General features: G+C 41.8%; 1 protein-coding gene across 1 annotated transcript; it reads right to left on the minus strand.

Moving 5' to 3' along the window:
* Window positions 1-5,676: 5,676 nt before the first annotated feature.
* LOC311232019 (uncharacterized protein) lies at window positions 5,677-46,871 on the minus strand. Its single transcript, XM_084318682.1, has 5 exons — window positions 46,788-46,871; window positions 41,633-42,286; window positions 12,494-12,580; window positions 7,783-7,974; window positions 5,677-6,542 (listed from the first exon to the last, which is right to left on the minus strand). Exons 1-5 carry the CDS (start codon window positions 46,858-46,860, stop codon window positions 6,355-6,357), a joined length of 1,194 nt encoding a protein of 397 aa, XP_084174808.1. The 5' UTR covers window positions 46,861-46,871; the 3' UTR covers window positions 5,677-6,354.
* Window positions 46,872-72,089: the final 25,218 nt, after the last annotated feature.

The raw sequence follows: 72,089 nt of genomic DNA on the forward strand, positions 1-72,089 counted from the left end.
TGTGGTAGTGAAAGAGTTAACCGTCTGTAGTGTGGTAGTGAAAGGGTTAACCGTCTGTAGTGTGGTAGTGAAAGGTTAACCGTCTGTAGTGTGGTGGTGAAAGGGTTAACCTTCTGTAGTGTGGTAGTGAAAGGGTTAACCTTCTGTAGTGTGGCAGTAAAAGGTTAACCGTCTGTAGTGTTGTAGTGAAAGGTTAACCGTCTGTAGTGTGGTAGTGAAAGGGTTAACCTTCTGTAGTGTGGCAGTGAAAGGGGAACACCACCCAATTCAACAATTCATACCTGTATACTGTTTCTATGGTTAGGACAGTCCAAACAATATTAGTGAACATGGATAACTCTCCCAGATCCACAAACGACAGTGCTGCTAAAACTCTTGTGATGTCATCAGGTATAAAGTCTGAAGCTGCTCCATTGAAAACCAATTGGGAGGTGTAGTGGTTACGTCATTGCTGTTTCTGGCCGGTCCACCATCTTGAAAACGCAATGTATTTCCCCATTCTCTAAGTCAACTTCCTGTCTGTTGTTGCTACGCAACTACGGCGTGGGGGAAACATGCACCCCCGGGTACATTGTGAAAGCTTAATTTAGTGCAGAAACGGATCGGAAAAGCGGCAAATTAAACACAATCAAGGGTAATTTTCTTCAGTGCATCACAATGCCAAAGAGCTGCTGTGTTACGTTTTGTACTAATAACAAAAACAGAAATCCAAATCGCAAGTTTTATATAATACCAGGCCAGCCGAGGCATCATGGAGGAAAAAGTGGCTGGCGGCTAACGTTAGCTACGTTAAACCAGACAAATAGTAGCTACATGCTAAGCTAACGTTAATTATATCATATCGAACCGATAGGAGCTTATCTTATCTAATCTTACATCGATGTTTGATCAGGTAGTGGCACACATGGTACAAACATCAAACATCCACGTAAGATTAGATAAAATAAGCTCCTATCGGTTCGATATGATGTAATTAACGTTAGCTTAGCATGTAGCTACTATTTGTCTGGTTTAACGTAGCTAATGTTAGCCGCCAGCCACTTTTTCCTCCGTGATGCCTCGGCTGGTGCCTGGTATTATATAAAACTTGCGATTTGGATTTCTGTTTTTGTTATTAGTACAAAACGTATGAATGAATGAAAACTTTATTTAACAGATTGCAGAATGGGTACAATATAGTACGGCTCAATACACACAATTGTTAAGGGGATGCAGACCAGAGAAAGACGTTTGTCTTGTTTACATCAGGGTCCCCCATTTTCAATTCATAGAGACATTTATGACATAGACAACATATATGACATCAGGACATTTATAGGGACATACATGACAAACAGGTATATAGTACTATTACATTTGTGACATATACAATATGCAAATATACAGTACTGTTACCCATAGATCCTGACAGAGAGTATATACATATGATGGGGAGGAGACTGTACATTAGGAGGGGGTGGGTGGGTGGGAGAGTAATATACATACGGTGGGGAGAGAATATATACGGTGGGGAGGAGACTGTCTATTAGGAGGTGGTGGGGGGTTTGGACATTTACGGTGGCCAGTTTCGAATTGCAGCCTCCCGTAGGTGCTCTTTAAGAGCGGTTTTGAATGTGGGTAGGGATTTACATTCCTTTACAGCTGTGGGTAGGGCGTTCCACATTGATGTGGCATAATTGCGAAACGTGTTTAGTCCCTTGTTTGAGCCGAATCTGGGTTTAACATGATTTGTTGAGCTTCCTCTGGTGTTGTGGTCGTGGTATTCACTGACCTTTGGGAAGTATTTTGACATGTACATGGGTACCTTGGTCGTGTAGTGTATCTTGTAGACCAGGCCCATTGCAAGTAGCTGTACTCTGTCGTCTACTCTAAGCCATCCTAGGTTGTCAAAGTGGGCAGGGGTGAGGTGGGTTCTAGGAGTAAGGTCAAGCAGTAGTCTGACCAGTTTGTTTTGTGATGTTTGTAATCTTGTTTTTAGCGCCTTTGAGGTGCTTTGGTACCATGAGGTGCACGCATAGTCGTAGTACCCTTGAATGAGTGCTCCTAACACAGCAGCTTCAATTTGGGTATTCGAGAGATGGCCATGTCTTTGGGGTGTTCTCCCAATGGTCTGCAGGTGTTTTGTATGGACATGATGTCAAGTCAATCAGGGTGAGCTTTGACTCATATCTCACCTTAGAATCACCAGAAAGGCTTTTGAAATAGTGAAATGCCATGTTGGCCTCAATATTTTCAAAACAAATTATATGAAAAGGTTATGAAATGAACAAGAATGTGATAAAACATGTAATAAAAACGGAGCTCAATGCATACATTTGATCGTCGAAATCCGTTTGTTTCCCCAATACCAAGATGGCGGCGGTCTCGTGACGTCAGCATGTTGCCCATTTCTAAATCGTCTCGTTTAAAACAAATAAAGCATGAACATTTGCATGGTGTACCTCTCGTATTCATCCACAATCTATAGTTCAACATGAACATATTCACAATTAATCGTAAAAAGAAAAAACGCCAAATTTTATTTCAACCAAAAATGCTTAAACAATAATGTTAGTGATAGAAGGGAACTCATTTTGTGCAAAAATGGAAAGCTTGCCAATGTTCATGAGACAGAATTGTTACAATAGCCGATAATCCATTTCCCCAATGATAAATCCCTATACGGGTGGACCTCGCGGACAACGTGTATTAGATTACTCAGAACAGCCAGCGTGTATACGGAGAACTGGGAACACTACTTATAAGAATTAGGCTTATTTGGGTAGAAGAACTCAAACAAGAATTCAGTGGATCTACTTTATACTTGATCACAAGTTGGATTCTATCTTCTCTGGTTTCTGGCTTTGGGAGATAGTAGCCCATGTTCACAGATATTGATTGAACTTTCCTCGAAAGTGTGACTGCAACAGGTAAAATCACGTAAAATATTTTTGTCTTTCATATTTTAGCCTACAAACGTTTATTCTTTTCAGTCTTTATAGGCAAAATGGCTGATGACCAAATGTAATTTAAATGATCTTATTTTGATAAGGAATTTTGCTCGGGATATCCCTGATATTGGTATCAGAGACTGGGAATGGCTGCACTACTACAGTGACGGCTCCAATGCCATAACAAGGTTCACTTTCCTTTAAATCAATTAAAAATAGAAACTGAATTAATTTGGTAAATGGCTGCATTTATATAGCGCGTTTATCCAAAGCGCTTTACAATTTGTTCCTCACATTTGACCCATTCACTCACACATTCACACACCGACGGTGGAGGCGACCATGCAAGGTGCCAACCTACCTGTTCATCAGGAGAAATTAGAGGTTAAGTGTCTTGCCCAAGGACAATTCGACACGCTGCCCGGGAATCGAACCGGGAACCTCCGGATTTGCCAGACGACTGCTTTACCTCCCGAGCCACTGTCGCTCCTGGCTTGTATACATCTGCATCTCTCCCATCAGGCGCCGGTGGCAGAGAGCAGTATTGGTGTAGCTTGGGACCGGTGCTCAGCCCTGCGTGATGGAACATCTCAAGTTCCCACATCATTCCTTCCCAAGCCGAGGCCAGAGGGACCTCACGGCTGTCAAGCCCCAATTAGGGACCCTAATCAATCAATGTATTGAATAAGAGGAGTCTGTGTTTTAGATATGCTCCCTAACAGGTAATTGTAGGGGATATTCTATCAAAGGGTTATAATCTGTGTAATATTATCATTATTTGCGTTAACACAAGTGGAGGATTATTATAAATGGCTGTGCACAAACAGGAGACAACGATATTTGAACTTCCAACAAGCACATACTGCAGATAGACACACGTCTGAAAAAGGTACAGAATAGGGCAATACAGAACAAAAATGGCCACTTTTGGGGGCGCAGGTTAAGAGTCCATAAATTCACCCCTGTATTAGCAATGACGGGAGATATGGGATGGGAACCGTGTTGGAATAAGATGGAAAGGCAGCATGTTAGCTTTATGGAACAGATTTATAAAAATGCCAGAGAGTCGAGTTGCGAGGAAAATGTTCAACTGGGATGTAACTGTAAAAGGTGCACGATGGGCACGTGGGCACCTGACCTTCTCCAGAATGTAAATACTGTTAATATCTCATTGGTTAAGGAAGCCTTGTCTAACATACATCAGATTAAATGGTCACAGGAAATACTACATAAACCAAAACGAAGAACATTTAGTACGATAAAAAGTTATATAGAAATAAAAAAATATGTGTGTGCTCCATTATCAAAAAGACAAAGGTCATTATGCGCCCAGCTCCGCTCTGGGATTTTGCCCCTGCACCTCGAGACCGGACGTTACCTTAATATCTAGAGAAAGCTTGGGATAAACGCATGAAATAACATACATGTGATGTATTTTGGCTTCTGATGGTGTGTGCGGTGTAGCTTAGAAATCTTGGGAAGTGATTGTTATGTTCAATTGTTGTTTTTGGTGTTTTATAATCCTGTAAGGGACGGGTCGTCGGACACGACACGGAAATAACATTTCATTCATTCACAGATTAGCCACAAAGAAGCCACTGGATTAAAAAATAATAATAACATAATTCTTTATTGGGTTCATATATAATAATAATAATAATAAAGCAACATAACAGCTTATCAGTGCAAATCTTTTGCTTTCTCCCTTTGAGCAGAAGCATAATTAACCATGTGAGGCCAGAGGCTCTGATTAACATGTGAGGCCAAGCCATGTCCTTTCTATGTCCTCTCTCTCTCTATGTCCTCTCTCTCTCTCTATGTCCTCTCTCTCTCTCTATGTCCTCTCTCTCTATGTCCTCTCTATGTCCTCTCTATGTCCTCTCTCTCTCTCTATGTCCTCTCTCTCTATGTCCTCTCTCTCTATGTCCTCTCTCTCTATGTCCTCTCTCTCTATGTCCTCTCTCTCTATGTCCTCTCTCTCTCTCTATGTCCTCTCTCTCTCTCTATGTCCTCTCTCTCTATGTCCTCTCTCTCTCTCTATGTCCTCTCTCTCTATGTCCTCTCTCTCTATGTCCTCTCTCTCTCTCTATGTCCTCTCTCTCTCTCTATGTCCTCTCTCTCTATGTCCTCTCTATGTCCTCTCTCTCTCTCTATGTCCTCTCTATGTCCTCTCTATGTCCTCTCTCTCTCTCTCTCTCTCTATGTCCTCTCTCTCTCTCTATGTCCTCTCTCTCTATGTCCTCTCTATGTCCTCTCTCTCTCTCTATGTCCTCTCTATGTCCTCTCTCTCTCTCTCTCTATGTCCTCTCTCTCTATGTCCTCTCTATGTCCTCTCTCTCTCTCTATGTCCTCTCTATGTCCTCTCTATGTCCTCTCTCTCTCTCTCTCTATGTCCTCTCTCTCTATGTCCTCTCTATGTCCTCTCTCTCTCTCTATGTCCTCTCTATGTCCTCTCTATGTCCTCTCTCTCTCTCTCTCTATGTCCTCTCTCTCTATGTCCTCTCTCTCTATGTCCTCTCTCTCTATGTCCTCTCTCTCTCTATGTCCTCTCTCTCTCTCTATGTCCTCTCTCTCTCTCTATGTCCTCTCTCTCTATGTCCTCTCTATGTCCTCTCTATGTCCTCTCTCTCTCTCTATGTCCTCTCTCTCTATGTCCTCTCTCTCTATGTCCCTCTCTCTCTATGTCCTCCTGAGAGAGAGAGAGAGAGAGAGAGAGAGAGAGAGAGAGAGAGAGAGAGAGAGAGAGAGAGAGAGAGAGAGAGAGAGTCATGGTGTGACTAAAGAGGCTGAAACTGGCAGCCTCTTGTTCGGGACAAATATGGGCTTGAATTCACACTCTTAGACATATCTTTGGAACATGGCTCCTCAACAACTCAAACACACTGGTAAAAAGTCACAGAGGGGCTAATACAAGCGGGCTTTCACTTCTATTGAACTATGAACAATTGAATGCAGGTCACTCTGAATATGAGAAGGGGGTTTGCACCTTTAATATTGACTGACTTCATGTACCAGACATGAATGCAGCGCCCAGGAAGATGCTGATTCTGCCGCAGCTTACTAAATGAGTTTTGATTGATGTTGTCAATTCAACCATGCAGGGGAAGAGCAGAGGGTTAAGTGGACATCCTAGTCTGATGCCTCGAGCAGAATCTTCTCAGCAAGAACATGAGACCAATGCTACTTGTGTCATCTATCAAAGAGGACACAAAACAATACTTCAGCGACTGTACAAAACAAGCAGAAACATCATTGCTCAACCTCAATTATGATACATCATCTCATCAGTCCGTACCGGGAAAGAAATTCTCCGTAATTTTCCGTTTTCTCCTGCGATGCTGAATGTTTGGTTATAGGGTCAGTTTGTGCGAGTAGGTGCAATGTCTCTTTCCCTGCGGCAGGAAGTGAACGTTTAGTCTTTGTTTCACCTGCACCTGGAGCGGGTGCCCTCCAGCGCTTTCTGGTGCCTCCTCTTGTTGAACCTTTTGACATAGTTGCTGCTCCGCAGGAGGCCATCCCCAGGCTTCAGTTGACCCCCCAGCAGTGCCAGGAGGTCATTGGGAAGGTGGCGTCTCCGATGGTAGATCTGACCCATGATGATGTATCTGCTGCCTATATGGGGAAGAAGACACAGGGCGAGGGTCTGGTTATTCATCTGAAGTGATCTGGAACCAAACCCATGACCAGTGACTACAACCTACTCAGGTCCTACTGTAATGCTATTGGTCTTGCGTTTGAAAGGTCAGTGGCAGAGATGGTTCAACAGTTTGTTGCATACTGGACCGGTCCACACACAGCTCTGACAGGCTGGAAACACCCTCTTCATATAATCAGGGGTGTAAAAAGTACCCAGAAATTATAATTAAGTGAAAGTTCGCAAAATCGTACTCAAGTAAAAGTCAGAGTATCTGGCTAAAAACACACTTGAGTAAAAGTCAAAAAGTTTCTACTTTTAAATGTACTTAAGTACTAAAGAAAAGAATATTCTGACTGTCTATTCTTCTGATAGCAGGTGTTTAATCAAAGATCCCAGCTTTCTAGTCTTGCACAAGGACCAATCAGCATGGGTATGGGCGGGTTCATTTTCCATTGATGGGGATTTGATTGGCTGTTTTTAAATAAAGCGCGGCCGCAGGATTAATAACGTTAACGTTAGTTCGGCCAGAGAAACAAATATATTAATTAAAATGGTTGGACTTGCGAGATTTGTACTTTGTACTTTGTAGGTCTGCATTTTAAATGTAACGAGTAAAAAGTATGTTTTTTTTCTCTGAAATGTAATTGAGTAAAAGTACAAGTATACAAACCTAATAATACTCGAGTAAAGTACAAATCCCCCAAAACAGTACTTAAGTATTGTTACACCCCTGCATATAATACAATGGCAGAGGCAAACCTGTCTGTAAGGAAATGTGAATGTTGCATAACACTGACAGGGTTTTTGGGACACCCATTTAAAAATCTATTTTTTTTATCTACTTTTTCTCCCATTTTCTATTTTTCTCCCATCCCAATTTCGTATCGTCCAATTCTACCCTCCCCTGTCTCGAACGTTGCTAGACTATGCCTCCCACAAGCCGGCTGCAATGTGGACGAAGCCTTACATCACGTGTCCCCTCCGGTACTCGAGGAAGCAGCCGTCGCATCTTTTCACCTGCACAGCGCGATCTCTCAGCGACCAGCCAAGCTGATAGCAATGCGGAGAGCTGGGCTCGAACCCAGCGTCTCCTGCATTGGTGGTGAGCGCCTTGCCCACTGCACCACCTAGCCGCCCCATTTAAAAATCTATTGAGTTAACGGTACTGTAAAGCAAGATTAAAAAAGATTATAATAATGTGTCTGCTCCACATACCAAGTTTGAGATCAGGGCACGGCTTGCTGCACTTGTAGGTGTCGAGGACCAGCAGGCGAACCTTGAAGAAGAAGCTGTCGGGCGAGACGTACAGACGACTCATCTTGTAGAAGCCGTCGCTGCTGACCATCAGCGTGACGAGCCGGACGCCTTTACGCACCAGGTCGATGTCGTGGACGACCCCGTTCACCGCTGGTTCAGAGACACAGGGAGAGCAGCGTGATGAGCGGCAGCCCCTCAGTCATGCATCCCCACGCTCAATACATATATGTATTATATTATTATTATTATTAACTCATCCCCTCAGTCATGCATCCCCACGCTCAATACATATATGTATTATATTATTATTATTATTATTATTATTATTATTATTATTATTATTATTATTATTATTATTATTATTATTATTATTATTATTATTATTATTATTATTATTATTATTATTATTAACTCATCCCCTCAGTCATGCATCCCCATGCTCAATACATATATGTATTATATTATTATTATTATTAACTCATCCCCTCAGTCATGCATCCCCACGCTCAATACATATATGTATTATATTATTATTATTATTATTATTATTATTATTATTATTATTATTATTATTATTATTATTATTATTATTATTATTATTATTATTATTATTATTATTATTATTATTATTATTATTATTATTAACTCATTCCCCACCATCGACGAGTATACTTGTTATTATGATCGCTATTTCTTTTATTCGCTATTTCCATTCATAATCCATCCAGGAAGGCTCTGTAACCATAAGGGAATGGGTCTGAGATTGCAAAGGTCCAATACCGCCGCCCGGTGGTATGCGGCCGATGTTGCACTTCTGTGCGTTGATGAAATTCATCGGGCGGACTTTTCTAGTAACCTGGACCGAGAGCTTTACCCGATCGCATTGAATCGTTTTCGGGACGCCCGATTCATTATGCTGTGGGGGGTTATGGCGTGGCCCAAATGGACATACGATCTACCAGATGGCAATCAAATAATTGCAATATTCTTTTTGGAATCTCACCGGCCACAGGTAAGAGCAATATAACGTTAATTTCAGCTTGGTTGTGCATTGTTTTCATAGCCATCGCCCTGATCAGCGTATGTTGTTGTACTAACGAATGCCGTTATTGACAATAAATTTATCAGAGACGACCCCCCCCCCCCTTTCATGCATTCATGATGGAACATAATATACCGATCATATGCATTTGAATTTTTAATTGTAGCGTGTGTAGGGACGAAATGCCAATGGATTAAGTATAATATGCGTCGCAACCTATTACTAGCCTCCCAGGAATTACCCTAAACCGCTCTAAAACCATACTTATATTCACCACGGTATAAAACGGGAATGTATGGATGGAAAAAATATTCCTTTTTCACATCTTGAACGATAGATACTCGATGTCAAATGGGCCATAGTATTGCATCCATAGCTATAATATATATATTTTTTTATCGACTTTTTCTCCTTCTTTTTCTATTTTTCTCCCATCCCAATTTCGCCTCGCCAATTCTCCCTTCAATTCTCCCCTCCTCTGTCTCGAACGTTGCTAGACTATACCTCCCACTGGCCGGCTGCAGTGAGGACCAAGCCTTGCATCACGTGTCCCCTCCGGTACACGAGGAGGCAGCCGTCGCATCTTTTCACCTGTACAGCGCGATCTCTCAGTGGCGAGGAGTAACGCGTGAGAGGCTCACGCTGCCCCCGATGCTTCCTGATTCTGCTGTACAGGCGCACCAACCGACCTGTAGGAGTCGCTGTCCACAACGTCCAATCCCCACCCACCAGCTTTCCCACCCCTAACACTGCCAATTGTGTTAGTATGAACGACCAGCCAAGCTGGTAGCAACGCCGAGAGCTGGGCTCGAACCCAGCATTTCCTGCATTAGTGGCGAGCGCCTTGCCCACTGTGCCACTTAGCCGCCCGATATAATATAATATATATATAGTTATAGCCCTGCAAACAAGGTGAGCGACTCTCATCGTTTACAGCGGTGGCGGTAGCTACTACAGGATAAGGCTAATAGAAATAGAATAGATAGAATAGAAATACTTTTATTATCCAGAGGGAAATTTGACACTGCAAATCGCTCAACATTAAACATTTAGACAGAACAGGTCACGAATAAGAATAACAAAACAAATAAAATTGCCTAAGATAAGAATAGAATAAAATAGAATAAAAATGGAATAAAATATACAGTAAATAAATACAGTAAAAATATACTAAGGTCTACAGTAGGTGTAATATTGAACAGTGCTGTTTCAAAAGTACGAGTCCAGGAAGATGGTAACTGTCACTCTGTGCTCAGGGATGCAGTGAGGCACAGTGATGCATTGTATAGTCTGAAGGCTGTCGGAATGAAGGACTGCCTGTGCCGTTCAGTGCTGCATTTAGGGAGTGTTAGCCTAGCACTGAACATGCTCCTCCTGTCAGCCAAGTCTGTGTATAGTGGGTGTGAGGGGTTTTCCCTGATGGCCTGGAGCTTAGCAAGGCTCCTCCTCTCCGCCACCACCGCTAGGGAGTCCAGCTCCACCCCAACCACGCTACTGGCCTTCCTGACCAGCTGACGCAGTGTGGACACAGTGACCTGTGCTGCACGATGCTAACACAGTGTGGACGCAGTGACCTGTGAGGCTAGGAGACACGATGCTAACGCAGTGACCTGTGCGGCTCGGAGACACGATGCTAACGCAGTGTGGACACAGTGACCTGTGAGGCTAGGAGACATGATGCTAACGCAGTGTGGACACAGTGACCTGTGAGGCTAGGAGACACGATGCTAACGCAGTGTGGACACAGTGACCTGTGAGGCTAGGAGACACGATGCTAACGCAGTGTGGACACAGTGACCTGTGAGGCTCGGAGACACGATGCTAACGCAGTGACCTGTGAGGCTAGGAGACACGATGCTAACGCAGTGTGGACACAGTGACCAGTGAGGCTCGGAGACACGATGCTAACACAGTGTGGACACAGTGACCTGTGAGGCTAGGAGACACGATGCTAACGCAGTGTGGACACAGTGACCTGTGAGGCTAGGAGACACGATGCTAACGCAGTGACCAGTGAGGCTAGGAGACACGATGCTAACACAGTGTGGACACAGTGACCTGGGAGGCTAGGAGACACGATGCTAACGCAGTGTGGACACAGTGACCTGTGAGGCTAGGAGACACGATGCTAACGCAGTGACCTGTGAGGCTAGGAGACACGATGCTAACGCAGTGACCTGTGAGGCTAGGAGACACGATGCTAACACAGTGTGGACACAGTGACCTGGGAGGCTAGGAGACACGATGCTAACGCAGTGTGGACACAGTGACCTGTGAGGCTAGGAGACACGATGCTAACGCAGTGTGAACACAGTGACCTGTGAGGCTAGGAGACACGATGCTAACGCAGTGACCTGTGAGGCTAGGAGACATGATGCTAACACAGTGTGGACACAGTGACCTGTGAGGCTAGGAGACACGATGCTAACACAGTGTGGACACAGTGACCTGTGAGGCTCGGAGACACGATGCTAACGCAGTGTGGACACAGTGACCTGTGAGGCTAGGAGACACGATGCTAACGCAGTGACCTGTGAGGCTAGGAGACACGATGCTAACACAGTGTGAACACAGTGACCTGTGAGGCTAGGAGACACGATGCTAACGCAGTGTGGACACAGTGACCTGTGAGGCTCGGAGACACGATGCTAACGCAGTGACCTGTGAGGCTAGGAGACACGATGCTAACGCAGTGTGGACACAGTGACCTGGGAGGCTAGGAGACACGATGCTAACGCAGTGTGGACACAGTGACCTGTGAGGCTCGGAGACACGATGCTAACGCAGTGACCTGTGAGGCTAGGAGACACAATGCTAACGCAGTGACCTGTGAGGCTAGGAGACACGATGCTAACGCAGTGTGGACACAGTGACCTGTGAGGCTAGGAGACACGATGCTAACGCAGTGACCTGTGAGGCTAGGAGACACGATGCTAACGCAGTGTGGACACATTGACCTGTGAGGCTCGGACACACGATGCTAACGCAGTGTGGACACAGTGACCTGTGAGGCTAGGAGACACGATGCTAACGCAGTGTGGACACAGTGACCTGTGAGGCTAGGAGACACGATGCTAACGCAGTGTGGACACAGTGACCAGTGAGGCTCGGAGACACGATGCTAACACAGTGTGGACACAGTGACCTGTGAGGCTAGGAGACACGATGCTAACGCAGTGACCTGTGAGGCTAGGAGACAAGGGTCTAGTCCTGTGAGTTGATTCTTGACCACTACACTAATTCTGGGTATGCAGTCTTTTTAAAAAAAACATTTTTATAATATTAAAAAATTTAAAATAAATGTACGAGTTACCCGCCAAGTGCTTATCCACCTTGTTAAAGGAATAGGTCAACTAGGACTAGTTCTTTTTACAAGTTGTGACATATCACTGACCTTTCACCTTTTAGGGTGGTGGACAAATGTGCAGATAATGCTTCATTTTGTAATTGAAGCATTCTTACAATGTGATCAAACCACCTGGTTCAAAAATTTAAATGGAATTGTCTGGACTGGATCTAATTCAAAGAGTGATGGCGCTGTGGGACTGACTGCATCATGTACAGTAGAGGATCATATTGTGTGTGCGTGACCATCATGGGAACACACAGACATGATGTGCTACTCACCAAACTCGCTGTAACAATAGTACTGTCTCTCCTCCTTCTCCTTCCTGCACTCGCTCATGCAGAAGGCGTCATGTGTGAAGTCAGACTCTGAGAGGGGAGAGATGACATGAGGAGAGAGGGATGAGAGGGAGGAGAGGAGGAAGAGGAAAGAGAGGAGGAAGAGGAGGAAGAGGAGCCAGCATGGAGCCAGACGCTCATCCCAGTGTCATTAGCAGGACAGGGTTGTCATTACGAAACCCAGGCGTTGCATTCCTCAGCACGCGATGGGGTGGGGTGGTGTGTGTGTCAAGTCAAGTCAAGTCAAGAGTTTTAATTGTCACGGCATACAGGTATACAATGAAATGCGGGTGGTCTCGCCCGCAACGATGTGCAATACAGTGGTACAACATCTAATAGAATAAAAAAATAAAAAAACAACATTGTGCAGTGAACAGGTAACAGGTAACATGGAGTGACATCTCGGTATCTGTACATAGTTATTTACAGAGCATATGGGACATGCTAGTTAGCTTTGGTAGTGCAATACACTGTTCCTGTTATTCTAATTTAAAGTGTCCTTTCCTTTTGGCCATAAGTGTGCGTGTGTGCGACATGAGTGTGTGCCCGCTCATGTTAAAGTGTTAAGTGGCTGCTCGTGTGTGAGCGTGCACAGCGTGCGTGTCGTGTGTGTGTTCATGTGTGCTTGTGTGTGGATAGTTCAATGTTCTGAGCACTCAATGTTCATTGTTCAGGGCTCTGATGGCCTGGGGGAAGAAGCTGAGCCTAAGCCGCTCTGTCCTAGTAGCTGGGGTTCACAGGCGTCTGCCTGACCTCAGCAGCTGGAACAGGCTGTTATTGGGGTGGTGAGGGTCTTTCATTATCCTGCAGGCTCTGGATTTGCACCTCTTGTTGTATAGAACCTGCAGGGGGGGTAGTGCAATACCTGTGGTACGCTCGGCTGAGCGCACCACTCTCTGTAGGGCCTTCTTGTCCTGTGCCGTGCTGTTTCCATACCAGGCAGTGATGTTTCCGGTCAGGATGCTCTCTACAGCTCCTGAGTAGAAGGACTGGAGTATCTTCCCCGATACTCTGAACTTCCTTAACTGTCTCAGGTGGTAGAGGCGCTGTTTCGCCTTCTTTACTACTGTGTCTATGTGTGTTGACCATGTCAGGTCCTCTGAGATGTGGACCCCCAGGTACTTAAAGCTGCTCACCCTGTCCACGGTAGCCCCGTTAATCATCAGTGGTGTGTGCGTCTCCTGCTGTCCTCTCCTATAATCCACGATCAGCTCCTTGGTTTTACCAATGTTCAGGAGCAGGCTGTTGTCCTGGCACCAGCGTTCCAGTACCTCAACCTCCTCCCGGTAGGCCTTCTCGTCGTTGTCCGAGATCAGCCCCACCACCACCGTGTCGTCTGCGAACTTCACTATGGAGTTGGAGCTGAACTTGGCCACACAATCGTGTGTGTAGAGTGAGTACTCAGCTGAGAACTCAGCTGCCAGGGTTCTCACTCACACCAAGCCCTGGCAGCACATCACCCCCACCCTCATCCATCTCCACTGGCTTCCAGTCAGGTTCCGCATCACCTTCAAACTCCTGCTCCTCACCTACAAATCCCTCCATGCCCTCGCCCCCCGGTACCTGTCTGATCTCCTCCACCAGTACACTCCATCCCGGAACCTACGATCCTCTGATCTAAGTCTCCTCTCCATCCCTCGCACCAGGTTACGGACTTTTGGGGACAGAGCCTTCAGCGTGGCGTCCCCTACCCTCTGGAACTCTCTCCCCCCCGAAATCCGCAACGCCCCAACCCTGGACACCTTCAAATCCGCTCTAAAAACACACCTCTTCACCAAGGCTTTCCCCATCAGTTAGTTTTAGATTAAATTAGGTCCATTATCCCCTACTTTCCCTCATCCCCTCTTCCCCCTCCCCCCCTACTTTCCTTGCCCTATTTTTTGTCCTGATTGTAAAGCGACCTTGGGTTCTATGAAAGGCGCTATATAAATTTGATTTATTATTATTATTATTATTATTACAGCAGGGGGCTCAGAACACAGCCCTGGGGGGACCCGATGCTCAGGGTGATGGTGTTGGAGGTCTGACCCCCCACCCTGACCGCCTGGGGTCTTTCGCTCAGAAAGTCCAGTACCCAGGCGCTCAGGGCGGAGCTCAGACCTAGCTCGATCAGCTTGTCCACCAGTCTGGTGGGGACTATGGTGTTGAACGCTGAGCTGTAGTCAATGAACAACAGTCTCACATAGCCCCCCTTCTGACGGTCAAGGTGCGAGAGGGTGCTGTGCAGTACCTGGGAGACCGCGTCGTCGGTGGACCTGTTTGTCCTGTATGCAAATTGCATAGGGTCCATATCACTGGGGAGGGAGGCACAAATGTGGTCCTTGACCAGCCTCTCGAAACATTTCATGACCACAGAGGTGAGTGCCACCGGTCTGTAGTCATTTGGACATGTTGGGGAGGGTTTCTTCGGTACAGGGATGATGGTAGACATCTTGAAGCAGGCAGGCACCACTGACTCCGCCAGGGATTGATTAAATATGGCGGTGAACACTGGGGCCAGCTGGTTGGCACAGGACTTGAGTATGCGTCCTGTTATGCCATCTGGGCCAGCAGCCTTCCTGGTGTTCACCTGCATAAATGCTCTTCTCACACTGTGTTCCGACAACGAGAGAGCGTCCCCGCCCCCCCGCGGTTGCCCCCCCCCCCCTCCACAACAGCCGGCCCGCTAGTGACGTCACTAGCCGGAGAGCCAGCAGCGCCACTGTCTACACCAAACCGTGTGTGTGTGTGTGTGTGTGTGTGTGTGTGTGTGTGTGTGTGTGAGTGTGAGTGTGAGTTTGAGTGTGTGTGTGTGTGTGTGTGTGTGTGTGTGTGTGTGTGTGTGTGTGTGTGTGTGTGTGAGTGTGAGTGTGAGTGTGAGTGTGTGTGTGCGTGCGTGTGTGCATGCTCTCAACACCATATCCAGTCTGTACCAATCCTTCGGTCTCCAGGTCAACATCCAAAAAACCGAAGTCATGTCCCAACTCACTTCCCGAACCTCTACACTTCCCAGTTTTCACATAAATGGTGTTCCACTTAAGACAGTGGATCATTTCACCTACCTCGGCTCCACTCTGTCCTCATGCTGCTCGCTTGACACGGAGATACACACACGTATTAATAAAGCGGCATCATCCTTTGGATGCCTACGCAGCAGGGTTTTTGAAAACCGAAACCTGAAGATCAGCACCAAGGTTGCCGTTTACAACGCAGTATGTCTCTCCACTCTGCTCATACTACCATCATACTACCATCATCATACTACCATCATACTACCATGATACTACCATCATACTACCATCATACTACCATGATACTACCATCATACTACCATGATACTACCATCATACTACCATGATACTACCATCATACTACCATCATACTACCATGATACTACCATCATACTACCATCATACTACCATCATACTACCATGATACTACCATCATACTACCATGATACTACCATCATACTACCATCATACTACCATCATACTACCATGATACTACCATCATACTACCATCATACTACCATCATACTACCATCATACTACCATCATACTACCATCATACTACCATCATACTACCATCATACTACCATGATACTACCATGATACTACCATCATACTACAATGATACTACCATCATACTACCATCATACTACCATCATACTACCATGATACTACCATCATCATACTACCATCATACTACCATGATACTACCATGATACTACCATCATACTACCATCATACTACCATCATACTACCATCATACTACCATCACACTACCATCATACTACCATCACACTACCATCATACTACCAGCATACTACCATCATACTACCATCATACTACCATCATACTACCATCATACTACCATCATACTACCATGATACTACCATCATACTACCATCATACTACCATCATACTACCATCATACTACCATGATACTACCATCATACTACCATGATACTACCATCATACTACCATCATACTACCATCATACTACCATCATACTACCATCATACTACCATCATACTACCATCATACTACCATCATACTACCATCATACTACCATCACACTACCATCATACTACCATCATCATACTACCATCATACTACCATCATCATACTACCATCATACTACCATCATACTACCATCATACTACCATCATACTACCATGATACTACCATCATACTACCATCATACTACCATCATACTACCATCATACTACCATCATACTACCATCATACTACCATCATCATACTACCATGATACTACCATCATCCTACCATCATACTACCATCATCATACTACCATCATACTACCATCATCACACTACCATCATACTACCATCATACTACCATCATACTACCATGATACTACCATCATACTACCATCATACTACCATGATACTACCATCATACTACCATGATACTACCATCATACTACCATGATACTACCATCATACTACCATGATACTACCATCATACTACCATCATACTACCATGATACTACCATCATACTACCATGATACTACCATCATACTACCATCATACTACCATCATACTACCATCATACTACCATCATACTACCATCATACTACCATCATACTACCATCATACTACCATGATACTACCATCATACTACCATCATACTACCATCATACTACCATCATACTACCATGATACTACCATGATACTACCATCATACTACCATCATACTACCATCATACTACCATGATACTACCATCATCATACTACCATCATACTACCATCATACTACCATCATACTACCATCATACTACCATCATACTACCATGATACTACCATCATCATACTACCATCATACTACCATCATCACACTACCATCATACTACCATCATACTACCATGATACTACCATCATACTACCATCATACTACCATGATACTACCATCATACTACCATCATACTACCATCATACTACCATGATACTACCATCATACTACCATCATACTACCATGATACTACCATCATACTACCATCATACTACCATCATACTACCATCATACTACCATCATACTACCATCATACTACCATCATACTACCATGATACTACCATCATACTACCATCATACTACCATCATGCTACCATCATACTACCATGATACTACCATGATACTACCATCATACTACCATCATACTACCATCATACTACCATCATACTACCATGATACTACCATCATACTACCATCATACTACCATCACACTACCATCATACTACCATCATACTACCATGATACTACCATCATACTACCATCATACTACCATCATACTACCATCATACTACCATCATACTACCATGATACTACCATCATACTACCATCATACTACCATGCTACTACCATGATACTACCATCATACTACCATCATACTACCATCACACTACCATCATACTACCATCATCACACTACCATCATACTACCATCATACTACCATCATACTACCATCATACTACCATCACACTACCATCATACTACCATCATACTACCATCATACTACCATCATACTACCATCATACTACATCATACTACCATCATACTACCATCATACTACCATCATACTACCATCATACTACCATGATACTACCATCATACTACCATCACACTACCATCATACTACCATCATACTACCATCACACTACCATCATACTACCATCATACTACCATCATACTACCATGATACTACCATGATACTACAATCATACTACCATCATACTACCATCATACTACCATGATACTACCATCATACTACCATCATACTACCATGATACTACATCATACTACCATCATACTACCATCATACTACCATCATACTACCATCATACTACCATCATACTACCATCACACTACCATCATACTACCATCATACTACCATCATACTACCATCATACTACCATCATACTATCATCATACTACCATGATACTACCATGATACTACCAGCATACTACCATCATACTACCATCATACTACCATCATACTACCATCATACTACCATCATACTACCATGATACTACCATCATACTACCATCATACTACCATGATACTACCATCATACTACCATCATACTACCATCATACTACCATCATACTACCATGATACTACCATCATACTACCATCATACTACCATGATACTACCATCATACTACCATCATACTACCATCATACTACCATGATACTACCATCATACTACCATCATACTACCATCATACTACCATCATACTACCATGATACTACCATCATACTACCATCATACTACCATCATACTATCATCATACTACCATGATACTACCATGATACTACCATCATACTACCATCATACTACCATGATACTACCATGATACTACCATCATACTACCATCATACTACCATCATACTACCATCATACTACCATGATACTACCATCATACTAGCATCATACTACCATCATACTATCATCATACTACCATGATACTACAATCATACTACCATCATACTACCATCACACTACCATCACACTACCATCATACTACCATCATACTACCATCATACTACCATCATACTACCATGATACTACCATCATACTACCATCATACTACCATCATACTACCATCATACTACCATCATCACACTACCATGATACTACCATGATACTACCATCATCACACTACCATCATACTACCATCATACTACCATCATCACACTACCATCATACTACCATCATACTACCATCATACTACCATGATACTACCATCATACTACCATCATACTACCATCATACTACCATCATACTACCATGATACTACCATCATACTACCATCATACTACCATGATACTACCATCATACTACCATCATACTACCATCATACTACCATCATACTACCATGATACTACCATCATACTACCATCATCATACTACCATCATACTACCATCATACTACCATCATCATACTACCATGATACTACCATGATACTACCATCATACTACCATCATACTACCATCATACTACCATCATACTACCATCATACTACCATCATACTACCATGATACTACCATCATACTACCATCATACTACCATCATACTATCATCATACTACCATGATACTACCATCATACTACCATCATACTACCATCACACTACCATCATACTACCATCATACTACCATCATACTACCATGATACTACCATCATACTACCATCATACTACCATCATACTACCATCATACTACCATGATACTACCATCATACTACCATCATACTACCATGATACTACCATCATAGTACCATCATACTACCATGATACTACCATCATACTACCATGATACTACCATCATACTACCATCATACTACCATGATACTACCATCATACTACCATCATACTACCATGATACTACCATCATACTACCATCATACTACCATCATACTACCATCATACTACCATCATACTACCATGATACTACCATCATACTACCATCATACTACCATCATACTACCATCATACTACCATGATACTACCATGATACTACCATCATACTACCATCATACTACCATCATACTACCATCATACTACCATGATACTACCATCATACTACCATCATACTACCATCACACTACCATCATACTACCATCATACTACCATCATACTACCATCATACTACCATGATACTACCATCATACTACCATCATACTACCATGATACTACCATGATACTACCATCATACTACCATCATACTACCATCACACTACCATCATACTACCATCATCACACTACCATCATACTACCATCATACTACCATCATACTACCATCATACTACCATCATACTACCATCATACTACCATCATACTACCATGATACTACCATCATACTACCATCATACTACCATCACACTACCATCATACTACCATCATCACACTACCATCATACTACCATCATACTACCATCATACTACCATGATACTACCATGATACTACCATCATACTACCATCATACTACCATCATACTACCATCATACTACCATGATACTACCATCATACTACATCATACTACCATCATACTACCATCATACTACCATCATACTACCATCATACTACCATCATACTACCATCACACTACCATCATACTACCATCATACTACCATCATACTACCATCATACTACCATCATACTATCATCATACTACCATGATACTACCATGATACTACCATCATACTACCATCATACTACCATCATACTACCATCATACTACCATCATACTACCATCATACTACCATGATACTACCATCATACTACCATGATACTACCATCATACTACCATCATACTACCATCATACTACCATCATACTACCATCATACTACCATGATACTACCATCATACTACCATCATACTACCATGATACTACCATCATACTACCATCATACTACCATCATACTACCATCATACTACCATGATACTACCATCATACTACCATCATACTACCATCATACTACCATCATACTACCATCATACTACCATCATACTACCATCATACTACCATCATACTACCATCATACTATCATCATACTACCATGATACTACCATGATACTACCATCATACTACCATCATACTACCATGATACTACCATGATACTACCATCATACTACCATCATACTACCATCATACTACCATCATACTACCATGATACTACCATCATACTACCATCATACTACCATCATACTATCATCATACTACCATGATACTACAATCATACTACCATCATACTACCATCACACTACCATCACACTACCATCATACTACCATCATACTACCATCATACTACCATCATACTACCATGATACTACCATCATACTACCATCATACTACCATCATACTACCATCATACTACCATCATCACACTACCATGATACTACCATGATACTACCATCATCACACTACCATCATACTACCATCATACTACCATCATCACACTACCATCATACTACCATCATACTACCATCATACTACCATGATACTACCATCATACTACCATCATACTACCATCATACTACCATCATACTACCATGATACTACCATCATACTACCATCATACGACCATGATACTACCATCATACTACCATCATACTACCATCATACTACCATCATACTACCATCATACTACCATGATACTACCATCATACTACCATCATCATACTACCATCATACTACCATCATACTACCATCATCATACTACCATGATACTACCATGATACTACCATGATACTACCATCATACTACCATCATACTACCATCATACTACCATCATACTACCATCATACTACCATCATACTACCATGATACTACCATCATACTACCATCATACTACCATCATACTATCATCATACTACCATGATACTACCATCATACTACCATCATACTACCATCACACTACCATCACACTACCATCATACTACCATCATACTACCATCATACTACCATGATACTATCATCATACTACCATCATACTACCATCATACTACCATCATACTACCATCATACTACCATGATACTACCATCATACTACCATCATACTACCATCATACTACCATCATACTACCATGATACTACCATCATACTACCATCATACTACCATCATACTACCATCATACTACCATCATACTACCATGATACTACCATCATACTACCATCATACTACCATGATACTACCATCGTACTACCATCATACTACCATCATACTACCATCATACTACCATCATACTACCATCATACTACCATGATACTACCATCATACTACCATCATACTACCATCATACTACCATGATACTACCATCATACTACCATCATACTACCATCATACTACCATGATACTACCATCATACTACCATCATACTACCATGATACTACCATCATACTACCATCATACTACCATCATACTATCATCATACTACCATGATACTACCATCATACTACCATCATACTACCATGATACTACCATGATACTACCATCATACTACCATCATACTACCATCATACTACCATCATACTACCATGATACTACCATCATACTACCATCATACTACCATCATACTATCATCATACTACCATGATACTACAATCATACTACCATCATACTACCATCACACTACCATCACACTACCATCATACTACCATCATACTACCATCATACTACCATCATACTACCATGATACTACCATCATACTACCATCATACTACCATCATACTACCATCATACTACCATCATCACACTACCATGATACTACCATGATACTACCATCATCACACTACCATCATACTACCATCATACTACCATCATCACACTACCATCATACTACCATCATACTACCATCGTACTACCATGATACTACCATCATACTACCATCATACTACCATCATACTACCATCATACTACCATGATACTACCATCATACTACCATCATACTACCATGATACTACCATCATACTACCATCATACTACCATCATACTACCATCATACTACCATCATACTACCATGATACTACCATCATACTACCATCATCATACTACCATCATACTACCATCATACTACCATCATCATACTACCATGATACTACCATGATACTACCATCATACTACCATCATACTACCATCATACTACCATCATACTACCATCATACTACCATCATACTACCATCATACTACCATGATACTACCATCATACTACCATCATACTACCATCATACTATCATCATACTACCATGATACTACCATCATACTACCATCATACTACCATCACACTACCATCATACTACCATCATACTACCATCATACTACCATGATACTACCATCATACTACCATCATACTACCATCATACTACCATCATACTACCATCATACTACCATGATACTACCATCATACTACCATCATACTACCATCATACTATCATCATACTACCATGATACTACCATGATACTACCATCATACTACCATCATACTACCATGATACTACCATGATACTACCATCATACTACCATCATACTACCATCATACTACCATCATACTACCATCATACTACCATGATACTACCATCATACTACCATCATACTACCATCATACTATCATCATACTACCATGATACTACAATCATACTACCATCATACTACCATCACACTACCATCACACTACCATCATACTACCATCATACTACCATCATACTACCATGATACTACCATCATACTACCATCATACTACCATCATACTACCATCATACTACCATCATCACACTACCATGATACTACCATGATACTACCATCATCACACTACCATCATACTACCATCATACTACCATCATCACACTACCATCATACTACCATCATACTACCATCATACTACCATGATACTACCATCATACTACCATCATACTACCATCATACTACCATCATACTACCATGATACTACCATCATACTACCATCATACTACCATGATACTACCATCATACTACCATCATACTACCATCATACTACCATCATACTACCATCATACTACCATGATACTACCATCATACTACCATCATCATACTACCATCATACTACCATCATACTACCATCATCATACTACCATGATACTACCATGATACTACCATGATACTACCATCATACTACCATCATACTACCATCATACTACCATCATACTACCATCATACTACCATGATACTACCACCATACTACCATCATACTACCATCATACTATCATCATACTACCATGATACTACCATCATACTACCATCATACTACCATCACACTACCATCACACTACCATCATACTACCATCATACTACCATCATACTACCATGATACTATCATCATACTACCATCATACTACCATCATACTACCATCATACTACCATCATACTACCATGATACTACCATCATACTACCATCATACTACCATCATACTACCATCATACTACCATGATACTACCATCATACTACCATCATACTACCATCATACTACCATCATACTACCATGATACTACCATCATACTACCATCATACTACCATGATACTACCATCGTACTACCATCATACTACCATCATACTACCATCATACTACCATCATACTACCATCATACTACCATGCTACTACCATCATACTACCATCATACTACCATCATACTACCATGATACTACCATCATACTACCATCATACTACCATCATACTACCATGATACTACCATTATACTACCATCATACTACCATGATACTACCATCATACTACCATCATACTACCATCATACTATCATCATACTACCATGATACTACCATGATACTACCATCATACTACCATCATACTACCATGATACTACCATCATACTACCATCATACTACCATGATACTACCATCATACTACCATCATACTACCATGATACTACCATCATACTACCATGATACTACCATCATACTACCATCATACTACCATCATACTACCATCATACTACCATGATACTACCATGATACTACCATCATACTACCATCATACTACCATCATACTACCATGATACTACCATCATACTACCATCATACTACCATGATACTACCATCATACTACCATGATACTACCATCATACTACCATCATACTACCATCATACTACCATGATACTACCATCATACTACCATCATACTACCATCATACTACCATCATACTACCATCATACTACCATCATACTACCATCATACTACCATCATACTACCATGATACTACCATGATACTACCATCATACTACAATGATACTACCATCATACTACCATCATACTACCATCATACTACCATGATACTACCATCATCATACTACCATCATACTACCATGATACTACCATGATACTACCATCATACTACCATCATACTACCATCATACTACCATCATACTACCATCACACTACCATCATACTACCATCACACTACCATCATACTACCAGCATACTACCATCATACTACCATCATACTACCATCATACTACCATCATACTACCATCATACTACCATGATACTACCATGATACTACCATCATACTACCATCATACTACCATCATACTACCATGATACTACCATCATACTACCATCATACTACCATGATACTACCATCATACTACCATCATACTACCATCATACTACCATCATACTACCATCATACTACCATCATACTACCATCATACTACCATCACACTACCATCATACTACCATCATCATACTACCATCATACTACCATCATCATACTACCATCATACTACCATCATACTACCATCATACTACCATCATACTACCATGATACTACCATCATACTACCATCATACTACCATCATACTACCATCATACTACCATCATACTACCATCATACTACCATCATCATACTACCATGATACTACCATCATCCTACCATCATACTACCATCATCATACTACCATCATACTACCATCATCACACTACCATCATACTACCATCATACTACCATCATACTACCATGATACTACCATCATACTACCATCATACTACCATGATACTACCATCATACTACCATGATACTACCATCATACTACCATGATACTACCATCATACTACCATGATACTACCATCATACTACCATCATACTACCATGATACTACCATCATACTACCATGATACTACCATCATACTACCATCATACTACCATCATACTACCATCATACTACCATCATACTACCATCATACTACCATCATACTACCATCATACTACCATGATACTACCATCATACTACCATCATACTACCATCATACTACCATCATACTACCATGATACTACCATGATACTACCATCATACTACCATCATACTACCATCATACTACCATGATACTACCATCATACTACCATCATACTACCATCATACTACCATCATACTACCATGATACTACCATCATCATACTACCATCATACTACCATCATACTACCATCATACTACCATCATACTACCATCATACTACCATGATACTACCATCATCATACTACCATCATACTACCATCATCACACTACCATCATACTACCATCATACTACCATGATACTACCATCATACTACCATCATACTACCATGATACTACCATCATACTACCATCATACTACCATCATACTACCATGATACTACCATCATACTACCATCATACTACCATGATACTACCATCATACTACCATCATACTACCATCATACTACCATCATACTACCATCATACTACCATCATACTACCATCATACTACCATGATACTACCATCATACTACCATCATACTACCATCATACTACCATCATACTACCATGATACTACCATGATACTACCATCATACTACCATCATACTACCATCATACTACCATCATACTACCATGATACTACCATCATACTACCATCATACTACCATCACACTACCATCATACTACCATCATACTACCATGATACTACCATCATACTACCATCATACTACCATCATACTACCATCATACTACCATCATACTACCATGATACTACCATCATACTACCATCATACTACCATGCTACTACCATGATACTACCATCATACTACCATCATACTACCATCACACTACCATCATACTACCATCATCACACTACCATCATACTACCATCATACTACCATCATACTACCATCATACTACCATCATACTACCATCACACTACCATCATACTACCATCATACTACCATCATACTACCATCATACTACCATCATACTACATCATACTACCATCATACTACCATCATACTACCATCATACTACCATGATACTACCATCATACTACCATCACACTACCATCATACTACCATCATACTACCATCACACTACCATCATACTACCATCATACTACCATCATACTACCATGATACTACCATGATACTACAATCATACTACCATCATACTACCATCATACTACCATGATACTACCATCATACTACCATCATACTACCATGATACTACATCATACTACCATCATACTACCATCATACTACCATCATACTACCATCATACTACCATCATACTACCATCACACTACCATCATACTACCATCATACTACCATCATACTACCATCATACTACCATCATACTATCATCATACTACCATGATACTACCATGATACTACCAGCATACTACCATCATACTACCATCATACTACCATCATACTACCATCATACTACCATCATACTACCATGATACTACCATCATACTACCATCATACTACCATGATACTACCATCATACTACCATCATACTACCATCATACTACCATCATACTACCATCATACTACCATGATACTACCATCATACTACCATCATACTACCATGATACTACCATCATACTACCATCATACTACCATCATACTACCATGATACTACCATCATACTACCATCATACTACCATCATACTACCATCATACTACCATGATACTACCATCATACTACCATCATACTACCATCATACTATCATCATACTACCATGATACTACCATGATACTACCATCATACTACCATCATACTACCATGATACTACCATGATACTACCATCATACTACCATCATACTACCATCATACTACCATCATACTACCATGATACTACCATCATACTAGCATCATACTACCATCATACTATCATCATACTACCATGATACTACAATCATACTACCATCATACTACCATCACACTACCATCACACTACCATCATACTACCATCATACTACCATCATACTACCATCATACTACCATGATACTACCATCATACTACCATCATACTACCATCATACTACCATCATACTACCATCATCACACTACCATGATACTACCATGATACTACCATCATCACACTACCATCATACTACCATCATACTACCATCATCACACTACCATCATACTACCATCATACTACCATCATACTACCATGATACTACCATCATACTACCATCATACTACCATCATACTACCATCATACTACCATGATACTACCATCATACTACCATCATACTACCATGATACTACCATCATACTACCATCATACTACCATCATACTACCATCATACTACCATCATACTACCATGATACTACCATCATACTACCATCATCATACTACCATCATACTACCATCATACTACCATCATCATACTACCATGATACTACCATGATACTACCATCATACTACCATCATACTACCATCATACTACCATCATACTACCATCATACTACCATCATACTACCATGATACTACCATCATACTACCATCATACTACCATCATACTATCATCATACTACCATGATACTACCATCATACTACCATCATACTACCATCACACTACCATCATACTACCATCATACTACCATCATACTACCATGATACTACCATCATACTACCATCATACTACCATCATACTACCATCATACTACCATGATACTACCATCATACTACCATCATACTACCATGATACTACCATCATAGTACCATCATACTACCATGATACTACCATCATACTACCATGATACTACCATCATACTACCATCATACTACCATGATACTACCATCATACTACCATCATACTACCATGATACTACCATCATACTACCATCATACTACCATCATACTACCATCATACTACCATCATACTACCATGATACTACCATCATACTACCATCATACTACCATCATACTACCATCATACTACCATGATACTACCATGATACTACCATCATACTACCATCATACTACCATCATACTACCATCATACTACCATGATACTACCATCATACTACCATCATACTACCATCACACTACCATCATACTACCATCATACTACCATCATACTACCATCATACTACCATGATACTACCATCATACTACCATCATACTACCATGATACTACCATGATACTACCATCATACTACCATCATACTACCATCACACTACCATCATACTACCATCATCACACTACCATCATACTACCATCATACTACCATCATACTACCATCATACTACCATCATACTACCATCATACTACCATCATACTACCATGATACTACCATCATACTACCATCATACTACCATCACACTACCATCATACTACCATCATCACACTACCATCATACTACCATCATACTACCATCATACTACCATGATACTACCATGATACTACCATCATACTACCATCATACTACCATCATACTACCATCATACTACCATGATACTACCATCATACTACATCATACTACCATCATACTACCATCATACTACCATCATACTACCATCATACTACCATCATACTACCATCACACTACCATCATACTACCATCATACTACCATCATACTACCATCATACTACCATCATACTATCATCATACTACCATGATACTACCATGATACTACCATCATACTACCATCATACTACCATCATACTACCATCATACTACCATCATACTACCATCATACTACCATGATACTACCATCATACTACCATGATACTACCATCATACTACCATCATACTACCATCATACTACCATCATACTACCATCATACTACCATGATACTACCATCATACTACCATCATACTACCATGATACTACCATCATACTACCATCATACTACCATCATACTACCATCATACTACCATGATACTACCATCATACTACCATCATACTACCATCATACTACCATCATACTACCATCATACTACCATCATACTACCATCATACTACCATCATACTACCATCATACTATCATCATACTACCATGATACTACCATGATACTACCATCATACTACCATCATACTACCATGATACTACCATGATACTACCATCATACTACCATCATACTACCATCATACTACCATCATACTACCATGATACTACCATCATACTACCATCATACTACCATCATACTATCATCATACTACCATGATACTACAATCATACTACCATCATACTACCATCACACTACCATCACACTACCATCATACTACCATCATACTACCATCATACTACCATCATACTACCATGATACTACCATCATACTACCATCATACTACCATCATACTACCATCATCACACTACCATGATACTACCATGATACTACCATCATCACACTACCATCATACTACCATCATACTACCATCATCACACTACCATCATACTACCATCATACTACCATCATACTACCATGATACTACCATCATACTACCATCATACTACCATCATACTACCATCATACTACCATGATACTACCATCATACTACCATCATACGACCATGATACTACCATCATACTACCATCATACTACCATCATACTACCATCATACTACCATCATACTACCATGATACTACCATCATACTACCATCATCATACTACCATCATACTACCATCATACTACCATCATCATACTACCATGATACTACCATGATACTACCATGATACTACCATCATACTACCATCATACTACCATCATACTACCATCATACTACCATCATACTACCATCATACTACCATGATACTACCATCATACTACCATCATACTACCATCATACTATCATCATACTACCATGATACTACCATCATACTACCATCATACTACCATCACACTACCATCACACTACCATCATACTACCATCATACTACCATCATACTACCATGATACTATCATCATACTACCATCATACTACCATCATACTACCATCATACTACCATCATACTACCATGATACTACCATCATACTACCATCATACTACCATCATACTACCATCATACTACCATGATACTACCATCATACTACCATCATACTACCATCATACTACCATCATACTACCATCATACTACCATGATACTACCATCATACTACCATCATACTACCATGATACTACCATCGTACTACCATCATACTACCATCATACTACCATCATACTACCATCATACTACCATCATACTACCATGATACTACCATCATACTACCATCATACTACCATCATACTACCATGATACTACCATCATACTACCATCATACTACCATCATACTACCATGATACTACCATCATACTACCATCATACTACCATGATACTACCATCATACTACCATCATACTACCATCATACTATCATCATACTACCATGATACTACCATGATACTACCATCATACTACCATCATACTACCATGATACTACCATGATACTACCATCATACTACCATCATACTACCATCATACTACCATCATACTACCATGATACTACCATCATACTACCATCATACTACCATCATACTATCATCATACTACCATGATACTACAATCATACTACCATCATACTACCATCACACTACCATCACACTACCATCATACTACCATCATACTACCATCATACTACCATCATACTACCATGATACTACCATCATACTACCATCATACTACCATCATACTACCATCATACTACCATCATCACACTACCATGATACTACCATGATACTACCATCATCACACTACCATCATACTACCATCATACTACCATCATCACACTACCATCATACTACCATCATACTACCATCGTACTACCATGATACTACCATCATACTACCATCATACTACCATCATACTACCATCATACTACCATGATACTACCATCATACTACCATCATACTACCATGATACTACCATCATACTACCATCATACTACCATCATACTACCATCATACTACCATCATACTACCATGATACTACCATCATACTACCATCATCATACTACCATCATACTACCATCATACTACCATCATCATACTACCATGATACTACCATGATACTACCATCATACTACCATCATACTACCATCATACTACCATCATACTACCATCATACTACCATCATACTACCATCATACTACCATGATACTACCATCATACTACCATCATACTACCATCATACTATCATCATACTACCATGATACTACCATCATACTACCATCATACTACCATCACACTACCATCATACTACCATCATACTACCATCATACTACCATGATACTACCATCATACTACCATCATACTACCATCATACTACCATCATACTACCATCATACTACCATGATACTACCATCATACTACCATCATACTACCATCATACTATCATCATACTACCATGATACTACCATGATACTACCATCATACTACCATCATACTACCATGATACTACCATGATACTACCATCATACTACCATCATACTACCATCATACTACCATCATACTACCATCATACTACCATGATACTACCATCATACTACCATCATACTACCATCATACTATCATCATACTACCATGATACTACAATCATACTACCATCATACTACCATCACACTACCATCACACTACCATCATACTACCATCATACTACCATCATACTACCATGATACTACCATCATACTACCATCATACTACCATCATACTACCATCATACTACCATCATCACACTACCATGATACTACCATGATACTACCATCATCACACTACCATCATACTACCATCATACTACCATCATCACACTACCATCATACTACCATCATACTACCATCATACTACCATGATACTACCATCATACTACCATCATACTACCATCATACTACCATCATACTACCATGATACTACCATCATACTACCATCATACTACCATGATACTACCATCATACTACCATCATACTACCATCATACTACCATCATACTACCATCATACTACCATGATACTACCATCATACTACCATCATCATACTACCATCATACTACCATCATACTACCATCATCATACTACCATGATACTACCATGATACTACCATGATACTACCATCATACTACCATCATACTACCATCATACTACCATCATACTACCATCATACTACCATCATACTACCATGATACTACCACCATACTACCATCATACTACCATCATACTATCATCATACTACCATGATACTACCATCATACTACCATCATACTACCATCACACTACCATCACACTACCATCATACTACCATCATACTACCATCATACTACCATGATACTATCATCATACTACCATCATACTACCATCATACTACCATCATACTACCATCATACTACCATGATACTACCATCATACTACCATCATACTACCATCATACTACCATCATACTACCATGATACTACCATCATACTACCATCATACTACCATCATACTACCATCATACTACCATGATACTACCATCATACTACCATCATACTACCATGATACTACCATCGTACTACCATCATACTACCATCATACTACCATCATACTACCATCATACTACCATCATACTACCATGCTACTACCATCATACTACCATCATACTACCATCATACTACCATGATACTACCATCATACTACCATCATACTACCATCATACTACCATGATACTACCATTATACTACCATCATACTACCATGATACTACCATCATACTACCATCATACTACCATCATACTATCATCATACTACCATGATACTACCATGATACTACCATCATACTACCATCATACTACCATGATACTACCATGATACTACCATCATACTACCATCATACTACCATCATACTACCATCATACTACCATGATACTACCATCATACTACCATCATACTACCATCATACTATCATCATACTACCATGATACTACCATCATACTACCATCATACTACCATCACACTACCATCACACTACCATCATACTACCATCATACTACCATCATACTACCATCATACTACCATGATACTACCATCATACTACCATCATACTACCATCATACTACCATCATACTACCATCATCACACTACCATGATACTACCATGATACTACCATCATCACACTACCATCATACTACCATCATACTACCATCATCACACTACCATCATACTACCATCATACTACCATCATACTACCATGATACTACCATCATACTACCATCATACTACCATCATACTACCATCATACTACCATGATACTACCATCATACTACCATCATACTACCATGATACTACCATCATACTACCATCATACTACCATCATACTACCATCATACTACCATCATACTACCATGATACTACCATCATACTACCATCATCATACTACCATCATACTACCATCATACTACCATCATCATACTACCATGATACTACCATGATACTACCATCATACTACCATCATACTACCATCATACTACCATCATACTACCATCATACTACCATCATACTACCATCATACTACCATGATACTACCATCATACTACCATCATACTACCATCATACTATCATCATACTACCATGATACTACCATCATACTACCATCATACTACCATCACACTACCATCATACTACCATCATACTACCATCATACTACCATGATACTACCATCATACTACCATCATACTACCATCATACTACCATCATACTACCATCATACTACCATGATACTACCATCATACTACCATGATACTACCATCATACTACCATCATACTACCATGATACTACCATCATACTACCATCATACTACCATCACACTACCATCATACTACCATCATACTACCATCATACTACCATGATACTACCATGATACTACCATCATACTACCATCATACTACCATGATACTACCATGATACTACCATCATACTACCATCATACTACCATCATACTACCATGATACTACCATCATACTACCATCATACTACATCATACTACCATCATACTACCATCATACTACCATCATACTACCATCATACTACCATCATACTACCATCACACTACCATCATACTACCATCATACTACCATCATACTACCATCATACTACCATCATACTATCATCATACTACCATGATACTACCATGATACTACCATCATACTACCATCATACTACCATCATACTACCATCATACTACCATGATACTACCATCATACTACCATCATACTACCATGATACTACCATCATACTACCATCATACTACCATCATACTACCATCATACTACCATCATACTACCATCATACTACCATGATACTACCATCATACTACCATCATACTACCATGATACTACCATCATACTACCATCATACTACCATCATACTACCATCATACTACCATCATACTACCTTGATACTACCATCATACTACCATCATACTACCATGATACTACCATCATACTACCATCATACTACCATCATACTACCATGATACTACCATCATACTACCATCATACTACCATCATACTACCATCATACTACCATCATACTACCATGATACTACCATCATACTACCATCATACTACCATCATACTATCATCATACTACCATGATACTACCATGATACTACCATCATACTACCATCATACTACCATGATACTACCATGATACTACCATCATACTACCATCATACTACCATCATACTACCATGATACTACCATCATACTACCATCATACTACCATCATACTATCATCATACTACCATGATACTACAATCATACTACCATCATACTACCATCACACTACCATCACACTACCATCATACTACCATCATACTACCATCATACTACCATCATACTACCATGATACTACCATCATACTACCATCATACTACCATCATACTACCATCATACTACCATCATCACACTACCATGATACTACCATGATACTACCATCATCACACTACCATCATACTACCATCATACTACCATCATCACACTACCATCATACTACCATCATACTACCATCATACTACCATGATACTATCATCATACTACCATCATACTACCATGATACTACCATCATACTACCATCATACTACCATCATACTACCATCATACTACCATGATACTACCATCATACTACCATCATACTACCATGATACTACCATCATACTACCATCATACTACCATCATACTACCATCATACTACCATCATACTACCATGATACTACCATCATACTACCATCATCATACTACCATCATACTACCATCATACTACCATCATCATACTACCATGATACTACCATGATACTACCATGATACTACCATCATACTACCATCATACTACCATCATACTACCATCATACTACCATCATACTACCATCATACTACCATGATACTACCATCATACTACCATCATACTACCATCATACTATCATCATACTACCATGATACTACCATCATACTACCATCATACTACCATCACACTACCATCACACTACCATCATACTACCATCATACTACCATCATACTACCATGATACTATCATCATACTACCATCATACTACCATCATACTACCATCATACTACCATCACACTACCATCACACTACCATCATACTACCATCATACTACCATCATACTACCATCATACTACCATGATACTACCATCATACTACCATCATACTACCATCATACTACCATCATACTACCATCATACTACCATGATACTACCATCATACTACCATCATACTACCATGATACTACCATCGTACTACCATCATACTACCATCATACTACCATCATACTACCATCATACTACCATCATACTACCATGATACTACCATCATACTACCATCATACTACCATCATACTACCATGATACTACCATCATACTACCATCATACTACCATCATACTACCATGATACTACCATCATACTACCATCATACTACCATGATACTACCATCATACTACCATCATACTACCATCATACTATCATCATACTACCATGATACTACCATGATACTACCATCATACTACCATCATACTACCATGATACTACCATGATACTACCATCATACTACCATCATACTACCATCATACTACCATCATACTACCATGATACTACCATCATACTACCATCATACTACCATCATACTATCATCATACTACCATGATACTACAATCATACTACCATCATACTACCATCACACTACCATCACACTACCATCATACTACCATCATACTACCATCATACTACCATCATACTACCATGATACTACCATCATACTACCATCATACTACCATCATACTACCATCATACTACCATCATCACACTACCATGATACTACCATGATACTACCATCATCACACTACCATCATACTACCATCATACTACCATCATCACACTACCATCATACTACCATCATACTACCATCATACTACCATGATACTACCATCATACTACCATCATACTACCATCATACTACCATCATACTACCATGATACTACCATCATACTACCATCATACTACCATGATACTACCATCATACTACCATCATACTACCATCATACTACCATCATACTACCATGATACTACCATCATACTACCATCATCATACTACCATCATACTACCATCATACTACCATCATCATACTACCATGATACTACCATGATACTACCATCATACTACCATCATACTACCATCATACTACCATCATACTACCATCATACTACCATCATACTACCATCATACTACCATGATACTACCATCATACTACCATCATACTACCATCATACTATCATCATACTACCATGATACTACCATCATACTACCATCATACTACCATCACACTACCATCATACTACCATCATACTACCATCATACTACCATGATACTACCATCATACTACCATCATACTACCATCATACTACCATCATACTACCATCATACTACCATGATACTACCATCATACTACCATGATACTACCATCATACTACCATCATACTACCATGATACTACCATGATACTACCATCATACTACCATCATACTACCATCATACTACCATCATACTACCATCATACTACCATCATACTACCATCATACTACCATCATACTACCATCATACTACCATGATACTACCATCGTACTACCATCATACTACCATCATACTACCATCATACTACCATCATACTACCATGATACTACCATCATACTACCATCATACTACCATGATACTACCATCATACTACCATCATACTACCATCATACTACCATGATACTACCATCATACTACCATCATACTACCAGGGCCGCCTCAGGGGGTGTGCGAGCAGTGCGGTCGCACAGGGCCTCGCAGGAAGGGGGGCCTTGCACAATTTTTTTTTACAAAAAAAAATATATATATATTTTTTATTTTATTATTTTTTTATAATTTTTTGCGAGGCCCCCCTTCCCGCAAGGCCCTTTTTCATCACAGACATAAAATCTAGTTTTGCTTATATGCTTATATATTTCACATTAGACACGTTTGTAGAATGTGGCTGACTTGTTCCTGGCTCTGCGGTTCTGCAGATACACTATTGGAGCTCTGGGGCTCTGCAGCAGTCATACTATTGGTTTCAACGAAGGGAGGGGTTACATGTGTACAGTCGGCCGGCGTGCGTCAGCTGCGTCTGACTATTTCGCGAGTGCAGCATTGGAGGTTATGCCAGCCAAGATGAAGAGGGCGGTCGTTCGGCAGATGGACTGAAGATGAAAGTTGTTGCATGTTAGAAAGTTCAGTCAGGCTAGCCATGTCGGCTTAGCTAAAGGCAGGGACAGCTAGTTAGCTTTAGCTACGTTATAATATCGAGTGCTAACGTGTGGTTCAGTCGGGATAGCCATGTCGGCTAGTAGCTTAGCTAAAGGCTAACTAGCGTTAGCTAACCTAGAGAGAGCGTGTGCAGCATTGTTATGCCAAGACGTTTGGTGAGTTTTTAATGCACTCTATTCTATTCCCGCCGTGGAGATATCTCTCTCTCTCTCTCTCTCTCTCTCTCGGGCCGGCTAGCTATCGTGGCTAACGTTATGTTGGCTAACGTTATGTGGAGCCAGCGGGCCGCTATCTATCGTAGCTGACGTTCTGTGGGACCAGCGGGCCGGCTAGCTATCGTAGCTAACCTTATGTTGAGCTAGCGGGCTGGCTAGCTATCGTAGCTAATGTTATGTTGAGCTAGCGGGCCGGCTAACTATCGTAGCCAACGTTATGTTGAGCTAGCGGGCCGGCTAGCTGTCGTAGATGTTATGTTGAGCCAAGCGGGCCGGCTAGCTATCGTAGCTAACGTTATATTGAGCCAAGCGGGCCGGCTAACTGTCGTAGCTAACGTTATATTGAGCCAAGCGGGCCGGCTAGCTGTCGTAGCTAACGTTATATTGAGCCAAGCGGGCCGGCTAGCTGTCGTAGCTAACGTTCTGTCGAGCTAGCGTCAGTACCTGGCCACTCTATTTGCAGTTAGCCTATTTAGCTGATGTCGGCCGTTGGCTCCTTGCTACTTTGTTTTCTCTGGTATAGACCCTCTTCTCTTTGGATTTAAGTGTTGATCTTTGTCCTTTTGGATCTATGTATATTCATGTTGCCTTTGTGAAGTTATCTTTTCCTTCTGTTTTGTTCTTCCATTAAAAGTTGAATATCATTTAGGGGCTCATCTTAGCTGTCTTGCTTATCTCTCTCTCTCTGTCTGGACCACAGACCCATCTCTCTCTCTCTCTCTCTCTCTCTCTCTCTCTCTCTCTCTCTCTCTCTCTCTCTCTCTCTCTTGCTATATGTTGACTGTATCATGCCCAGCCTCGGGCAGCGCTATTATTTAAGAATATGTTGACTGTATGATTTTTATTTTAACCTTTAGGGGGGCCTCGCGTTTAAATCTCACACAGGGCCTTGCATTTCTCCCAGGCGGCCCTGCATACTACCATCATACTACCATGATACTACCATCATACTACCATGATACTACCATCATACTACCATCATACTACCATCATACTACCATCATGTAATAAAGTTTCACACACCTCTCTTCAGGATATCACACTGAGATGTAATAAAGTCTCTCACACCTCTCTTCAAGATATCAAACTGAGATGTAATAAAGTCTCTCACACCTCTCTTCAGTAGATCAAACTGAGATGTAATAAAGTCTCTCACCTCTCTTCAGTAGATCAAACTGAGATGTAATAGTCTCTCACACCTCTCTTCAGTAGATCAAACTGAGATGTAATAAAGTCTCACACACCTCTCTTCAGTAGATCACACTGAGATGTAATAAAGTCTCTCACACCTCTCTTCAAGAGATCACACTGAGATGTAATAAAGTCTCACACCTCTCTTCAGTAGATCACACTGAGATGTAATAAAGTCTCTCACACCTCTCTTCAAGATATCAAACTGAGATGTAATAAAGTCTCTCACACCTCTCTTCAGTAGATCAAACTGAGATGTAATAAAGTCTCTCACCTCTCTTCAGTAGATCAAACTGAGATGTAATAAAGTCTCTCACACCTCTCTTCAGTAGATCAAACTGAGATGTAATAAAGTCTCTCACACCTCTCTTCAGTAGATCACACTGAGATGTAATAAAGTCTCACACACCTCTCTTCAGTAGATCACACTGAGATGTAATAAAGTCTCACACACCTCTCTTCAGTAGATCACACTGAGATGTAATAAAGTCTCACACCTCTCTTCAGTAGATCACACTGAGATGTAATAAAGTCTCACACCTCTCTTCAGTAGATCACATTGAGATGTAATAAAGTCTTTCACACCTCTCTTCAGGAGATCACACTGAGATGTAATAAAGTCTCACACCTCTCTTCAGGATATCACACTGAGATGTAATAAAGTCTCACACACCTCTCTTCAGTAGATCAAACTGAGATGTAATAAAGTCTCTCACACCTCTCTTCAGTAGATCAAACTGAGATGTAATAAAGTCTCTCACACCTCTCTTCAGGAGATCAAACTGAGATGTAATAAAGTCTCTCACACCTCTCTTCAGTAGATCAAACTGAGATGTAATAAAGTCTCACACACCTCTCTTCAGTAGATCAAACTGAGATGTAATAAAGTCTCACACACCTCTCTTCAGTAGATCAAACTGAGATGTAATAAAGTCTCACACACCTCTCTTCAGGAGATCACACTGAGATGTAATAAAGTCTCACACACCTCTCTTCAGGAGATCACACTGAGATGTAATAAAGTCTCACACACCTCTCTTCAGGAGATCACACTGAGATGTAATAAAGTCTCACACACCTCTCTTCAGGAGATCAAACTGATGGAGCAGACTGGAGGAGCGACGGCTGCTATTCCTGCCGGCGCCACCCGACTGGTACAGACTGGACTTCCCCGGCCGGTTCTCCTCTGGGTCCAGGCGGCGGCTCGGTGGGTCCCGGTGTGGGGACAGGGCCGGGGGTTGGTGGGGTGGAGGCTGGGGCTGAACCCTGGGTCTGGAGTTGGGCTGGTTCTCTGATTCACTCTGCGGGGGGCTGGCGTTGGGGTGCGGATGGTCTGGGCTGGCGTTGGGGTGCGGATGGTCTGGGCTGGCGTTGGGGTGCGGATGGTCTGGGCTGGCGTTGGCAGCTGTCTGGGACGTCTTGGGAAGAAGACCACCGGCCTCCACCCTGGTTTTCTCACTGTTATGGTCCGTCAGACGGTCACTCTTGGGGCCTTTCTTGCTCTTGTTGTGGGGTCCGTGGTGGCGGGGGACGAGGTCACTGTGCTTGGGCCAAACTCCGGAGGGTAGAGAGTGGAGAGAGTATTTGGGGTCCCCACCTCTGCTGCTCTTCTCCAGAAGCTCGTTCATAGGGAGGGAGGGCTCCTTCACGCCCTGTCTGCTCTGGTTGCTCTGGTTGCTGTGGGCTGGGTCCATGGAGTCACCCTGGCCCTTCTCCATGAGGGTGTAGAGGTCTGGGTGAGGCAGACACAGACATGCTCAATATAGTCCTCAGTACACGCCGGTATATAGAGCACCGCAACACTTTCGGGATTCTGAAATCATGGGAGAGAGAGCGGGGGGAGAAAATGAATGAATGTGGACGAGAGCCTCGACGTTAAGTGGTTGTAGCTACGGCTGTGGAGGCGCTGGAGACATGATCCAATAGAGTTTTATACGCCTGAGTCTCTTGAACACGGCGCGACCAATCCCAAGTAGATCGGCACTTTCTCGGCTGAGCTATAGTCGCTTTCCCGCACCTCTCGAGGCTCTCATCCACATTCATTCATGTTCTCCCCCCGCTCTCTCCTCCGTGAGCTCAATGTAACGCGGAAGTACAGCGGTCTATACCCATATTCTGTACTGCGTATATTTTGTATAGTATAGAATAGAAGATGTATTAATCCAGAGGGAAATTCTCTAAATAAACATATAGGTAGTCAAAAATAAGAATACACAGTCAAAGATATACATTCTAAAATATGTATATACATTCTGAAATATACAGTCCAAAGATATATAGTAAAATGTCAAATGTCCAGGAAGATATTATCAAGGATTCACACAGTCCGGTGCAAAGTAAACATTGAGCATGGAGAAATATATTTCAAATATATGATTTGATTTTAAGTTTATTATTATAGCGTCATGCACCAAAGGTCCCCAGCCCACATTGACTTACATATGACACTACATATGATCCATGCAAAGGACATACAAAGTATTGTCTTTCCCCATTGCTTTAAAAGTCAAATTTACCATAAAGAAAACACCTTTCCTGAAACACAATTCAAGTCTTATATTCAACTGTATTTATGAGCTGTTCATATATGCATGTATATGTTGTGTATATTCTGCACTGTGTATACAGTATATTCCCACATTCTATGGACGTCTGTATGTGTTTGCTTTCTTCTCTTGCTCAGAAACTGAGATACTCTGCTGTACAAAATCAAAGTCTGCCAACACTGTAGTGTCTGGGAGCAGATTTAAGGTGAGACAGCACCCTCTAATAGGCAAAACATATATTTTAATAGATTTCACTATGAAACTTTCCCAGTTTGTTATGTACATATAAACTAAGAAAAATGTATTGCAAGTTTATATATGCAAATGAGGCACTATCAGTCAAAATGAAGTAAAATAAACAACGAATTGTGTGTTTTCGATGTTTTATTGCCACTAGTTTGAAATAAGACATGTTAAGGAAGCAAAATATAACAAAATCTCAATATCGTAGAGAAAAAAAAGCAAAAAGGTGATTTTGGGGGGTACTGTCTCGTCTTAATGCTATATAACATGCAGTGTCAACACATAGAGCCCTAGTAATGCTATATAACATGCAGTGTCAACACATAGAGCCCTAGTAATGCTATATAACATGCAGTGTCAACACATTATGAGAGCCCTAGTTGTCATGCATAGTTCTCTCTGTTGAGATTCGTTTAACGTGTTAATTGCTTAATGCTGTAATGTTTCAGTAGATATCTCTTATCAAAACAGAATAAGCTTAATCAATATCTTTGAACCACGAATTACACAATATTGCCTAGAACCAGGGATATAGAGATTTATATACGGTTATTTGAAATTGCTTCAACACATTATCTTAAGACTCTCCCTGTTGTGTTCACTTTGGTATTCATGAGTTTACTAGATCTACATTTATCACAAAATGAAAAAGTAAATCATTCAACTCAAGTCAGGTCAAATCTGTGGAAATAGGCGGTCAGGTGGCGTAGCGGAGATTGCGCTCGTCACCAATGCAAGAGGCTGCGGTCTCGACTGCCGGAGTCAGCATTGCCTGCGGCTTGGGCTGATCGTCATACTAACTCGTTTGGCTGAGTTAGGGGGAGGGGAGCCGTGGGTGGTAATCTGGCGTTGTGGACAGCGACGCCTACAGGTCAGGTCTCGGCGCTTGCTCAGCGGAGGCAGGACTTGATGAAGGCAGCGTGACCTCCCACGCGTTACGCTTCACCAATGAGAGTCCTCGCTGCCAGGTGAAAAAAATTGTCACTGGCTGTCGGAGTCACGCGCGTGTCGGAGGAACTGTGCGGATGACTTCAGGGTCCCTTGTACCGACCAGTAGGAGAACATGCGCACAACAACAACCAGGCAGGGGAGGGGGGGAATTGGCACAACGACTAAATTGGGACGGGGAGAAAAACAGAGAAAAATCAGAGAAAGAGAGGATAAAAAAAATAATAAAAAAATCTGTGCAAATAAACAACCACTGTCCACCTCTGATCCAACTATACCTTTATAACTTAAGGTGAGACAGCGCCCCCTAATAGGGGAAAAATATACTTGAATAGATATCACTATGAAACTTTCCCAGTTTGTTATGTACATATAAACTAAGAAAAAATATATTACAAGTTTTCTGAATTTTATGTTTATATATGCAAATGAGGCACTTCCCCCATTAAATATGCACATATTTGCATGTATCGCATCACCAAAATGGATAATGCCAGATTCAAAAACTTGGTTTCATTTTGTTGATACATTTAAAACGAAAGTTTGTATAGAAAGACTTTGTGGCTGGCGGTCAGGTGGCGTAGCGGAGATTGCGTTCGTCACCAACACCGGAGACGCTGGATTCGAGAAGCTCACAGCTCCGGCGTTGTCACCAGCTTGGCTGGCTGTTCACACTAATACAATTGGCAGTATTAGAGGGTGGGAAAGCTGGCGGGGTGGGTCCGGGTCGTTGTAAACAGCGACTCCTACAGTTCGGTCGGGGCGCCTGCTCAGCGCGGATAGGATCTAAGGGGGGTAGTGTGATCCTTCCACACGTTACACCCTCTCAGTGAGAGTCCGCGCTGCCAGGTGAAAAGAAGCGGTTGATTGGCTAGACGTGTGTCGGAGGAAGCACGTGATAGCCTCCACTCTCCCAGACCGACTGTGGGGGGTAAGTGCGCAGCGACCAGGAAGGGGATTGGGAATTGGCATAACGGGGAAAAGGAGGGGAAAAAAGATGAAAAAAAAAAAAAAAATGATTTGTGGCTATGTCCTCTTATCAGCCCATACATCAGGAAATACTGTCATAAAAAAAACGATGTTTCGCCTAGTTTTGGTATAAAATGTACTATACCCGGCTATGAATGATATATATCAACAAACCTTTCTATAGAAAGAAGCATAATTAAAAAAAAAAAATTTAATATAAGTAAAAGTATATTCTATATTGTAATATACTAAATTATGTTATATCTAGTAAAATGTATGGAAGAACAAATATAAATGTAAGGGGGTAGGGATCAATAAGCTTAGCTTCCCTCTACTCCTTTTTTGGACATGTCTGCTAACCAAACACATTGCTCTTGACCTTTTGTTTATAATTCCTTTTTTTTCTTTTTTTTTTTAAATGTTTTTGTTTAATGTTTTTTAATGTATTGTTATGATTGTTTGGTATGACGGAACAAGATACCGTGATTTGTTTGGAGGAAATGGAGAATTACATGTTCAAAAATAAACTTTTCATTCATTCATTCATTCATTCATTCATTCATTCATTCATTCATTCATTCATTCATTCATTCATTCATTCATAATATGGATGGGAAGAAATGTGGAAGGTTTGGTGTGTGTAGGTACTAGGGAAATGGAGTTCCAAGACTTTGTGTGTAAGTAAAATGCATTAAAAATTCGTTTTTCAGAAAACGACCTCAAAGTTTTCTATTGTAAAATGCCATAATTTTTTTTTGAAACAGCTATTTACAAACACAACACCCAATCAAACCATTAGTAATAGACAACCTAAACACATGCCTGATAACTGAATAACATAATAATAATGATGTTATTGAACTGAACAGAACTACACACAGGCTACAAACAGTGTAGTAACAGTGTAGTAACAGTGTAGTACCCTCTAATAGTCAAAAACATCATTTGAATAGATATCACTATGCAACTTTCCCAGTTTGTTATGTACATATAAACTAAGAAAAAATATATTGCAAGTTTTCTGAATTTTATGTTTATATACAAATGAGGCACTTCCCCTTAAATATGTGCACATTTATGGATGCAATCGGGCTAAATGAAGTCAAATAAACAACAAAATGTGTGTTATTGACATTTTATTGTCACTAGTTTCATAGAAGAAACTATAACTATATATATATATTTTTTTTTGTTTGTTTAGGAAGCAATAACAAAATCTCAATATCATCGAAAAAAAGCAAAAAGGCAATTTTGGGGGTGCTGTCTCGCCTTAAAGAAGAAATAATAAACCGATACCATTTTCCCAAAGTGTCATGAATACACAAATGTCAGTTCCCTTTTATATTTCCAAAACTAAAAGAGCTCTTCAATGAAAACACACAGCGTTGGCCTATAGAACCATCAGTACATCACGAGTATTATGACAAATAATCTTTTCTAACTTCAAAAGAAAAAGCAGCTTAGTGAACAACAACAACAACAACAACACCAACAACAACAACAACAACAAAAGACTCGTACCCTTACCATTAACAGCATGCTCCTCAGCCTGGCTGAGAGGAGACACAAGAAACAAGAGCACCATGATAATCCCTGTCATCCTGCACAGCTCTGAGCTCCACACACTGTGACGTGTGGCAGAGCGGCTTTTATACAGCTCTGCTCGGGAACAGGACGGGACGGGATGGGATGAGGAGATGGGAAGGGGAGGGGAGGGAGGCGGGATCTCCCGAAGGCAGAGGTGTGTGCGTGTGTGTGTGTGTGAATGAATGAATGAATGAAAACTTTATTAACAGATTGCAGAATGGGTACAGTACAGTACAGCTCAATACATACAATTGTTAAGGGGATGCAGACCAGAGAAAGACTTTCGTCTTGTTTACATCAGGGTCCCCCATTTTCAATTCATCGTAACATATATGACATACATGACATACAGATAGACAGTACTGCTACATCTATACATTTATGACATACCAGATTTGCAATTACAGTACTGTTTGTGATACAAAAAGAGTCCAGAAAGAAAAGAGTATATACATTAGGCGTAGAAACTGTACATTGGATTGGGTAGGTGGGGGTGGGGGGGGACTGTACATTGGAGGTGGTTGGGTGGGTGGGGGGGGGGGGGGGGGGGGTTGGGTAGGAGTGGGGGGGGGGGGGGGGGGGGGTTGGGTAGGAGTGGGGGGGGGGGGGGGGTAGGAGGGGTGGGTGGGGGACACTGTACAACTGTACAAACAACACTGTACATTGGATTATTGACAAGACCATACTTGGTAATTTACTGTACATTGGAGGGGGTTGTGTTCGGACATTTACAGGGGCCAGTTTCGAGTTGCAGTCTCCCTTAGGTGTTTTTTGAGAGTGTTTTTGAAAGTTTTTGATGTGTGCGTGTGTGTGTGTGCGTGCGTGTGTGTGTGTGTGTGTACCTTACTATTAATGATACCTAGCTTACTATTAGTGATACCTATAGCTTACTATTAGTGATACCTACCTTACTATTAATGATACCTAGCTTACTATTAGTGATACCTAGCTTATTATTAGTGATACCTAGCTTACTATTAGTGATACCTAGCTTACTATTAGTGATACCTAGCTTACTATTAGTGATACCTATAGCTTACTATTAGTGATACCTATAGCTTACTATTAGTGATACCTAGCTTACTATTAGTGATACCTAGCTTACTATTAGTGATACCTATAGCTTACTATTAGTGATACCTATAGCTTACTATTAGTGATACCTAGCTTACTATTAGTGATACCTAGCTTACTATTAGTGATACCTATAGCTTACTATTAGTGATACCTAGCTTACTATTAGTGATACCTAGCTTACTATTAGTGATACCTAGCTTACTATTAGTGATACCTAGCTTACTATTAGTGATACCTATAGCTTACTATTAGTGATACCTATAGCTTACTATTAGTGATACCTAGCTTACTATTAGTGATACCTAGCTTACTATTAGTGATACCTAGGATACCTAGCTTACTATTGGTGATACCTAGCTTATTATTAGTGATACCTAGCTTACTATTAGTGATACCTAGCTTACTAATAGTAATACCTAGCTTACTATTAGTGATACCTAGCTTACTATTAGTGATACCTAGCTTACTATTAGTGATACCTAGCTTACTATTAGTTATACCTAGCTTACTATTAGTGATACCTATAGCTTACTATTAGTGATACCTAGCTTACTATTAGTGATACCTATAGCTTACTATTAGTGATACCTAGCTTACTATTAGTGATACCTAGCTACTATTAGTGATACCTAGCTTACTATTAGTGATACCTATAGCTATAGCTTACTATTCGTGATACCTATAGCTATAGCTTACTATTAGTGATACCTAGACTAGTGTGTAAGTCTTGAGACCAGAACCAAAGTGGAAGATAAAAAGCTACAACCATATAATGAAATATGACAATGACTAGGTTTTCACCCTTGATTTAAAGCTGGGTAGATTTGAGAAGAATGAATTACCTACAATAACTAGTTATAAATGCTTCAATATTGTTCATCTCAACACAAATCCCCAAAAATGACTCTTTGTAACAAAGTGAACCAACATTGTTCTTAGAGGAAGCTTCTTTGAAACAAAGTGAACCAACATTGTTCTTAGAGGAAGCTTCTTTGAAACAAAGTGAACCAACATTGCTCTTAGAGGAAGCTTCTTTGAAACAAAGTGAACCAACATTGTTCTTAGAGGAAGCTTCTTTGTAACAAAGTGAACCAACATTGCTCTTAGAGGAAGCTTCTTTGTAACAAAGTGAACCAACATTGCTCTTAGAGGAAGCTTCTTTGAAACAAAGTGAACCAACATTGCTCTTAGAGGAAGCTTCTTTGTAACAAAGTAAACCAACATTGTTCTTAGAGGAAGCTTCTTTGAAACAAAGTGAACCTTGTCTGGTAAATGTGGTGGGAGCGTTACATACATGTTCAAGTTCAAGTTCAAGTTCTTTAATAGTTGTCATACAGAAGTACAGAATACTTTCATACAAAATGCTTCTTACTGTTACGCTCCAGAGACTGTGCTAGACAAGATAGTATCAAATAACATAATAACATAATATAGCATGAATTTAGAAGAAGAAAATGAGGTCACAGTGTTCGGTATAGACATATGTACAATGTTCTGAGTTACCATATAATATACAATACACAATACTATGCAGTGTACTAATGTACAGTACTATCTAGTGCAGGGGTCGGGAACCTATGGCTCGCGAGCCATATATGGCTCTTCTGGTGACAGCATATGGCTCCCAGAAATCTTTTAGTAAATTTTTTTTTTTTATTTTTTTTTTTTAATGCTTGTGATATTTCTTAATAATACTGTCATTTAAAAGTAAACAGAAATAAGTTTTGAAGATACAGCTAATAGTATCTGTAGCTGAAGATATAGCGAGCAGAGCTGGCGAGGGAACACAAGTGGACAGAAATTAAAAATCTTCAACCTGAAGACCAGCTGATTCTTAAAACTTGGAACGAGCTTCCTGTGACATACCACACAATGCAGCGTGAGTATTGCCGTATTGACCATGTTTGGCTCTACATATGCATGTGGGCAGTCATTCTCGCATATGAGGAACATTAAGACCAACCTACGCTCACGTTTAACTGATGGAAGCCTCAACGCCTGCATGAAGCTCAACCTCACCACGTATGAACCAGATTACAAGGCCATCAGCAAAACCATGCAGCACCAGAAGTCGCATTAAAAGTAAGACATATTTAATTTATTATACGTTAAAAATACTATATGGCTCTCAATGAAATATATTTAGAAATATTTGGCTTTTATGGCTCTCCCAGTCAAAAAGGTTCCTGACCCCTGATCTAGTGCAAAGCAGAAATGGGATGAGGTACAATTTTAGGTACAATTTACAGTAAGGTGTACGAGTTGTAGTGCAATCCTTCATCCATAAATATAAAGTGTGGGGAGTGGGTGCTACAGTGTGTTTGTTTAAAGTGGGTGTGTGCTATAAAGTGTGTGGAGTGGGTGCTACAGTGTGTTTGTTTAAAGTGAGTGTGTGCGTGTGGATGTGTGTGCTATGTGCGTTTGGTGGTTGTTGTTGTGTAGTGTTCATTCATTGTTCGTTTAGCAGCCTGATGGCCTGGGGATAGAAGCTACTTCTGAGTCTTTCTGTGCTCGCCTTGAGACTCCGGTATCGCTTGCCTGACCGCAGCAGTTCAAAGAGGCAGTTGTTCGGGTGACTGGAGTCTTTAATGATTCTCTTCACTGCAGTCACATCAGCACTAGTTTCAAACAGTGCTCCAAGGGTCCAGGTTTTCCCTAGTAACACTTATTATATTCAATACTAAAGATATACTAAAGAATCATAATAATCAGAAATGAAGAGCTTGTGCAATAATAAATATGCACGCATTTATCTCGCTGACCAGCCTAATATGATTAATTGAAAATGGGGGACCCTGATGTAAACAAGACAAAAGCATTTCTCTGGTCTGCATCCCCTTAACAATTGTGTGTATTGAGCCGTACTCTATTGTACCCATTTTGCGATCTGTTAATAAAGTTTTCAATCAATCAATCCTCAGTCTAGAGACTTGCTCGTGTCGTCGTGGTGCAGCACTGCCCCCTGCTGGGCTGAAGGAGTGGATGCCGGACCTGAGCTGGAGAGTGGATCCCAATACATGTCGTGACGTCAGCAGTCAGTAGTTAGTAGTACTGTGTGCGTGGCGTTGATCGGTTGTTTGCATGTATCGGCGTATTATACAGGTTTTAATTCATCATCCGCGCGTCTCTGGCAGCAGGTACAGTAACTCGGTACAGTAACTCGTAAACCGAGGACAAAACGGAAGCTAAATTCGACCCAGATGGGACTCGAACCCACAATCCCCAGCTCCGGAGGCTGATGCCTTATCCATTAGGCCACTGGGTCAGCACGTCCTCGAGATGTAACAGCAGGGAATATGATTATTAATAACTGCACGTTCTCGAGCTGTAACAGCAGGGAATATGATTATTAATAACTGCACGTCCTCGAGATGTAACAGCAGGGAATATGATTATTAATAACTGCACGTTCTCGAGCTGTAACAGCAGGGAATATGATTATTAATAACTGCACGTTCTCGAGCTGTAACAGCAGGGAATATGATTATTAATAACTGCACGTCCTCGCACTGTAACAGCAGGGAATATGATTATTAATAACTGCACGTCCTCGCGATGTAACAGCAGGGAATATGATTATTAATAACTGCACGTCCTCGCACTGTAACAGCAGGGAATATGATTATTAATAACTGCACGTCCTCGCGATGTAACAGCAGGGAATATGATTATTAATAACTGCACGTTCTCGAGCTGTAACAGCAGGGAATATGATTATTAATAACTGCACGTTCTCGAGCTGTAACAGCAGGGAATATGATTATTAATAACTGCACGTTCTCGAGCTGTAACAGCAGGGAATATGATTATTAATAACTGCACGTTCTCGCACTGTAACAGCAGGGAATATGATTATTAATAACTGCACGTCCTCGCACTGTAACAGCAGGGAATATTATTATTAATAACTGCACGTCCTCGCACTGTAACAGCAGGGAATATGATTATTAATAACTGCACGTCCTCGCCAGACCAGGCTGCAGAAACAAATTAGTGGGGGGGCATAAAATGTTCTCGGGGGGGGCACAATGGTTTTTCAACACAGGTTCCCTTTTATACGTTTCAGCTGGGACAGCGGCGCTGTGGCTTGCTTGGCGCTGCCCACGGTGCTGAACTAAACAGCAGAGAGGCAATTGAAAAATCTAATTTCTCTCTATCTTAAGAACATTCACTTATACAAAAACAGACTGAACGGATATATATAACAGACCTGCTGGGGCAGCGGACTGAGAGCAGGGGACACAAACAGGCTGGATAAGATGGTCAGGAAGGCCAGTAGCGTGGTTGGGGTGGAGCTGGACTCTAGCGAGGGTGGCGGAGAGGAGGAGCCTTGCTAAGCTAACAGCAGGGAATATGATTATTAATAACTGCACGGTATCGCACTGTAACAGCAGGGAATATGATTATTAATAACTGCACGTCATCGCACTGTAACAGCAGGGAATATGATTATTAATAACTGCACGTCATCGCACTGTAACAGCAGGGAATATGATTATTAATAACTGCACGTTCTCGCACTGTAACAGCAGGGAATATGATTATTAATAACTGCACAGTATTGCACTGTAACAGCAGGGAATATGATTATTAATAACTGCACGGTATCGCACTGTAACAGCAGGGAATATGATTATTAATAACTGCACGTCATCGCACTGTAACAGCAGGGAATATGATTATTAATAACTGCACGTTCTCGCACTGTAACAGCAGGGAATATGATTATTAATAACTGCACGGTATTGCACTGTAACAGCAGGGAATATGATTATTAATAACTGCACGGTATCGCACTGTAACAGCAGGGAATATGATTATTAATAACTGCACTGTAACATCAGGGAATATGATTATTAATAACTGCACTGTAACAGCAGGGAATATGATTATTAATAACTGCACTGTAACATCAGGGAATATGATTATTAATAACTGCACTGTAACAGCAGGGAATATGATTATTAATAACTGCACGGTATCGCACTGTAACAGCAAGGAATATTATTATTAATAACTGCACTGTAACAGTAGGGAATATGATTATTAATAACTGCACTGTAACAGTAGGGAATATGATTATTAATAACTGCACGTCCTCGGGTGGATTTAGGATTGTAGGAGATCCGGGGCTTAGCCCAGATAGGTAGATAGATTTTTTTTACTTCAACACCACAACCTTTAACTTATACCACCACCTTAAAGCGGACAAAAGGCACTAGAGAACACTTAAATTCACACCCTTTAATTAATGAAGCAAACTATAATAATTTATAATAATAATAATAATAATAATAATAATAATAATAATAATAATAATAATAATAATAATAATAATAATAATAATAATAATAATAATAATAATAATAATAATAATACACTGTTTGTATAGCACCTTTCATACAAGAATTGCAGCTCAAAGTGCTTCACAGCAGTACAAAAAGACAGGCATAAAATGAGCACAACATTGGCAGATCAAGAGCAATGCATAAAGTGCAGACATAAAGCATAAAATAGATAGCAGTAAAATAGACAAAGTCAAGGTAAGACATAGAACATTAAATCACATCGTTTTTCATATTAGGATCTAAGATCTAGGGTTAAATCGCCGAACGTTGAGCGCCAGGACCCCCGAAAACCAGAGTATAGTCGGGTTTACATCGTTGTTTCTTTTATTCGATATTTCCATTCATAAAGACATGCCGGCAGCCTGTGTTATCACTGGGGATGGGTCTGAGATCTCAAAAGTCCAATACCGCCGCCTAACACCTTGCGGCCGCTATTGCACTCCATTTGAAGCGATGTGGCTTGGTGTCTGTCATTTTGGAAATGACACCAGACCACCCTGAAACTACACTCATATTCACGACGGTATAAAACGGAAATGTATGGATGGAAAAATGATCTGTTTTTTGCATCTTGACCGGAAGAAACTCAATGACAAACGACTATATTATTAGATCCATAGCTATAATATATAATATAGCTTTAGGCCTGCAAACACAGCCACGTATCCCCATGTTAAAAGACGCTGGCCTTTCAACAGTAACAGTAAACAGCGCCATCTGGCACTTTAAGTGTTAATATGCGTCTTTGTTTACGGTTTGATTATCACTGATACAAAGTAAAATAGTGCAGTGCAATAAAATAGTTAGTAAAATAGAATAAAATAATGCAATAGTGCATTGCAATAAAATAGTTATCATCGTATCTTTTCAGGAGGCCAGTAAGGAGTGCATTACAGTAGTCGAGTCGGCTTGAGATAAAGGCATGGATCTGGTTTTCAGCGTCCTTTTGATTTATAAATGGCTGTACTTTTGCTATGTTTCTAAGGTGGAAGAATTATGTTTTTGTCAACTTGTTGATTGTGATTTAAAGCTTAGGTCTGAGTCTACCATAACACCAAGACTTAACTCACTCAAATACAGTTAGCAGCTGGATAGACCACAGATGGAAATTAGCTTCTGCTAAATCTGGTGCAAACATATTTTCATGTAACAATGATTAATTGTCCAAAAGAAAAAATATATATATATATATTTTTTTTATCCACTTTTTCTCCCATTTTTTCAATTTTTCTCCCATCCCCAATTTCGTATCATCCAATTCAACCCTCCCCTGTCTCGAACGCTGTTTAATGCCTCCCACAAGCCGGCTGCAATGTGGACTAAGTCATACATAGCACGAGTCCCCTCCGATACTCGAGGTAACAGCAGTCGCATCTTTTCACCTCTCAGCGTCAGGGGTCTGGGCTTTGGAGGGGCCCCGCCCCCATCGCTTCCTGATTCTACTGCGCAGGCGCACCAACCGACCTGTAGGAGTCGCTGTCCACAACGCCCGATCCCCACCCATCAGTTTCCCTCCCCCTAATACTGCCAATGTGTATTAGTGCGGACGACCAGCTAAACTGAAAGCAATGTGGAGCGCTGGGCTCGAACAGGCGAACCTGTTGGAGTCCAGTCTCCAGTATTCGTGGTGAGCGCCTTGCCCACTGCACCACGTAGCCACCCTAAATATATATATATTTATATTTTTTTTTATTTTTTTATTTTTTTGTGAAAATAGATTCGGGGCTTTTCAGAAAACATTCAGGGCTTGAGCCCAAGTAGTCACCCCTAGCCCCGCCCCTCAGACACTTACCGTCCCGCTCTCGCGGGGTGAGGAATCAAACCTTCAAGCCTTCTTTTAGGCCTTCCAGTGGAGAGTCGTGACTTTACGATGCGACAACGCCGCCATTTTCCCTCTAATTTCCCGACGCCAAGTGTCCCTTTAGAGTAGACACTTTAAACACTTTAACACTATACCATTATCCCTCACAATAAGTGGTATCTTATTTTATCTTGTTTTGTCTTATGGCATTATATTTGTTCTATTTAAAGGAACACACCAACATTTTGGGAAATTAGCTTACCGTCTTCTCCAGAGAGAGAGATAAGAAGATAAATACCAGTCTCCTCTCTGTGCGTTCAGTAGAAAGCTATCGGGCTGCACGCAGGGGTGCAGTGGTCATGCCACGCCGTACCACGCCATCCCAGCACTTTTATGAGCAGAAGTATGCGCACGGATGTGCACGCGCGCACACACAAAAATGCGTTCACAACTTTCACTCGACTCGTCGTCCGCACGCCAAGTACCGGCATTTATCTATCACCTAGTCTTTGCTTAAAAATAGCATAGTAATAGCATAACAAAGAACGAGAAGTGCAAAACCAAAATACAAGCCCTGTGGGGGTTTGCTTGAGCTGGAGCTCTCACTATGTGACAAATGGTCCCGACTGGAAGGATGAGACATTTCTTATAAGTTGTGCTTCAGAAGGAAACTGTCCGTCTGTAAACTGTAAGTTACATTGTTAATTTAGTTTGTATTTACTTTTCTAGTTTAAGTTAATTCAATTAAAGAAATTGTAACTTGTGAGGGGGGGGGGGGTGGAGGGGGAGGGAAGGGGAAGGAAAGAGTGAGGAAGAGCGAGCAAGAGCACATGTATTGTATTGTATTTATTATTTTTATGTCTTTTAATCTACATTTATTTTGATTTAATTACTGGACTGTCATTATTGTTATTATTATTTCTGTCATTGTCCTGTGATTTATCATAGATTTTTACTGTTACTGTATTGTTTGTCTAGTTTTATGTTAAAAAGGGGAAAATAAAAAACATTTGTTCAAAAAAATAAAAAATTGTAACTACAATATTGTATCTACAATTACATTTAAAACATTGTTTGTTTTTCAACCATATCTGTTGACAATATAATTTCTTTATATATTGAAGGCTACATCCTGCTACCTTTTTCAGCTTCTCTATTTCAAGGCAATATTTACAAAAACTAAACCAAAACTAGTAATTTCCTATACAAACATGTTTCCTACTATTTATGCATAATAATCATCTGTTCTGTGCACACGCGAGGGAACATGTATGCGCATGTGTGCGCAGGAGTGCGCGTGCACGTGGCGTCATTTAAAGAGATATTACTTCTGATATTACGACTGCGGACTGCACCCCTGGCTGCACGTTAGCCTAGCTGAGCACAATGAATGGAAGCGGACAGTGCCAGTTAGCCTAGGCATTGTCCAACTAACATCTCTCCCGAAGGCTAACCGGCACTGTCTGCTTCCATTCATTGTGCTTGAGCTGCTAGTAATGAACACTACACAACAACAACCACCAAACGCACATAGCACACACATCCACACGCACACACTCACTTTAAACAAACACACTGTAGCACCCACTCCACACACTTTATAGCACACACCCACTTTAAACAAACACACTGTAGCACCCACTCCCCACACTTTATATTTATTGATGAAGGATTGCACTACAACTCGTACACCTTACTGTAAATTGTACCTAAATTGTACCTCATCCCATTTCTGCTTTGCACTATATAGTACTGTACATTAGTACACTGCATAGTATTGTATATTATATGGTAACTCAGTTACGTCTATTCTGCATCGAACATTGTACATATGTCTATACTGAACACTGTGACCTCATTTTCTACTTCTAAATTACATGCTATACTATGTTATTTGATACTATCTTGTCTAGCACAGTCTCTGGAGCATAACAGTAAGAAGCATTTTGTATGAAAGTATTCTGTACTTCTGTATGACAACTATTAAAGAAACTTGAAACTTGAAACTTGAAACTAAGCATCCTCTCTCTCTCTCTCTCTCTCTCTCTCTCTCTCTCTCTCTCTCTCTCTCTCTCTCTCTCTCTCTCTCTCTCTCTCTCTCTCTCTCTCTCTCTCTCTCGCTCTCTCTCTGTGTCACTGTCTCTCTCTCTCCCTCTCTCTCCCTCTCTCTTCCTCTCTCTCCCTGCTACCGTTCAGAAACATACTGGCATAGTCATGTGGAAAACTGGAAGACAGATTTGCTTTTTGGGGGGTTTTGGTGATCAAATATTGAATATTGAACTATAATAATCAGTGCAGGAGCTCACTTATCCTTGAAAGACACTTTTATCACTGACTTAAAAGGCCCATACATCTCCATAAATGTTCAGGGGGGAGGGAATAAGTGCTTACCCTACAGACCCCAAGAAGTGCTGTATATTCTGTATTGTTTAATATAAATGCATTTTTTATTCCAATCCCGATTTGTATTTGAGATTCCCAAATCCCATCGGACTTGACTTCTTCGTGTCCCTCAGTGAGTGTAATACCAGCATTCAACAGCGGTTTCTATCATCATCATCATCACCACCCACGCTATGCATAAAATATATAGGTCCGCGGAGAGGCACGCTGAGGAGGCTGTGCAAACTGCAATGGAATATGGGGCATCTCTCTCTCTTTACCTAATATTTTGATTCTATCCTGACATTTTTCAGTTGGAAGGGCAGTCTATATGCGTAACGATTTTTTTTTTTTTAAATTTTTTTCAAAAATGTCACTTTTTTGATGAGGCTCAAAAAGGCAGGTGCTCAGGCACCCCTTGGCCTCTATGTGTGCATGTGTGTGTGTGTGTGTGTGTGTGTGTGTGTGTGTGTGTGTGTGTGTGTGTGTGTGTGTGTGTGTGAGCAGATTGTCTAGGAAATATCTTAATTTCTTACTCTACCCATCAACAACATCATTGGTAAGAAATAGGGCTTATAGTCTAGATCAGGGGTTCCCAAACTTTTCAGGCCAGGACCCAGAAAATAAGGCGTCAGAGAGCCGCGGCCCAATGCACATCGTCAGGTTTCTTTTCTTTTTTTTTTGCCAGGCGATCGATTTTTTAAGCCAAATATCACTTCAATCCTATTAAGTTAGTTCAAGTTAGTTATTCATTTATATGTGCTATTTATGAGAGGGCTAACTTGTTGCAAAATAATTATGATAATAATAATAGCCTCATTAAAATACTATTGTTGCTTCGATTGTTTTCAGCGTTTTATGTGCATAATCTGTTATTTAGTTTGAAATGTTCGTTGAAATAAGTAGATTTTTCGTTTTTGTTTATTTATTAAGTTAATATAAAACCATATAGTCACATTTTAGAATACAATAGAATAGAATTTTAGAATACAACTAGAAACACTGTCCTGGCCTGCTTCTAAATTCAGTGGCCTGACAATTTTTTTATTTTTTTTCCCCTTTATAAATCATCTCGCGGCCCTCCCGTGGCTGCTCGCGGCCCACCTTTGGGTCGCGACCCCGACTTTGGGAACCACTGGTCTAGATCAGCGGTTCCCAAACTTTTTTGGCCGTGCACCCCCTGTCACCTCCCGACCTAGCTGACGCACCCCCCAATGGGTTTCTGTTAGAAAAAATGGTTGCTGGTCTCCGTGCACAGATGAAGCACACCTGTGTCAGACACGCCCGAGACATTATTGTTTATTATTATTATTAAAACGTACGTTTTTTATTAAAACGTTTCTTGAATTTCATGATTTACACAGTGAAAATCCCCATTTGAAATAATGTATATTAGTTATATTTATTAGGCATAAAAAAAATATTGTTTGGTTCCTGTTGGTTGTCAGTTAAGGCCATGAGTAGGTAGGGAATTTATTTTATTTTATATTTTATCTCTTCCCACGGCGACTATGGATAGGGAATTTCTTTATTTAATTAAAATGTTCACGACAACATGGATGCATGTACTCTGCCAGCATGTTTAATATCCATAATACTAAAGGTTTGACTAAGATTTTTATGAAATTTTATTGTAAATTTAAAAAAAATATATATTATTTACCACGCCTTTTCATGTCACGCACCACCTAGAGGGCGCTCGCGCACCACAGTTTGGGAACCACTGGTCTAGATGGAAACATGGGTCCACCTGCATTTTTTCTCCATATACTGATGATCCTCCTCTACCATGTCAGCATGACCAACCTCTCTCGCACAAGCTTCGAACATAAAAAAAAATCGAAGTTTAAAAAGAAATAAAAAAAAATATATAGGCCTATATACATTTTTTTTAATAACTTTTTTTTATAATTTTTTTTTTGCCTCCAAAATCTTGCGCCTCCATTCCAATGAAACGAAAGTAAGCGGCGCCTTCCCGCCTCCATTCTAATGAAACGAAAGTAAGCGGCGCCTCGACTCCACCTCTCTACAACAAGCACGTGGAGATTATCTGTGTTGAAAACAACAAGGACATGTGCAGCAGACATGTCGACAAAGAAGCAAAGCAATGGCGTTTGTTATTTAAGACTATGTCGGACAGATTTGTGTTCATTGTGCTGCTTTTTTAAAGTGTCCCGACCCATATAAAAATATGTCTTAATAAAACGTGCTTAATTAAGTCGAATTCTGCCTTTGTGTATCAACTACATATAAATATTTATATAATTGTTTGCTTGATAGACGAAGGTTGCAACATAATTATGTAATGTCATGTCGTTGGCTGTGAGAGCAGCCCCACTGCACCCAGGCAGCGCAGCCGAGTGAAACCTTGTTGGCTGCGTCACAGTCACGAAAGGGGCTACTTAATTAATTAATCCAATCCACTTTATTTATAGAGCACATTTAAAAACAACAAAGTTTACCAAAGTGCTGTACAAGTCCCACAACATAAGATAAAAAAGCTTCGAATTAAAATCAAAGCTCGGCCCGAAGCTTCGATTGCCAAAAAAAGCTTCGAAGGTCAGCCCTAGTCTCATCCCACATGTACAGCGAGCCAACTTCAGAGTCGCCTGCTACAAAAGAGCAGAACAGCCATATTCAAGAGGGCCAAAGCCTATGATCAAAGTATGGACTGGTAAAAACAATGGATGAGGAGGTGTTAGAGCTTGTCTGGACAGTTGGACCCATCCTCCGTCCTTCTCTTGTTGAGGTACTGGCCCAGAAAGTGGAGTCAGAAGAGCAAGAAGCTCTTGATAAGGAGGCAGATTACATAACATGGATGAGGAGGAGGGAGAGTATATTGTGATGAGGCGGAGGAAGAGATGGAGATCGAAGAGATAGACTTTGACAATTGTTTTAGTGATGATGACGATTAGTAGTTTAGGGCACAAAATACAAGAAAAATACTTGAATCTTGTGTCAACACAGACGAAACCCAGTCCATGATATCCAGTGCATATGAAAACATATAGTTTGAACCTTAACAATAAATAAATCACTGATCTAAATAGCTTGGGAAAATGTGTTAATTTGTCTCTATAGAATTGTTTATGCAAAACTATAATATTTAGGGCATAACAGCATGGAGACTATCTTTATTACAATATTATTTCCAATATTAACCTACAATGTATCTCCTCCAATGCACTACATTTTAGTAAAAAGGGAAAATAGAGTTGTGATATAAATGTGTTTAGCGTTTCTTGCTTTTTCTGTCCTGAAATAGAATCAAGATGTGTTTGAATCTTAAAAACAACAATTGTACTGAATTCCTTGGGTCAAACTTGTTTGGGAAAATGTTTTCATTTGTCTCTATATGTTATTAACTTCAAAGGTTATGCTGTTTTCTTTTTCTTCTTTTTCAGGTTTTGGTTCAGGATAGGTGTAATAAAGGGTTAAAAATAAACCCCATGGGACATTATTTCAACCTGTTACCTGGCAGAATCTTAAAATAGACACTTCAAGGATTAAGAAAAAACAAAAAACAAACAAAAAAAATCCACCCTATGCAGGTGGACCTATGTTTCCTTCTAGACTAATAGATGTGTGACTTGGCCATAATAAGGTCATTATAGGCCTGATATTCTGTATTCTATAATCCTATTGCAGAATTCAGTACTGTATCTACAAAAACTCTTCTTAATAATCTGCCATTTATTCAATTGCTTAGATTTTTTGTACACATGATCTCAAGAAGCTACTGAATAAGCAAAATTTTTCATATCTGGTAAATTTTAGCATGGTGTTATTCACCGTCAAAGAAGAAAAAAGAAAAGAAAAAACAGAACATTTATATTCTCCTTTGGTTCACTACAATTTATTCAAGCCTAGTAACAGACACAATATTTCACTGGGAATACATTACCTGAAATCCATAAATGTCCCTAGATACCAAAAAACATGCAAATGGACCTTGTAGAAGTGGAGCAATCTTCCATTTACTTAGGTATGTATTTTTAGGCAAATTTTCTGAAAATATGGCCAGGGTTTAAGAGGTTAACTGGGAGGCTTGGACTTGAGTTGGAAGATCAGGAATCGGGGGCATAGAGGTGTTTGGCTCCACAGGAGAGAAGGTAGTGTGAGCTGTATGTTACATGAGAGCAGATTGGTTCCCTCTGCGTTCAAATGGACCCCATCCAAACCTTGAAGTCCAAACTGTTTTTGTTTTTGTCTTTTGACTTCTCAAAAGGCCAGTTGGCACCAAGATGAGCTAAAGACACATTCACACGTATGTCCAAGTCCCAATCCTGGTAAAGAGTCACAGTCTGATGCATTAAATGGCTTTTATTTTAGGCTCATAAATAGACACATCACCATGCAAAACCGTATTACCACCAATTGCTTCTAATTTCTGGTGGTCATTATTTCTGACAAGTTGATGATGGAGACTGGTCTCCACGTTGTCCAGAGCCCTTTAGCTGCAGCCTGCAGGAGGAAGAACAACAACACTAAGATAGAGATCATCTGAGAAAGTGTCTGATAGCTTTTTTAAACCCTTATTTAAACAGGCAAGTTGACTATTGCTGAAGTGCGCTTGAGCAAGGCACTTAACACCCATCTGCTCCAGTAAAGCTGCTCAAGGTTCAACAAACATGGCTTTGCAGAGAAAGGGTAAACATGCTCATACAGATTCAATCAGATTCAAACAATATGATCAACAGTCAACACTAAGGAATTTTGACTCCCAGTCAGGAGGGTTATTTCTGCAAAGTGACCACTATGGATACCTTTAGTAGGGTAAGAAAGGACTGAGATAACCATTCAAACACAAACACCACACACATACTTACTTAGGCTTTTTTTTTTTTATGCAATGCACATACAGAAGAACACATTTTGTCTGTCTGTTGCGTCTACGAGTTTCTGCCACATCAACCCCAGAGGCCTCAGCCATCTCAGATGCCACGATCTCGTCCTCAGCCGTCTCTTCCTCCTCATTCTCAGCTGTAGACAGAAAGGCAAGGAGTGATTCATGAGCAGTGAGTTTCCCTGATGTTCAGGAAGTGCTTGTTGAAAAGCTCAATACTTAACACACTCAAGCTTCACACGGTGGTTTTCCTCATGACAAACGTTAGGTTATGACTATAACCAAGTTCTGTTAGTTAGGGGCGATGCTTGGCATCACTACTGCACTATCTCGCGTACGTGCACGCGTACTGAATAAACCACAAATGTACCTCTAATACCAGTATTAGTCTGACCACACCCCTCATCAGCTTACCTTCATAAGCAGGTGTGTGGTCACCTGCTCTCCTCCTTCCCAAGCTTTCACCACAAGGTGAGGACAAGGGCTGCAGCGGCCGTCTGATGCCAAGCATCGCCCCTAACTAACAGAACTTGGTTATAGTCATAACCTAACGTTCTGTATCGTTAGTGGCTTAGCTTGGCATCACTACTGCACAAGGGAGGCCAAGCGGAGCCACTTGGCTGACAAATACACCCCGCTGACAGCCCCCCAAAACCATCAGAACAGGGAGGGCCGAGCCCCCCCGACCCCCCCTAATGGAGGGTATCCCCCCTATTAGAGGCTTCACGGGAAGGCGACGGACCCGACCGTGCGAAGAGGCACTCAAGCAACTTAACGCACAGGGTGAGCAGACCGTGGCTTGACCCCACGACTACACACACGCACAACCCGCATGCCACCCGGGAACGAACGGAGGAACAACCTCGTTACTGCCCCCAGAATCACGGGGCCAAGGGCAAACCCAACCCCGTGGCAAGGCCGTAGCAGCGGAGCGCGAAGGAAGACCCAGACCCACCAAAAGGACTGGACTCCCTGGAATGGGGGCCCGGAGAAGTCCATGATGCCAGCATCAAGACCCCACCAGGTGGGCACGCAGTGCCCCGCCCCCCACATCGCCAGCGTATTCGGACAAAGGCCCCTCAGTTACTGCACCTGGTATTCCCAGGCGGAATCCCATCCAAGTACTAACCAGGCCAGAACCTGCTTAGCTTCCGAGATCGGACGAGATCGGGCGTGTTCAGGTTGGTATGGCCGTAAGCCGAGCGGGCCCCGTCCCCCCAATAGTACACCGCCTGGCACACTGACCCTGCAGAACAGGCAGTCAGCATGGCCGTAAGCACACAAAAAGGTTAACCAACGGAAGCAGGCAGCGCACCGGGGAAAAACCAGGCAACAGGCTGTTAACCCTAGCCTGGAGACTGCGGACGAGACAGGCGCCAGAGGGGACAGCTGAACACAGCCGCCCCGGCGGAAGGAGCGTAAGCTGGCGGTGTTGCATGACCAAGCCTCCATTTAAAAACCCCCACCCAGAGGGGTCGAGGCAGAGAAGGCTGACATGATTGGCAGACGTCATGAACGTGCAGGGGCACCCTCAAACGGTGAACCCGGGAGTTGACACTGCTCCAACACACCAGGGAATCAACCACCTCGGTGTTACCCAATGCGGTGGTTGTTCCTATAACCCCCCAAGAAAAAACTCCAAAACACACCTGCGGGCATACACCGGCTATACCGCAGTACAAGTGTTTCAGTTTCCAAAAAGGGTTAACCCAGGCCTACGGGTCGCAAACATCACTTCGGACCGGGCCTGGCGGTACGGGAAGCACAGGGTCACCAGAGGAGGTCAAAAAACCACCCCCACAGGCCCCTCTTCGCCATGCGTGAGAGAGGAGCGAAAAATAATGGAGAACCAGCCCCTAAGCACACCGTACCTGGTATTCCCCGGCGGTCTCCCAACCAAGTACTAACCAGGACCAACCTGTGTAGCGGCCGAGATCCGACGAGATCGAGCGCGTACAGAATGGCATGGCTGTAAGCCATGACGACAGTGCTGAGTAAAAACATACCCAACCAGGGTCTCCATAGCGCTTAACCCTGTGACACCCAGACCGACCTGGCATTTTTCCCCCTGAAAAAAGCCCAAGTCCCTCAGGGTACCAGAACAGCAGATCTGCATCCCCGGCGGACAACGGGTTCAACTGATCTGGACCAGCGTGACCAGAACCAGTCCCGTGCCCTAACCACGCCGACATGCCTACTCCAGGAGAAGGGCAGATATGCGTGTTGATCTTAACATGAAAAGAAGGCGCCACCCAGACGTTCAGACGAACCGCGCCTGGTGGCCCACCCCAAGGGCGTGAGACCCCACTACATATGTTCAGATCCATCCCGTCATCATCCCCCAGACATGAACGAGAATCCGTCGACAACCCACCCAGGTCATGGGATGTGGTCGTCGGAAGAGGAAAAACCCCCATCTCAGTTGCTTTATAAAAACGCTGTTTCAACCACAAGCAACCAAGGCGTGCCAGTCAATCGCCTGTTTACAGCGAGCTAGCACTATACGTGCGTCGGGACACACCCCCATCAATGAACAGGCTATTTAGACCTGTCATTGAATCCCCAAGGCGCCCAGGGGAACGACAAGAGGGGTGTGACACTCCCTAACTCCAACACTTCTGGAATAGAAAGAAGGAAGCATCAACAGTATGTATCCCAGTCTACACAGCCGGGGTAAAAAATGTTCACATTTTTACATCCCACCACCCTCCCATAGGAAAGAGACGGGGATCCCCAGAGAGACTTCCCACGCGAGCTGTACAGATTGAAAAGAATATATTGCACCTTGAGCCATGTAAAAAACTGGTTTTAGGGCCTCCGGGGAAGAGGCACTGAACCCATACACACTCAACAAACGAATTGAATCGAATATACATACAATAGAAAAGGACCCTTCTAGAGGGTCCACTCACTTTGACAATCTGAGGAGGAAGGCTCTGTACTCTGATGGAGGCTTCCTCACATGGAAGAAGGAGTCCGAACTCACAGAAGGCCTGAATAGGCGCTTGGTGAGGAGGAGCCCTGACCACCCCCCCTGAAAACAGATCCATCACATGGACCTGAACAGCACACGGAAGTCCTACCAACAGAGACGCGCACGGTGACGTACTCTATGGCGGGGGAATTCCTGCGGTGCACACGCCCAATATACCAGGCCATGGGACCAGGAACTCCCTCCCCCCCCCCCCCCCCCCCCCGTAACGTGCCGAACCGCCACGTGACGGGAACCTTGAAGGACAGGGGGTGTACCCCTGACCGACAGAACAATGGGGAGAGGAAAGGTTACCAGTTCACCCCTTTACGACCCCACACCCATGATACGACGTAACGACAAAAAGAGAATATGACACAGTCATAGTCAGCTCTATGAAGCGTTTCACAGCTCCACACAGCGCATGAGCTAACCTGCTATCTGATTTTTACTAAGGAAAAACACAGAATAGAGAGGGCTCTAAGAACCCCGGTCCAACATACACATGTGCTTCTGTGGCCAGTACAACCCAGTTGTAGGTCACATGACACACACAACCCATCATCACCTACAAAAAATGGCAAAAACACTCAACAGAGGAACGCCGTTTTTTTCACAATGAGAGAATACATCATTCTTGATTAGTATCGACCACAGGCCTTGCTAAGCACACATGACAGCAACCAAACCAATTTCCCTTTAGGAAATAAGTTTCTCCAGCAGATTTAGCACAACCTCAGCAATCAAGCTAAGAGTTACATCGTATCCCTACCACACAAAAGACACAATTAATGCACAACATGTCTGATAGGAGGTGATAAAGTCCCCAGGGAACCGGGGGGGAAAACACAATCCTCCTATTTTACCCTCAATACGGCCAGTTAAAACAGGAAAACCTGTTAATGTGTGAACACACTGTTCATTGTCATTACAGTCTGAGAAAGAACATTCTTTTACTCACTTGTCACCAAGCATAGCTTCATAGGTTAGTTGCCTTAGTAGTGAGTACACGGTACACATAAACACCATGATGTTTCTCACACAACAACCAGATCAATACATCACGATCTGCACGGAGAAGCTAACTGCCAGTGACAAAAACAGCTCACACATAACCCGCAACGTATCCTAAATGCATTGCGACAACACACGTTTTGGGAAAAAACACCGTTATTCACAATACATTTAGCAAAGTAAAACCAGAAGACGTGTTATGAGGTCTGGCCAACCCCGTACCTACCCGGAACGCAGATCAGCGAAGTGCAGTCACAAGACACCGTAGAACACAGCCGACCTGTGTTGTTCGATCCGGGCAGCGTCGCCGCTCCAACCAGTCGCTACAGTCCTCTTTGTTGACGCAATCCCCGTCCAGGCTCAGGGCAGGGTCGACGAAACATCCCCTGTCAAGGATGACGTCGCGGTCAAGAGTGTAAAACATGTTAAAATCAAAGCACGTTCAACAGAATAGCATCAAGCCAACGGCGATCAGAAGCGAGCTCCGGCGGCGCGCGAGAAGCTAAGCTACCCCGCGCCAGCCATGGCCCTAGCAGCAAGCTAACGTTTACCCAGCGACCACGACATGCTAGCCCCGCAGCTAACAGCTGACTGGCTAACAGTAGGCCTTAAGCAGGCCATGCAGCGATCCAGCAGGCTAACGCAGCAGTTAACAGCTGACTGGCTAACCGTAAGCTATGAACATGTAAACAATGACATAACACTCACCCAGACAGGCCGCCGTTCTGAACCTCTCCTCACTTTTTAAGAGAAAAGAGAAAACAAGACGTCAACACCGCTTCACAACGGTGAACATCCGGCGGAATCAGCACAGTACCAACTGGCCTGTGTAGCTGACTTCGAACATGAATCTGCCGCTATCGCACATTACATGCACATATCCCCTCGTGAAGGAATACTCTCATTTGGATATGAAAGATGGGGTCTTAACACGGTGACAGAGAGAATCCACTCGTCCAGAACACACAGGGATCACCAGTGTCAATGGTCGCGGCCCACTAGTTAAAACTATAATGGTCTCCAGACCAAGGCCTTCTGTCGCCTAGGCGGCTAAACAAAGGACCCTAGCCTGGGGCCGGTTTCCCTAAACTTTGTCAAGTAGCCCCCATAGCACTAACAGACAAGTGGAGCCCGCCAGCAAACACTACTCACCCAACCTGGAACGCACCGCTCCTCACAACAGCGGCATGTCCGACAGTTCAGCTGTGGCCTGACAGGTTTCACCCCAACAAACACAGCAAGGAACTGCAGTTGAGAAGCATGCAGCGGCGTGCTCCCAATACGAAAACCGGTGGAGGGTTTTTAGAATGATCATCATCTTCTAGACACTCCAGTACGAAGACAATATCGCCGTATTTTCTCGAAAATAGTGAGAGAGAAAATAAAGATATGATGTCAACGTATCCTTGTTTCCCAAGCTGTTCCTAATCCAATTTCTTCCATCATGGTGTCAAGTGTGGGGATCTACCGAGGCACTTCTTCCTTGTGGTGAAAGCGAGAAGGAGGAGAGCAGGTGACCACACACCTGCTTATGAAGGTAAGCTGATGAGGGGTGTGGTCAGACTAATACTGGTATTAGAGGTACATTTGTGGTTTATTCAGTACGCGTGCACGTACGCGAGATAGTGCAGTAGTGATGCCAAGCTAAGCCACTAACGATACAGAACTATCTGTTGTGAGGGCTGCATCAGAGCAGGAGCACCAGGCCATCAGGATGCTCAATATGTAACATCGTCAACCCATCCATCTACACTCAGTTGACTAACCTTTGTTGTGTTTTGTTCTCTCTTTTGTTCTAGTGTGGGGACGCCATTCCCGTGCAACCCCACACTCGTTTTTTTGACTCCCCACAATTTTTCGACCCACTTGCTTGCCCCCGTTTTCTCTCTCCTTCTCTCTGTTCCCATAACACTATCATCACCAAGACTGTCCCTGACTAAAAAGTCTACTTCAACTTCAAGTGTAAATTCATGAGATTATTGTGACAGACCAAATAATAATCTGATCAATCAATAAATTTTTCCTGGAATTACTCAAAAGCACCCAAACCATACTCTATTCAAAACGGTATAAAACGAAAATGTACGGATGAAAAAACAATCTGTTTTGGGCATGTTGACTGGAAGCAAATCACTGACAGTCGACGGCGTTATTAGACCCATAGATATAATATAAGATATATTTTAAGCACTCGCAAATGTCGCAGTCTAACACTATATCCATTGAATATACCATTCATTGACCTGGCGCTGAAGGGGGATCAGCGCCCCCTGCTGCTGGCGGTCAATGTGTTAATGGAGAAGTGCCTCATTTGCATATATAAACATAAAATTCAGAAAACTTGCAATATATTTTTTCTTAGTTTATATATACATAACAAACTGAAAGTTTCATATAGATATCTATTCAAATATTTGTTTTGCCTATTAGAGGGTACTACACTGTTACTACACTGTTTGTTTGTAGCCTGTGTGTAGTTCTGTTCAGTTCAATAACATCATTATTATTATGTTATTCAGTTATCAGGCATGTGTTTAGGTTGTCTATTACTAATGGTTTGATTGGGTGTTGTGTTTGTAAATAGCTGTTTCAAATAAAAATGTATGGCATTGATTTTACAATACAAAACTTTGAGGTAGTTTTCTGAAAAACTAGTTTTTATGCATTTTACTTACACACAAAGTCTTGGAACTCCATTTTCCCTAGTACCTACACACACCAAACCTTCCACATTTCTTCACATCCATATAATGCTTCTTTCTATAGAAGGGTTTGTTGATATATATTATTCATAGCCGGGTCTATAGTACATTTGATACCAACACTAGGCGAAAAATCGTTTTTTTGACAGACCAAATAATAATCTGATCAATGAATATTATTTATATTCTAGTCCTATTTGAACGTAGGAACTGCAGGCAGTTTGACTGAGTTGTTGTCTAAGATAAACATTGAAACACACACCTCCTCTTTTTGTTTTTCTCTGATCTTCAGCCAGTTGATTTTCAGCCACAGCGTTCTTGTCCTGTTGGGCCTCTGTGGGATTGGAAAGAGAGTGTCAGGTCATGGGATCAGTAAAGTACTTCTATTCTATTCTCAATTGTAAGATGCTCTACAGACCCTCAACTCAGAGTGAGGACAGTCATCTTCATAACCAGTGTTATATTTCGTATTGCATCGCGTCCCGCTCTGAGCCTTACGAGATACTCCTATCTCCTGTGATACCTAATGTATCTCCCACGAACAAAAACACATGCACCCCACCTGTATGGGGCCCCGCCCCTTATGGTGGCACCGCCCATATAACCATGACCCTGGTCATGAAACACCCTTCCTCTATTTTCGTCCCAGCGTATTGGATGCGTGCACCATACGAGCTAGCGGAATGAAAAGATTAAGGAAGATTAATAATGTTGGAAGCTTACCGGAGGTTGCTGGCCCCTGGCATCTTCGACGCATGTTTTCGGCGACACGACGGGCCTGTGATGTTCCTCGTTTGATGACTGCACATCGAGGTTCAGCTGTACAAGGCTGGCTGTCGGGCCAGCTTGTACTCAGGTAGGCCCTGTGTCTTCAGGCATGGGTATTAGTGTTAGTAATGCTGGTTTGTGTTGTTAACACAACCTTGTTGTGTGTTGGCGCCAGGGGCAAGATGGTTTGGTGAACGTTCTCTGCAGGGAACGGTTTCCAAGCTGTCTTGGGCGTGCTGCTAAAACATCTAAAGCTATGCTAACATGCTATCGCTACTGCCGCATGCTATCACTACTGCTAATTGCTATGCTGTTTTAATGTCTCCGCCGTGAGATGTTGTCACTCTCCCGCCTCTTGCCCGGTTCATCAATGAAGGTCAGTCGGTAGCTGTTGTGGGGTTTTGAGTTCTATTTACCTTTTTCGGGTAAATGGGTTGACAACGGGGTAGGTCGTGGCTAGGTTCTAGCCAGGTATTACCTTGTGTTCCGGCGGGGTTTGTTGAACGGTGTTCCCATCTGGGTTGGCGTCGGGTAGTGGGGCTATGGGTCCAGCCGACATGGTAAACATGTTGCGTGTCTGTGCACAGGCAATTGTTGTCTTGGGTTCCACATTGCCTGGCGTTAGGCTGCAGTAGTATAAGGGCAGGGCCGCTTGGGAGAAATGTGAGGCCCTGTGCGTTTTTAGACGCGAGGCCCCCCATCTCCTGGGGCGGCCCTGTGTAGGGGGCTATTGTTTCATTTTGTCACTCTGCTATGAGAAGGTCTGTCTTGCTACAGCTTTCTCTCCTCTCAAACCATTCATACTGACGGTCAATCGGTATACTGGGGGAGTAGTGCGGGGGGGGGCTTGTTTACCTTTTTTGGTAAATGGGCTAAACTAGGGCTGGTGTTCTGTTGTGAATATTTTGAATGAAGACGGGTCTGGTCCGTCTCCCCTTAAACTTTGTGTGTATGGGTTTGCTCATTCTACAGTTTTTGTGGTTTAGCTCTTTTATTCATTTAACCTTTTCATGGTCCACACCACAGTGGAGGGTGCTGTTTGCAATCACCACTGGTGCTCCATGTTAACGTCAGTCCTTTGTTTTTGATATATTGAAACAATGCCGCGCCCGGCCGACACCATGGGTCGGCCTGGCGAGTGGCTGGTGGGCTGTTAAGGCTTGTACCGCCACGGTATGGAATTGGCAACGATTAGAACTGTGTTCGAATTGGTGTTTTTTCTATTAAAGAAATGGTGTCTGGTGGAGGGGCCTTGAGGGCCGGCCGACGTCGACACATCGCGCAAGGTTGTTGACGTTATTAGCTTTGACCCAGCCGCAAGCTATAACCGCTCAGGGTTCCCCTCTCCGCAGGGGATTTTGGTCTTCTGCTGGAGCGCGGGCGGTATTGTCCTAGGCCCTACACCGCCTCACACCGCGCAGCCAGAAGAAGAGAGAGCACGGCCTCGTCAGCGGCGATGACGGGGCCCTCGACAGGCGGCCATGTTTCCCCCGCCAGTGGTGCCCTGGTTGGAGAATCGACAGGGTATCGCGAGGCCGACAGTCTTGGCGGCCGAGGGATCGGCCATTTTGGGTGATTTCGGTGTTGGTAAACCACTCCGTCGTCATTTTGCCGCGAGCAGCCCGCTCCCCGCTCAGTCCGCTTTCTGTTACCCTCAGAAGCGGGGCTCTGGGTGTGTTCCTTTGGCTGCGGGCCGCGAACCTTCTTGAAGCGTATGCGGCCCCATTCTTCGCTTCTCATGGAGACAGGGGCTGACACCCAGTTGATGGCTGAGCCTGGGTCTGTCCGTGAGAATGTTGTGCTGTCAAGCGGCTCCCACACCTTGAACTGTGTTGGTTGAGCCTGGTGTTACGTCTGTCAACTTAAGTGTTGTCAGCAGGGGGGCTCGAAACCTTTTGAGGCACACAGTGCGGGCTTCCCCGGCCTCGCCTTCGCCAGGCCAGGTATCATGTTGGTGCTCCCACTCCTGGAATATTGGCAAGTGGTCGCAGCTCACATGGTTTGGGGTGGTAGTGATATCACTGCAGGGCTACGGTGTGTAGGAACCCATGGGGGCCTTACACCTTGCATGTCCGGCTGCAGAACAACTCCTTCAGCATGTTCTGGAGGGGTGTTCAGTGGGGGGGCTTTTTTGATCGGAAGCCCCCCGTATCAGACAGGCCCTTTTCTGTCGGGGTTCCCCCTTGGGTGCGATTGCCTCGTGGGTGGTGTCAGGGTCAGGTGTTCCGACACGGAACGCGCTCCTCGCACGATTCCAGGGTTGTCTTCGCACAGCGGGGGGGACCGGGCCAACTATCTACAGTTCCTGGCGGACCTGCGCCACGTGACGGCGG

The sequence above is a fragment of the Notolepis coatsorum genome, assembly GCF_963971535.1.
Source record: "Notolepis coatsorum genome assembly, chromosome: 7".
In the NCBI taxonomy this organism is placed as follows: Eukaryota; Metazoa; Chordata; class Actinopteri; order Aulopiformes; family Paralepididae; genus Notolepis; species Notolepis coatsorum.

Bases quoted from the DNA above. Each gene is read 5' to 3' on its own strand.
- LOC311232019 (XM_084318682.1), bottom strand. From the start codon at position 46,860: ATGACAGGGATTATCATGGTGCTCTTGTTTCTTGTGTCTCCTCTCAGC. The intron at 42,287-46,787 runs GTAAGGGTACGA...TGCCTCACCCAG, and splicing joins TGAGGAGCATGCTGTTAATG to ACCTCTACACCCTCATGGAG. The intron at 6,543-7,782 runs GTATGTGGAGCA...TTCCCCATATAG, and splicing joins GTGCCCTGATCTCAAACTTG to GCAGCAGATACATCATCATG.